Source organism: Ochotona princeps, chromosome 3 (genome assembly GCF_030435755.1).
Source record: "Ochotona princeps isolate mOchPri1 chromosome 3, mOchPri1.hap1, whole genome shotgun sequence".
Lineage (NCBI taxonomy): Eukaryota > Metazoa > Chordata > Mammalia > Lagomorpha > Ochotonidae > Ochotona > Ochotona princeps.
The window spans coordinates 98,936,653-99,006,867 of NC_080834.1; the positions used below are offsets into that span (position 1 = coordinate 98,936,653).

Sequence of the window (70,215 nt, forward strand, 5' to 3'; positions counted from 1 at the left end):
CCTCCTCCATGCAACACCCTTTTCTCTACCAATCATGTGATATGCAGGTTGCTCAAATTTTTGTTGACAAATATAATGCAAGTGTTATAAAAAGATACTTGAATTATTTCAATCAAATACCTTTTTACTTATATGTTGAATGATGTCTTGAGGATGGATTCTCAGACGTGGACTATATTTGATTCCAGTGATCAAACAGATATCTGAAAGAGTGTTTGCTAATCTGTATAGTAGGGCTCAACCTTATGGCATTTTACCAAGAGCTATTCAAATGAACATAACCATTGGTTCAAAGATCTCATAACCACTTGGCAGAGAGGCTGACAGAGGTGGAAAAAGGTCAAAGGGAAAAGGAAAGAGGCACTTAAACTCAAGTAGAATATTAGAACTAGGAGCCACTGGTAACTGACAAATGGTTAGAAATTAACATAGCACTTTTGGAAATCCCAATATATTTCACTGTAACTGCAGTCCTCAGTTTCCTAAACACAGTCCATGCAGCAAAATAAGTGATTCTGATAGAATCACTGATGGAAATCCATCCCAACATTCATAAGCTTAGGAATGTTTGCAAATCATTTCCCTCTCTGAACTTTTCTCAGCTGCAGTACTGGTAAATTGGCAGATGTGGACGCAGGATTTCAGAATTTGAAGTCTGAGGCCTAACACAGATAATAAATATAGGCTCAACTGAGTCATGAGTTCTAGTCCATGATTCTTCTCTGAACAGAGTTAGAACTCTGGTCACACCCACAGTTCTGGAATTGTGCGGTGAAATAGCAGACACTCTAGGAAGCTCTCTGGGCTCCTCCAAGCTGAATGAGGAACCTACAAATTCCATTATGTCCTGTGTGGACTGATGGCAAAATCTTAGAAGGCCCTGTCTCCATGAAGGGTTTCCACAGAGAAATGCTGAATGTGAAATGGATGAGATAGCTTGAGTCATCCACCCCATGTGGGTTTCTGCATTTGATGTATCACTACTGTCCTACTGATGATGATTATTCAGAGAGTGGCATATAAAAATTAACTAAATTGCTTTCAATTCTGTAAATCAAAAGAGTAAATGGGGTGTTGTCATTTCACTGGCTTCATTCTATGAGAATGACTGAGGGGAAGCAGGACCCTTCAGGATTCAAGAGAAACCTGGGTCATTTTTGTGCAGATTTCTCACATTGATTCAGGTTTGTTCCATGATCCTACTGCCCAAGAGACCATTCAAACATGTTATAAAATAAAAGTTAAAGTTTGTCTGATGTATTTCTTATACTTTAACAAAACAAAACAAAAAATAATTTAAAAAACATCATCACGTGGGAACATATTAACAGCTCATTTATCAGCGTGGCTGAGTTTCCACACTGCTTTTTGGAAGTAGTCTATGCTTGCGGAGCGGGTATTAATACTCCTGTTCCTTGAGGACAGTGCACATGTGTAATCTGCTGGCCAATCTAGTAATGTGTTCAATAACTAGTGTATACTAGCGTGGACTCATGGATATTTATTTTGTTCTTTTGCTAATAATGTAAAATATTTTGCTGCTAAATTCTACCAGCTTTGGACACTGGGAGCTCTCCAGGTAGCTCCTGTGTCTCTTTGAAATGCCTTTTATCAATATAGCTAGCTGTTTATTTTCTGCAAGTTGTTTTTTTCGGATGCTGCCAGATGATCCATTCACCATTTTGTGTGTTCCTACCCCTGGTATAATCTCCGTCATTTCTCAGGTTGCCTTGATTACTATTTCTTGGAAATGGTACTAGAAACCAAGATCTGGGCACAAGGCATGCTCATCGCTCATTACTGCTTCTAGGCCAGTATGTCTTACTTAATATAAAATAATTATTTGACATGCAGAGAGATGGAGAGAGAAAACCAACAGCTGATTCATTTTCCAGTGGTCTTCAGATGGGCAAGGGGACTGAAGCTGGGAACCAAAATCTCAATCCAGGTCTTCCATGTAGGTAGCAGGAATCCAACTACTTGAGTCATTGCTGCTGCCTTCTAAGGTCTGCATTAGCAGGAAGCAAAGATTAGAAACCACCAGTTATTAAACCAGGTACTTCAATATGGGACACAGGCCACATGTCCGTCCCCATATACAGCTTAAATCTGACATGTTTAACACCACCATACACACAATTACATTGACATAGACAATTACGGCTTAGCAATATCTAATCATAGTTCCATCCCAAGCCATAGTCCTACACAGGGACCCACATGCAAAACTTGTGTATGATAAGCTTTTTCTTCCTTCAATCTTGTCACTTTACTACTATGAAGTAAAGCCTCACTGAAGATACCAATTCTAAATGTGAGGCTTTCTCTGCATACGAATTCACACCAAATGCATCTTCTGCGGGGTTAACCACCTCAACACAATTTCCACAATAAATCATGGAGAAGGCATCGTGGATTTAAAAGTAGGCCGGCAAAGTCTTGAGTATAAGTCTGTTTTAGTGAGTCAATGTCTGCTGCAAATGTATTGTCTGGGCTCCAATGTTACACAATCAAGAGCATTGGGTTGGATAATGACTAAGGAACCTCCTAGTTATAACACTCAACGAGTTTACGCTGAACTAATTTCATTGGCTGCAACCTGACTTGTGCTTGGGTTCAATGTTCCTGAGATTCTAAGCCAATCGACAGGTGGGAGAGCCACCAAGACCCATTTCATTATTTTCTGAGAAGGCCAAGGTCAGGTACAGGCCTTACACTGTAGACAATCAGGCCTCCTCAAGTGTAGGAAGTACTGGAAGACAGTGTCTCTTTCATGGGTGTCATGGGTGTCCTGATAGGCCCAGGTGGCAGCAACAGCAGCTTCCTATGCTTCCGGGCAAGCAAAGTCCTGGTGCAGTGCAGTTGATCCCTCTCTCTTTCTCACTGGGAACCTCTTGCTCTAGCTCCCTCCCTTCCTTCTCTGTGAAAGTTATGACAGAGTTGATCCACATGGAGCCCAGCGACTTAAGGACTACCTAGTTTACTAGTGTCATATCCCATCTGTCATTCACTGGGACAGTCTTAAAAAAAAATAAACAGAAGAAAAAAAGAGCAAAGGGCATTTAAAAAAACACTTGGGAACTGTCAGATCTGATTATGAATGTCAGGGATCAAAGGTACAAGGTTTTAGAATCTACCTCCTTTAACTCACAGTGTCTGAAATCTTCAGTTGGCTTTTGGACCCACTTAGGGTAGCCATAGACTTTGGTCTACAATTGGTTAAAAATTGATAGAGGTGAGGATTTTAAGACTGTCTTCTTTACTTAGAAGTTTACAGTTTAACCCCTTACCACACCCCAGGTACACACAGACCCATTGCTCCTTCCACTCTGGCTCACCCCCACCCTACAGTTACGTAAGTATATATGTAAACACAAAGATACAGAATTTACAGAAGATTGGCACCTTGTAGAGTCCCCTGGGTTATTCCTTTCACACAGGAGGAAACTGAGTCCTCACTGGGGCCCTTGCTCAGTGTCCCACAGTGTGTTCCAGGGGGAGCTGTAATGAGAAATCAAGGCTTCTTGGAAACAAATCCAGTGTTTTCTTCTCCCTCCCTCAGTGCGCTGTGGAGTTCTGTCTGTGTTTCTCTGTATGTACACAGGTTACACAGACACAGACATGTAGGAAACATGCACCAGGCAACTGTAGTCTGACCTCAGGGAACAGTTTAATGACTCGGATTTCAGGCAGCTGAAAGGTTTCTGAGGGTGGAGGTTGAAATAAACAAGAAAAGCCACTGTGGAGTTGTGAATGGAAAAGTACCGAGCCCTCCCTCCCTTGGACATTCTTCCGTTCTTCCTGCCTCCCTGCCACCCGGTCGGCTTCAGATAGGCTTCTACCGGGTCAGGTGTACAGAGGGCGGTGTGGGCAAGGAAAGAGAGGGAGAAAAAAAAAAAACACACACAACAAAACGCAGGCACAACACGCAAATCAAGTTTTTCCACTTCTAGCCCTAGGTAGCAGAGCCGACTCAGAACGGCAGCTTGGGCAGGCAGGCGGGTGAGCCAGCCACCCTGAGTTTACAAACACTCGGGTCCTCCTCTCGGAGTCCAGCTGCTCCCTTCCCTCCTGCTAGGTTTCATACGAAGTGAAAACCCCGGAGAGTCACAACTCCCCCATTTCTCTCTTTAAGCTCCTTAGATTTGTTTCCATTCTAAATAGGTGAGAACAGTAGGGAAAACCGGTATTTAGAGGAAAATTAACCCAGGCTGAAAAGATTTCCAAGGAGGGGTGGAGGGACCACCTCAGTAACAAAAGCTAGAAGTACGTAGCCTATGGATCAAAATTAAATGTTGACACTTTCCAGAAGGCTGGACAGCGTCGACCTATTTTTTAATATCTCACAACTTTCTGCTCAGTTTAAAACGTACCGAGAAACTAGTTCCTCTCTTCGAGAGCTTGTTTACAATCAGCTGAAAATGCAGGCTTTGAAATATACCAGAGGGAGTATGTAACACCTCAGAGAGTGGTGGCTAAGCACGCAGTATGAGTGGCAGGCAGGACCAAACCTGAGTGACCATCAGAACTCTGATACTTCCCTCAACTTGGAGTTGGCTCTGAGAACCAGTTTCCGCTTTACATGGAACCCAGAACAGCCTCACGTTCCCCAGTTCTGCAAAAACAAACAAAAACAAGCCAAACAAAACGAGATACTGTCCTCCAAAACCGGGTTGTTGGGTCACCCGGATCCTTTAAGATGGCACAGGACCATCCAAACAGCAGACCCATTTTTCAGTGGTGTTCACAGGGTCTCCCACACCTCTGCTGAGGGGCCAGCCCCTTCCCTGAGAAGGAGCACACTGAGAGGAATTGAGCGATTGATCTGCAGGATTGCTTCCCGTTCTAAAATCTAGAACCGTGTGACAGGAGAGCTGAACCACCCACCCAGGGTCAGGGGCTGGGGACAGGTAACAAGCAGCTTCTCCTGTGAGCCCCTTAGCAGGTAACTAGGACAGATTTCAGCTGTAAGTAAATCCTGGGGAAGGTTTAGGGAGGGGAACTGGACGTGAAATTTGCTCCCTTCCTGAAATAGATGTCATGTCAGTTCCAAGCGATTTCATTTTATCACAACGCTTCTATTTCTCTGGCAGTTGTGATGGGGGACCTCTCCCTAAGCCCAGCTCATGCGATGAAAGCCCCTGACCCGAATCTCTATTCTGAACATTCAGAGCCAATCACCATTACATCACGAGACTCATGGACACACAGTACCCCAAAGACAGTAAGAGGTGCAGCAGGCTGCAGAGTTTTGCTTTGTAAGGATGATTTAAAAAGAATCTGAGCATATTCAAGGCAGGCCTGTCTTTAATCCCATTAAACAGCTCTGCTGGAGTCAGGGAGATGTCCACTGTCTGCCTTGGGGAGAAGTCACGGAGATGAGGAAGGACATTCTGGAAGAAATGCAATTCGTATAAAATGTGAAAAAGTTACTTTCCTAGGAAGTGAAAAAGTGAGTGAGAGGTGAGTACCCAATTTTCTCACCATTCATTCAGCTGGAGGAAAAAAAAAAAAGACTCACCTAAAAATGTCTTATCTTTACAATATTTTCAATATCTTTCTCTATGCCTCCTGTTCTGGTCCTTTTCTTTCCATGTAAACACATCTATTTTGGAGGGTGGGGGAACAATTGTAGAAATGTGGGGAGACTGGTACTTGGTCACACAAATAAGGCATCAAGCCTGCGGATGAGGTTAATTATCCACAAACCAGCCCTGGTGGGTTTTCTTTGCAGGGGCTCCCTGCACAAAACTGAAGAGGGCTGAGACGTGGAAAGGGTGAATTCCTTCCCAGCCCCCACTCTAGCTGGTTCTACTGCCTGAGGGAGCAGATTTCCCTTTGCTCTGCAGCGCCCCCATGGGGCTAACCGTGGAGTGGCAAAGGGAACAAGAGGGGCAGGCAGCGTGTGTTTAAGGTTGGGGGTGGGGGTCGGGGTATGAGGCACACGGCAGCTTTGACACGAAAATGACCCCCCAAAATCATAAAAGCAAGCCTATCATGGGACCAACAACAGGGTAGAGTTATCCAGTTCACACTGTAAACCTTATAACTACATCTGAGAAATCCTAAAAGCCTTACAGCTCCTAAAAGATAGAAAAACAGAATCACAAAAAGTAAAAACACATAAAGAAAATCACTTCAGCGAAACTGGGGTGTTAGTTTGAATCCAGTGGGATGAGGGGAAAGGGGTCTCAATAATAATAATAACAATAATAATAATAAAGTAGATTGTCTGCCTTCAGGCAGAATGAACCTATCATATTTTGGGGGAGGGGGGCAAGGGGTATCAAGCATTCATTTCAACAATGGTGACAGGATTAGGCCAACTTATCTTTTTCAAAATCCCTTTTACAAGAAGCCCTTTCTGCAGAGGCGGCAGACATGCATCTGCCAATCAGTGAAAATATTCCGATTTCACAGGGACGGACACTGAGGCTGACAGCCTGAGCCCCAACCCTTGGGGAGCACCCCCAACTCCTTGGAACTTCCGTGGAGCCCAGTCTTTTCACCCCGCAGGACGCAGAGACCACAGCACCCTCAGCGACAGATGAAACTTCTTATGGGACTGTCAGTGGCAGGGATCTGAACTAAACCCACGGTGCCAGCTCACCTTTCTCTCAGAAACCGCGATGTGGGAAGTGCAGATAGCTACATGATCTGAGGGAAGCACCTTTAGGATCCAAAGAAGGCATCAAGAAACCTGGTGGGACCTTTAAGAGCTCTGGGAGCACACTGCTGCCCAAAGCTCAGAGTGGCTGGGTTGGCCTGGGGAAGCTGCTTCTGGTCCAAACATATTGGGTTAATTCTTGAGGAATCTGAAATATTATTTTCTCCCCTCACACCCTTCTTTTTAAGAGAGAGACATAAAAGAATAAGAGTCTCTCTCATTCAGGGATGAGTAGGAGGGGAAAAAAACCCCAACCCACATTTAAATAGGGAAACTGGCTGCTGTGAACAAACAAACCCAGGCTTACAGTGAAGTGATTCTGCACACTGCATTTTGCCTTGAAAAAGAAAGGAAGAAAGAAAAAGAGAAAGGAAGGTATCCCCCGTCCTCCCTCCCCTTGCCTGAGTTCGCAAGCTAAGAGGACCTTGCCGGGTGCAGCGCCCCAGACTTGCGGTACAGCCTGTTCCCACATTCACAGTATCTCCACCACTGGCCCGGCAGGCCTGCACAGTTCCCTCCGGCTGATCTCTTAAACACAGACTCCAGAGGTTTTGTTTTCCTTTTTTTTTTTTTTCTTACAACGACCTTGAAACTAGCCTGGAAAAAAAAAATCAGAACTTGAAGCAACAGCAAAGCACACGCACATCTTTGGCTCCCAGAATTTTGTAGAACATGCAGGCACACAAACCCATAGGCACAGGTTTCTGGTGACAAGAAATTTCCTAAGAGTCGACCATAACAGAGATGGTAAACCCACCACTCGCAGTCCAGGAAAGACACACCAAAACAAATCCTTTGACCATTCCTCCCAAGAGCAGAGACCCACTTCAGCAAAAGTCCATGGGCAGGGTGGGGGAAGGGGGGAAGTAAATTGTAACCGCAGGAAAAAGAAAAAGTGGGGGTTGGGATTGTCACACATGAGCAAAAATGTAAGGTTCTTTCAACAGTGTAAAGTACTAAAAGAATACATCTTCTTTAAAAACGCTTAAGAGATTAGATAGGGAAAGAAAAAACACACAAACAAAATGCAACCGCTGACAGATCCCAAGATTTACGTAACAGCACAAACTTGCAAAAGGCAAAAAATCAAAAGCAACACTCGGAAACCATCAAAATGCAACAAGCAAAAAAAATCCCAAGCCACCACACACACACACACACACACACACACACACAGAGGAAAAAATAAATAAACAAAAAGAGCCCAGAAGAACCTGTCCCAAATAAAAACAAAGCAAATGAACCCACCGAAAATTGCTGGGTAAATATTTTTCTCGTGGTGCTTAATATTCTAGCTGGGAAGAGCTGCTGTGGTGTTTATTTTTCCCCCCTTTTACTCGCTCCTCTAAACCTACAACATATCTCTGTATTTTCCAGTGGTTCAAAATCTGTCGCTCCCTTTTGTGTGTGGAGCTGGAGGAGCTGAGTTTATGGGTAGGAGAACAGGAATCTACCTCAGACCCCGAGGAAGCAAAGCGCACTCCCTCTCTTATGTCACCGAATAGCAAATTAGTTCTCAGAATTCCAGAGGCCCAGCTTTGCTACAGCGAAGACGCCGACGTCACACAAGAGGCGCCCACGTGACGGTGGCGGAGCAGGCCGTACCATCGTCACCGGCCCCGAGAGGGAGGGCCGCTTTCTGGCCCCTCGGACCTCGAGCTCGAACCCCCGAAGCGAGGACGCCGGCCTCGTGAGGACTTTGCACCAGACCGGACGGTGGAAGAAAATCGCGGCTTGGAGGATGTTTTGTGCGGCGGAGCTGGCCGAAATGGCGGCGAGCTGACATCGAGTCCTCCCCTGCCGCGGAGCAGTGGTAGAGTCCGCAGCTCAAATTCCGAGAATTGAGCTCTGTTGATTCTTAGAACTGGGGTTCTTAGAAGTGGTGATGCAAGAAGTTTCTAGGAAAGGCCGGACACCAGGTGATTATTGCTGTTGCTGCCGCCGCTGCTGCTGCTGCCGCCGCCGCCGCTGTTGCTGCTGGTGCCGCTGCCGCCGCCGCTGCTCATGATCATGATTTTACCTTTTAATTCTTTTTTTTCCGCTCTTGCCAAATGCTTTGGCTCCAAGTTTCCTATGTGTATCTATTGATATAAATGTATCTATTTATTTATTCTAGCTGTCAGATGTTAAAATAAATGCCGAAGATTAGTCCCACGTCTCTCCCACGCTAGGATATAGATTTTTTTTTCTAAATGCATTTATTATTATTGTTGTTGTTGTCTTGGAGGGAACCGGCTGGCCACCCTCCCTGGTGTTGGTTTTTTTTTTTTTTTTTTTTTTTGGAGGAGGAGAGGCTGGAGGGCAGTTAGGGGGCGCCGGTGTTGGGGGGTGCTTGGGGCCGGCCCGGGGCTGCTGGCCCCGGTCGGGGCAGGGGACGCGCGCTCGCGCCCTCTCTTCGGCTGCTGCTTGCGTACGGCTTGTGTTGGCGCTGGATTCGTGCGGCTGCGGCTCTCCGCGCTCTCTCGCTTGCAAACTGCCTGCCGGGCTCCCCGCTCCAGCCTCGCCTTCCCTCCCGCCCTCCCCCGGCCTCTGCTTCCTGCCCCTCTCCGCGTCCTCCCGGCTAACTCCGGGAGGCTGCCCCGGCTCGCTCTCCCCGCTGGCTGCCTTCCACCGGCCTCGGATCCCTTAGCTTCTCTGTCTGCGAGCCGAGCCGAGCCGAGATTTGGGAGGAAAAGAAAAAATGCGAGCGAACTCCGCGGGTGTTTTTGTGTGTCTTTTTTTTCCTCCTCTCTCTTGGTCATAAACCCAGATGAAGTATCTTCGTGCCTGCTATTTCCTTTCGGAGCCTGGATCTTCCTAGCGAAGGACGAGTGTTTTGGTGTTCCCCGTCCTCTGTGTTTTGGGGAGGTTGAGCTCGCTTGGGGGGCGGGGGTGTTGAAGACTTTGGAAATTATTCTTTCTTGGTCGTAGTCGAGAGAGGGCCGGGCACCCCCGCGCGTTCCCTTTGGCCCATCCTGAGGAGACTGGCTGATGGTGGGACAGGGATTTGGGGGTGGAAGAGTGAGCAAAGGGTGTGCGTTTGCACCTGCGGGGTGCCTCTCCGCGTTGCGGGGACTAGGGGGACCTTGGCAGGCCGAGCGCGGAGAGGTGGTGGCGGGATTTCTCTCGGCCACGCGTTTGTATTTGGGGCGCTGCGTGACTCTGTGTTGGCTCCCAATGGCTGTTCCCTCCTTTCCTAAAATTTATTATTATTATTATTATTATTATTATTATTATTATTATTATTATTTTGTAAAAAGAAGAAGAAAAAGGCCACTGCGGGTCTGAGCGTGGCGCACTGGGCAGGCTTCCGAGAGCCGGAGGTCCTGACAGCGCGCGAGGGGAGACACAGAGCCCGAGCCCGCGTTCCTGACCAGCGGGAGCCGCGAGGGGAGTAGGGCGCTTCGGAGCTCTGACCGGGGAAGCTGGAGACGCGGGCGCCAAGGGGAGAGCCTTGTGATGGCGCAAACAAACCCAAAACCCAAAAACAAACAAACAAATCAGACGGCGAGGTTGGTTGGATTTGCAACCTGTGGCTCTCCTTGAAGGAGTAGGGAGAAGGAAAGGCGGCGGCGGCGGCGGCCCGGGGCGGGAGTGGGTCGGGAGTTGGAGCTTTGGGGCTGGGGCTGCGCTCGGGGGTCAGTCGTAGCGAGGGGCCACCGCGCTGCCGGAGGTAGTGACCGTGGTAACTGTCTCGAGAACTGTGGGTCGCGTTGCCTTTCTGTTGCCTTGTGATTGGAACCTTGGCGAAAAATGGAACTAATGTTGCCATGAGTTTTAAACCTGCCCCGTCCTCCTGGAAAACAACACAGCCCCACGGATATTTGTTTTAAGGATGCGGAAGACCCCCGTGTGGTGTACCCTCCCTCCGGATGGCTAAGACTTGGCAGAGGGGGCTGTGGGGGTCCTGACAGCTGCGTGGGGGCCGTGCGGAGCTGAAGCTGTGACAGTCTTGGACCCCAGGAAAGGGATGTATTCTTGTGTGTTTCCCACCCCCCACCTCCCCAATTAGTTTGTAATTTTCAGGGAAGAAAGACTTAGAACATTTAAAACAAAAGTAAAGTGAACGTCAGTAGATGCCTTTTTTTTTTTTTTTTTTTTTTTTACTGTCCGGAAAAGTGGGGCAGGAGAGAGAGACCCAGGGAAAGAGCTGTTTAGAAATACAGTTTGTGGCTCTGCGAGGTGCCGCTGGCTTCCTCTACGGGGACTGCCAGTTTCCCCTTTTGTTTGCAAGGTGTGTGTGGCTTTAGTAAATAAATTTAGAGAGAGGGGAGAGAGCAGGGGAGACAGGAGAGAGAGATCCATCAGGAGACAGGTATCTATTTTGCTCACTATTTACTACCGAGAGCCCTTGGCACTGGAATAGATCCTCGTAAATCTGCAGCCCAAGTTGAAGTTCATCTGGCCCTAGTCCACACACTATTCCTGGAGGTAGCAAGCATGAGCTCAAAGGAGTGAGGCATGATCATATCCTCCCTTTAAAAGGTGGTATTTTTGCTATGTGTGTATGTAAGGGCATATATATACCTCCAATGGAGGAAAACGTGATGATGGTGGTGGTGGGGTACACATAGGAGGTGAACTTCCCTTTTAAAAAGATTGCAGTGGAGCCTTCAAGGCCAAAATAGAAACCTGTAGATGAGAGCTATTCCTTCGCCCCTGTTTATAAATAGAAGTTTCCAGTATATCCTATTTGGAAGACTTTCCGATGCTGCGCGGCAGCAGGAGTGGACTATAAGGGTCTGTGGATAGCAGGTATCAACCAGGCACCTGGAAGGAGGGGACAGGCAGGGAAGGCAGGGGTTCCCCAACAGCCCGCTTCTTCACATGCTCACTTTGGAAGGGTTTTACCCAGATACTTTCTTGAAAAGACTTGTCTGATTTCCTCAGGGTTTGGTGCACAGAGGTGGGACTCAATTCTCTCGTTGCTTTTAGCAAGTCCTTCAAGAGTTCCAGTTAACTGGTTGAGTAAATGGTAGCCCTGACCACATGTCAAAATCCTTCCTTCCCTCTATCCTCCGCTGGGGAGCACGTTCACAACCTACTTTGTTGTGAAAAAAAAAAAAAAAAAAAAAACAACCACCATATATACTAGTAATTTAAGATTGGGAAGAGGTGGTGCGGGAGCGCCACCCCTCGGCGGGTACAACTATTGGCAAAAGTTACAATAGCTGGAAAAAAATTGTGAAATGACCTTCTGGGGCACTGTTAAGTTTTCGGACAGATTTTCAAAAGTGTAGGGAAGCGACAACTTTTTTTTCTTTTTAAGGCACTTTGCCGTGATGGCGCAAGTGAGGTCGAAAAAAGTTGCTTTCCCAGACAGATAGGTCTGCTAGTCACTAGTTGATGGGGTGGGGGTGGGAGGAGTACATAGGCTTGGATTAGGATAGATCTTCTGGCGAGGAGGTGGTCCTTCTTCCCCTTGGACCTGACCTCTGGTCCCTTGAATGATGCGCCTAACTGACGTTCAGATGGGGAGAAATGTTTGGATTGGAAAGCCAGCCCTAGTGTTGGAAGTAGAGAATTCTGCGGGTCAGGTGGGCAGCTGGCGAGGAGGACGACCGGGCTGTTGGTGGTCCCTCGGGGAGTCAGGGCCGCGCGGTGAGTGCGGCTTTCCAGCGCTGCGCAACAAGTGGGAAGCGGCCACGCAGCCGCGGCGGCATTCTGGCCAAGCCGGCCTGTTTCTCTTCGCCCTGTGGAAGCCAGGAACGTCTTCTCCCAACCCTCCCCGCCTCCCAGGCCAAAAGACCAGCCTCGGTCCCCCCACTCAGCCTTCCTGCTCTGGCGCTCCGGCGGTCGGCCCTGGGTTCATAAGGGTCCAGGGCCCCCTTTTCTCAGTGGGGAGCTGGAGTTTATCCCCGGTTTTTTTTTTCTGGCCAGCCAGCGTTTTTGCCAAGAGTCAATGCGCAGACCTTCGAGGGCCTGTCCTGCCTTTGCCTTTTTTTTTTTTTTTTTGGAAGACAAGTGCACCCTTTCCTTGCCTACCCAGCGCATTCTGCTCTTCGGAAAGCAAGTCAACGCACAACTCGCGGAGGCAGTTCCAGATACCGCGATGTGGTGGCTAGAGGCGTAAGCATCGGGAAGAACGGAATTCCAGCCACTAAATTAAGTGTTTTCCAGTCTGGGTTTTGGAGGCAACCACACCCCCACTTTCAACAGACGAGGAGGAAAAAAAAGTGTGTGTTGGTGGCGGGGCACTGTGGCCGCTTGGTGCTTCTCCCACGGACGGCGCCCGCCACCTAGTGGCCGTCTGCCGAAGGGTCCCAGTCCAGCCCTGGGCACCGACCCTTTCACCTCTGGGATCTTTGTGGTAGCCTCGCCAAATGCTAGATCAGACCCAGGGAAGGCACCCCGTGCCCCAGAGGGGATGGCATTTGATTCCCCAAAGCTCTGCCCGGCCAGATGCAAACGACTAACCCATTGCAACGTTCTTCGGTCAGTGGCAGGCATCTGCCTCCACTGGGGAAAAAAAAGGAAACTTAAAATAACCCGCTTGGAGCGCACCGGCTGTCCGCTCTGCGGTCCCTCCCGGGGCAATGGGGAGTAGAAGGATGTACCATGGGAGAATTCAGGGCCTTTAGGACTTTAGCTACCCCTCCCCCATTTTTGTAAACTACTGCCCCCACTCCCTTCACAGTTGAACAGGCCCGACAAGGGGGCCTGTGAGTGAGTGGTAAATGAGTTCGAGGCTAGTGACTTAAAAGTCAAAGGCAAGTTTATTTCAACTCGTTTGACGTGGTCTATGAGGAAAAGAAAGAAAAAGAAAGAAAAGAGCAGTGGCCAGAGCTGTGATTTTAACCTTTTAGGTCACCGTGGTTGCCAGTGCACGTTAGAAGCGGTTGCCTAACCGTCTTGGAAGAATTTGTTTACAAAGAATGACCTAAGGTTTTTTTTTCCCCTTACGTTCTTTCGGCAATAGACGTGAGAATCCCGCTGGTACTGAGGGCTGAGATTCCGGGTGTGTCTGTGTAAAGGGGTCTGAGCCAAGACCCTGTGGGCACACCTGTTGTGCCCAAGCCCACCTTAGGAGTGCTGAAATGGTTCTCTTCACGCTCCTGTTTGCGCAGGTGCCTAGAAAAAAAAATCAAGGGGGTGTAAGAGAGAGAGAGAGGAAAGGAGGACCCTGGCAGCATTTGTGCTCCCATAGCTTCTCAGTAAACTTTCCTCTTGCGGGGCTGGGGGTCTTAAGATGGCAAACGCGCATCCGCGAGTTGGCGCCCCTGGCGGCGCTGTGCGCGCCGACCCGCCAGGGGAGGCTGAGGTCCACGTACCCGCCTCGCTCCGGCCGGGGTCCGCAGGGACCCAGTTCAGCCTCTCCCGGTCTCTCTGGGAGCTTTTGCAGGCCGCGTGGAGAAACGCGCCTCTGTTCGGGCTGGAAGCGAATCTGGGGACGTGTTTGAAGCACGGTCAAGTTTGACTCATCGCCTTCCAAGGACAGTTAGTGCCTTCCATCTTCATTAACGTGAATAAAGACCTTGGCTGACTTCTGTCCAGATCGAATTTTTAAAGGCATTGTTTGCTGGGAGAGCTCATGTCTACCCCCGCCCCGCCAGCCTTTTTGCACAGGCCGAAGCCGGAGCGCAGCCAGGACAAGCCGAGAAGAGCTCTCTGCCCCGGGAACCCTAGTTTGTTAGCGTTTCCAGCCGGCCTGCTGGAGGAAGGCTGTCCCAAGCCGGGGTGTGCGGGGGAGCGTTTCTGAAGCTCCCTCCCGCCCCAGAGCTCAGTAATAAAACACATCTCTCTATTTTATTGCATTTCCTAGAAGCTTGAGGCTTGCAAGAGTTGTGCTGGCAGGAAACGTGATAGAAATGAAAGTTGGGACAAAATGTCCCCGAATACCTCGGTTACCCAAAGCAGTTTGCCGAGGCCTGGGCGTTATCAAAATCGCTTTTTATCTACAGTCTCTTCCACCTCCTTTTCCCCTAGTCAAACAGCTCTGAGAGACCGCCCCCCGCCCGCCTACCCCGGCAGAACTAAAGCTAAATCGTGGTTTAACGCCACGCGCAGCCGCCGGAATCCAGCGGCTGGACCCAAGCTGCTCTTTCCTTAAGACGCGGCTCGCTGGGCGAGGGAGCGTCGGGGCCAGGAGCCGCGGTGCGAGTTTCACTGCGGAAGCTCCAGCCTTATTAAAATTCCTGGTTCCCGTCCCTGAACAGTGCTTTGCACTTTCAAATCCCCCTTTGCATTTTCCAGCGAGTTATTGGAGTTATTAGATTACCAATAATCCAACGGCCGGCCTGGAAAGGAAGGAGGGGTGGGGGTGACGGGGGAAGGAGACCGAGCCTCTTGCCAAACTAGGTCAACGGGAAGGAGGGGCGGGGCGCGCAGGGGGCTGTGGGTTTCAAGCCTGGACGGAGGGCTCTCTCTAGTGTCAGGCAGTGGTAAAAACACCAGCCGCTGTGCGCTGCCGGAACCACGCCATTGCCGGTTTACAATAAGGGCACTGACAATTCTAGCTTCCCAGATTCTCACCCCCCTCCTCCCGTATTAAATTCCACCTTCTTCACTTTTTGGCTACCAGGAAAAAGAGGAATGAATGAGAAAGCCAGAGGAGAGGATTATTTGAGGGACCAACTTCGACCCCGCCTCCGCGCAGAGGGGGAAGAGCGGCTCTATGTGACGCGAACCGCTTGTTTGAAGAGGAGACTGCTACCTTGGGAGGCTGTCTTAGGCGACCCCAGTCCGCCTCCGCCCCGCAGGACCCCTGAAAACGCCTCTCAGAGCCAGCTACCGGGAGCAGTTAGGAGATGGCACCCAGGGATATTTCCTGGCGCTTCCAGCAAGGGCACCGAATAGCGAGGCAATTTAGGCGCGTGCCAGTGAGCGCGCTCCGGTCGGCGCTGCAGCCTCTGGCCAGTCCTTTTCTGTGTCTCCCAGGTCTGGGGGGAAACTGGATTCCGAAATCTGGAAGTCTGGTCACAAGTTCGGCCTGGCAGTTGGTATTCTAGACTATGAGCGGAAACCGAGCGGAGTTGGATTGTCCTTCTTTGCCAACGTGGCGGAAGGGTCTTTCGGTTTAGTTTTCCTCCAAGCCTATTGGGGCGCGCTGGATGGGGACCCTCAGCTCTAAGGGATTCTAAGTCTTTAACCTCGACGTCTCGCCCTAGCATTTTAAGAAATGGGGGAGGGTAGGGCAGCGAAGACGGGAGCAAGCAAAAAAGAAAAAGATGCACTGCGCAACTGGGCAACTTGAACCTCGGATTGGCGTCTCGACCCAGGCTTTGCTACACGTCTAAATTTCCTCTTTTAGAAACTGTGAGGGAGGGGTCGGACGGAGTGAACTCGGAGACTCCTGGAAGCGACTTGGCAGAGGGATTTAGGGGAAAGTGTGCCGTGTTCCCCGGCGCCGCCCCCACCGCGGCGGGTGAATCCCCTAGCGGTCCGCGCCGAGCAGGCGGCGATCCTGGCGGCCGTCGGGGGCCTGCAGCTTCCTGGAAAGTTACTTCTGGTTGGAGCCTACGATAGGCAGAGCGTGTTCTGTGAAATCCTCAGAGTTGAGATCGACTACGTTCCGGGAATGAGAGGGCTGTGCCATTCCCTTCACTGCCCCCTGCCTTGACGGCGTAACAGGAAAAAAAAAAATCAGACACACAATGCTAGCTACAGAAGTGCACCAAAACTTTTATTTGAATATAACTAAATTAAGGGCCACTTCAGACACCACACCTCGCCTCCTCCGCGCCTGTGGGGGCTTCCAGGCGGATGGGCAGCCGCGGCCGCGGGTCTCGCGGGGGTGGGCGGTCCCTGGAAGACAGGTATGGTGTGGGGAAGTTGAGGGTTGACCTCGGCGTGCAGAGTTCAGGTGTGAATGAGAGAAGGGGCCGCCTGGTGCCATCCCCGGGAGCAGGAAGGACAGGAAGGTGTCTGTGGAAGGGTTCGCGGTGCATCTGAAGCGCCGCCCGTGGCTCTCCTTTCTCCTTTATTCTGACTTCTCTTTTTGCCGCTTGCCCCTGTGTGTGTGTGTGTGTGTGTGTGTGTGTGTGTGTGTGTTATCCAATGGAAAGCTCCTTTGGAGGATCTGCCTTCTCCAGTGCCAGATTGAATATACATTAGGGAAGTCCCAAAAGAGGCGATGGGGGTGGGGTGCAGGAGACAAAATTTTAACTCCCTCTGGGACGCTGCCACCTCACAGAGCTTGGATTAGGGACTAGGGCTTCGCCTGGAGCCTTTGTCAGTTTTTTGGCTGACAGGCTTGCCTTCCTGGCGCTGTTTTTGTGGGATGATTTTTCTTGGAGGGGTATGGAATTGGTGGTATGGCTGTGACTAATAAAATAGGATTAGTGTGGGACCTTGCTTGGAAGTTGGCTTTGGGATCTTGCTTGGAGATTGGCTTGAAGACCTTGGCTAAGGTTGATCTCTGGGAACCCCAGTTTCCTCAGCAGTAAGTAAGGGTTGTTGTAAGGAGAAGGTTACAAGGACAGGGTAGGAAAGGACTGAGCGGTCTGGGTGAAGGGAGAGGACTTGCTCACGTGCAAGAGGCACTCGCCTTAACCAGAGTTCAAGAGGGTGAATTTCATATGGACACGGGTCTCCGTGTATGCAGATTTGTTTTTGTGTGGGTGAGAGGCTGAAGGTTAAAAGCCCCGGTCCTGAGAGTGGACACAAGGGAATTGTATTTGTTTGAGTCGCATCTGGGATGAGTCATTGCCACTTGTCACGGTGAAATGGCAAATCTGGGCTTCCTGTGGTTCCAGCAGTCTGTGACTGGAAATCCACAAGTGAACTGGTGGTTGAAGCTGTTTCGGGGTGGGGGGGGGCAGGATGCTCCAGAGTGTTTACTGAGCTCTTCCGAGGGGGAAGAAGAGATTGTTTACAAATAAACCACACATGTGTCCTCAGCATTCTTTTTTCCAAAGAGGATCATCCTGGAACCTTGCTTAGGACTAAGTTAGTTTGTCTCTCTCTACCCATCTATGCAGCTGGAATGGGGAGAGGAGGATCTTGGTTCTTTCTGCCTTTTTTTTTTTTTTTAGCACTCTCTCCCCATTCTCCGTTTTCTTCATTTCCCCTCTCAATCTCCCATTACTCAAGGATACATATTAACCTTGGAGCCGAGGCAATGGGGTGACAGGCACTTGGAACCAGAGAAATGTCTGCATTTGGTTAGATTCAGGGAGACCTCACTTTTTAGTGTTTGGTAACAGGCAGCACCCTAGAAGGGAGCAAGGTGTGTATGTGGTGGGGGTGGGGTTGGGGTGGGAGTGAGGGAGAAGGAACTTAGAAATGAGATCCACCCACCTAAGGGTGCAGCCCAGCCTGTTCTACAGCACGTAGGCTGGATTTGGAAAGGGGACAGGAATTAGAGCCAGAAGACCTAGGGCCAGGCCACCAACCATCTACGTGGCCCAACATGACCTCACTGGCCTTGGGTCCCTTCATACCCGGAAAAGAACTCCACAGGGCTGTACTTCTAAAAATAGGGCCAGAGGGTTCTGATATGGCTTGGTTTGGTGGCACACATTCCGTCAATAATAACGAAAGACCTATACCTGTGCTGCTAATGATTTTTGTTTCAGAGAAACCAATGTGGGGAGGGTACATATTTCATGAAATCTCAGGTTTAGTGTTCGCTGGCCGGTTCTCAGCTCAGCTACACAGTTAATTCTTTCACCAGCAGGGAGAAGCACAAACTTGGATGCCTTAACCCTCTGGCTGGTCTTGGGCCCAGGAGGGAAGAGAGAGGAAACTTTGAAAAAATCCAGCAAAGATGCCCAAGGAATGTGCAGAGAGGCATGTCAGGTGGTCCTCCACAGATTCCATGTTCAGTACTTGGTGGTACAGTCAGGCAGCTCTACCTGGCTGCTGGTCCTTGGAAAGCCACCCAGACCGTCCCCCCAAGTCTGTTTTATCACTGGGGAACTAGGGACAAAGAATGTGACCCTTTGACGTTATGGAACCATTCTATGACGTGAAACACAATAGTCTGGCAGGTTTGGACATCCAACATGTTCTGGCCCCAAGCAATTACTATCGTTAGTGCTAATGTGGAAAGAAGTATTCTTCCTCCCCACCCTTCTTTTTTGCCATGAGTTCTAGCAGTCTTTGGGTGGTACAGATTTCAGATTTTTTACTCTGAGGGGAAAGTGTGTGTGTGTGTGTGTGTGTGTGTGAAATTACATTCTCCACACCTAAGATAAAAGCGTCGTTATCACATAGCTTTGGGTGCCTGTTGTTTTCATAAGAGCAGAAGTGGAAAAAGTTCGCTAGCTTGTGGTGAAACCACACCAACTGGCAGGCTGCAGCTATCAAAGCAAAAACTAAATACATGTGTCCTAAAATAAGACTATAGTGGACAATGTTACACTCATTAAGTCTGTTTCTGAATGCTCTCTTCTCTTCTCCGTAGGTTTTAAGCAAAATTCTGGACTGTGAAGCAAGGCAGTGGGTGAGTCAATCAAATGATATGCTTTGAAATCTTGTGGACAAACTTTGCATTTGCCAATGCGTGTGTGTTTGTCACCCTTCATTAGATGAGACAAAGGCTAACCAGTTCCTTCTGTTCCACCCCTAGCCCTCACTCTTATCCTGGCTGTGGCAGTTTCAGGTCCTTACCTATTTCTTAGTTCAAATGAAGTTAGCCTCCCGTTATGCACTGCCATGAGCTAGTGTTGGGTTCTGGGGATTCCCAGTGAAACCTTTCTGAAGCCGCATAGTGGAGAACAATGGGACAGTGAAAGGAAATGTCAGTGGGAAAAGCTGTCATTTCTGAGCCCTCACTATGGGCGAGGCATGCTTTTTTAATTTTTGTGCTCACATAGGTATTTTGGAAAACTGAAGCCCAGAACCAGTAAGCACTCTGCTCCAAATCACACAACTAGAAAAAGGGCAACAGCAGCCAGAGAGCTTCCTACGTGTGATTTCTCTCCATTGCAACACACTCACTCAGTGCTTGGCAGAGTGTTTGGTATGTGGCAAAACCACTCAGCAAGTATTCATTCCTGTCCCCTTTTCCCTAAAGAGCTTTCTAGTCCAACTTTTTGAAAATAAGAGCGTTCATCTCATCATGCAGCTATGAAGAGTAATGGCCAAAGAAAGGCTATGAGTTATTCAAGACAAAACACAGGGACCTGAATTATATTCCATACCTGAGCAGGTTAAGCCAGCTCTTTGCTCTCTCTCTCTGGTCAGCAGCAAACAGCTTGTCGAGAATTAATAGGATGTTGATTCCTGTGTTTTCAGGCGAAGACAAAATGGCCTCACCGGCTGACAGCTGTATCCAGTTCACCCGCCATGCCAGTGACGTTCTTCTCAACCTGAATCGCCTCCGGAGCCGTGACATCTTGACTGATGTCGTCATTGTGGTGAGCCGGGAGCAGTTCAGAGCTCACAAGACAGTCCTCATGGCCTGCAGGTGAGGGGTCTGGATGGAGAAGTTGGGTAAAGGGAAAAGGCAGGGCAAGAAGCCAGACAGGTGGGGCACAGGGCTCTTCCCTCCTAGCTAGGATGGTGTCTCTTTTGGTCCAGACCTTGCCTGTGGCCTTGGCATAGCAGGCTCTGTGGAAGTGAATGACTGAACACCCTTTCAGAAAAAGACGTCCCATTCTGTGGACGTAATAGAGGGAGAAATCATGTACTGCCACAAAAAGGAAATCTGGAGCAAGAGTGGAGAATAATTTCAGTTAAGCAGTAAAAATGAAAAATGAGACAGTTACAGTAGTTGGAGCAAGTTTTATATTTATTTTGTACTGTAATTGAACTTCCATGAAGGTTCAGAGTGTATTTAAGGGTTAAGATAAGCAAGTGAATTCTTTCTATTTGTCAAGCATTTGAAGTTTTTGGAATAGTTTTGCACTGCATCATCTCTCTGGAGCTTCCTAATAACCTTTGAACTACGGACAGCATGACTACCTGTATCTTAGACATGATACGAGAACAGCACTGAGAGCTGGAATGACTTGCATCCAGAGATTTCTATTGCTGTTACAGAACTTATCCAGCATCTACTACAAGCACTTCTTTTTTTTAACAGTGACAAGAACAGGCATTTATAGAAATACAAAAATAACAGATAACATGTGGTAAATGCTTACACTGTGTGGGATTGTCATTCTGTACCCTTGCCATGGCCGTTGTTGCCACACCTTATGAAGTAGACACTGCTGTTTACCTTGCTTTGCAAATAAGGAAGCCAAGGTACAGAAAAGTTAAGTATCTCACTCAAGGTCACCTGGCTGCTTATTGGTAGAAGTCTGGCTCACTTCTGGCAGTTTAGCCGGAAAGATTAGAACCAAGACGACAGTCCTGGCTTCTGGTTTTTGATTCAATTCTTATTCTTCCACCAAGCAATGTGGTACTTGAAGGCATGGCTTTAACTTGGACTCAGATATTCTAGGAATAACTGATAATATGTGGACTTTGAGAAAAGCAGTAGAGTTTAGATAGAGGCACATTTTAATTCATTTGTTAGCTACTCTCAACCTGCTCCTTAAAAAAAAAAAAAAGCTCCTTAATGACGTTTCAGTGGAGCAAGAGGGGACATGCTTATCCCAAAGAGGCAGACTAAGAATAGTTCCTGCAAATGAGTGCTAAATTTAGCTCTGGTAATCCGTGCAGTTAAGACTATCATTTAGCCTCTCTGATCTCCGTTTCCTCATTTGTGAAGGTTCAGGGCTGTGAGTGGCACAGGGTGAAGTGCACAAAGTGCTTAGTGCTTCCAGGGCATTTGGTAAGCGCTGCATCATGTCAGGTCTTAGTAATTGTCATAGAAACTCTGGGATGACCTTGGTGAAAGGGGACGAGCTTCAGTGCTGACTGCAGTCCATCACAGGCCCTCTGCATCTCCTATAATCGGAACCTCTGTGTATTTCCCAGTGGCCTGTTCTACAGCATCTTCACTGATCAGTTGAAATGTAACCTCAGTGTGATCAACTTGGATCCTGAGATCAACCCTGAGGGCTTCTGCATCCTCTTGGACTTCATGTACACATCTCGGCTCAACCTGCGGGAAGGCAACATCATGGCTGTAATGGCCACGGCTATGTATCTGCAGATGGAGCATGTTGTGGACACTTGCCGGAAATTCATCAAGGCCAGGTAAGCTGCCACCTAGATGCAAGGCATGGAGAAAGAAGGGGCACTTCTTGAGCAGAAACGCTTGGTGGTCATAGTAGTTTGGTACAATGGTTTGAGATGCTGCTATATTAGAATGGCTGGGTTCAAGTTTTAGCTCTGCCTTCCATATAGTTTTTGCTAGTGAATACCCTGTGAGGAAGTACTTGGGTCCCTGCCACTTACATGGGAGACCCAGATGGAATTACTGACTCCTCAACCCAGCTGTTGCAGCCTTTGGGGTAATGGACCAGCTGACGGAAGACCTCTGTCTGTCTTCTATCTCTGTCTTTCTGCCTTTTACACCAAAATGAAACACTTTTTTAAAAACAATAGATCCTTAATATTTCACACATTTAGACAGAAAAATACTTTTCCAAGAGTCGATGTTACTGGGCACATCTGCCGTTCCTAATGCTTGTGTTCCAAGCAGACATGACACCTTGTTGCTCTCCATGGCCTGTGCATAGCTGTCTCCCATTCACCCACCATGCCACCCATCCCGCAGGGGGGCCATGCTTCCCACCCCTTCTACACAGCTGCATGTGGCTCCTGACTTCTCCTTGGAAGCTCTTCTGGTTGGCACTATCACTCTGCCTTCCTTGTCTTTTCCTCTGTGTTTCTTTATATATATGTTTTGAAGATTTATTTTTATTGGAAAGTTAGATATACAGAGAGAAGCAGAGACAGAGACGAAGATCTTCTGTTCACTGATTCACTCCCCAAGTGGCCACAAGGGCCGGAGCTGAGATGAGTTGAAACCAGGAATCTGGAGCCTCTCCCGGGTCTCCTATATGGGTGCAGGGTCCCAAGGCTTTGGGCTGTCCTCAACTGCTTTCCTAGGCCATAAACAGGGGCTGGATGGGAAGTGGGGCTGCCGGGATTAGAACTGGCTCCCATATGGATGTGCAAGGTGAGGACTTTAGCCACTAGACCACCGAGCCAGGCTCCTCTTCTTTGTTCTGAAGGATTTTGTCTGTTCTTTAGGCCTTCCTTCTAGCATCTGTTTTTTAGTTCTTTTTTTCTCTTTTATTTTGACTAGTTGCCTACTTGCCTTGATTTCCTACCAAATCGTGGATGATTCAAGCTTTGTTGGTTCTGCCTTAGTCATCTTCTCCTCTGTTCTATCCTACAAGGAGGACACTTACTGAGTTGTTGAGTTTACTGGGTCTTAAATCCCTTACCTGAGGATTGGGAAGATGTGAGGATCACTTACTTAAAGTTCTGAAGAATTGAAAAGTTTTGCTAAATGGAACAGAGACTCCGGGCTTAACGTCTTGAGAAGCATGTGCTCCGACTGCTCTAGGACAGTTGCATGTTCTCCCCAAGAACAGGATGTTTTTTGGTCTCTGTCTAAACACTTCCATAGGCAGAAACTCCCCATCCCCAGAGCCCATGGCTAACCTTGTACTTTTGGTGTACCCATCTGTACAACGTGTTGACGTCTGGCTCCTTCAGCCTTCCTTATGGGTTCTAGCTCTGTTAACTCTGATTCTGTTGAGCTGGCCTGCTTTTCACCTACACGGTGTCCCTCCTGTCAAGAATGTGCACTAGTGCTCCTTGCCACCTGTGGATGCAAATGGTCATGAGATCATTAGTGCTGTCACTGATGAGGACTTTCTATGGATCAGACCTTAAACTTGACTGGTTCAGTAACTTGCTGCAAGTCAAGGAACCATGAGGAGGCACAATGGGGGTTACAAGCCAGGTCTGGCTGTTGCGGAACCCTGGCATTTGCTGCCTGCTCTCCATTGTATGCTTTCTCATAACTCTGGTCAGAATATGGGCAAGTCCTTTATTTTTAGTGTACTGGGTGTGTAATGTTGTGGCACCAATGCTGCATCAATTCTTCCCTCTCTGTTTCCCTGCATCATGCAGAATAAGCTACCTGCCTTCCTTGTAGGATTTTGCAGGGGTGAAATGAGATAAGGACTTTGAATGCATTATGTAAGCACTAAGCTATATCCCATTGGAGGAGTTACAGTTTCACATGTTTGCATATGTACATGCATGCTTATGCATCCAAGATCAGTCCAATCAGACACAAATTCTGTGAGTAGCTCACTTCCATTTTTTAAGCTCAGTGTTCCCTAGTAAACTAGATTACTAGACTTCTTTTTTTTAAAAGGTTTATTTATTTTTATTGGAAAGTCAGATTTACAGAGAGAAGAAGAGAGAGCAAGGGAAAGATCTTCCATCCGCTGGAGCTACAATGGCCGGAGTTGGGCCGTTCCGAAGCCAGGAACCAGGAGCTTCCTCCAGGTCTCTCAGGCAGGTGCAGGGTTCCAAGGCTCTGGGCCATAGTCTATTGCCTTCCCAGACCACAAGCAGGGAGCTGCATTGGAAGTGGAGGAGCTTAGGTACGAACTGGTGCTCATATGGGTTCCCGGTGCCTGCAAGGTGAGGACTTTAGCCACTAGGCTACTGCACTGGGTCTTTTTTTTTTTTTTTAATTAAAGATTTTACTTATATAGAAGTCAGAGTGATAGGGGTGGGAAGTTGAGGGAAACATACACATAGACATAAAGTGAGAGAAATACAGATATTTCATCTGCTGGTTCACACCCTAAGTGGCCACAATGACCAGGGCTGCACCAGGCAGAAGACAGGAGCCCAGAACCCTATCCAAGTGCCCCACATGGGTGGCAGGTGATATTTGGGCCATTTTCTGCTAATATCCCAGTTGTGTTAGCAGAAGCCAGATTGGAAATAGAGCAACTGAGATTCAGACTAGCACTCTGATATGAGAGGCCAACATCACAAGCTAAGGTTTAATCTACTGCACCACCAAATAGGACCTGCAGCTTGCACTCTTTCAATCTGGTGTTTCTGTTCTCCAGAGCCACAGTCCTTGTGCCTCTCCGCCTCAAATGCAGGTGTACCTACCTAGCAGTTTTGCTGGGAAGGTGTCTGCTTAGCAGTGCTAATATGAGATCTTTTCTCCCCCTGCTTTTTTTTTTTTTTTTTGGCTACAGTGAAGCAGAAATGGTGCCTGCCCTCAAGCCTCCTCGTGACGAGTTCCTCAACAGCCGCATGCTCATGCCACAAGACCTCATGGCCTACCGGGGCCGGGAGGTGGTGGAGAACAACCTGCCGCTGAGGAACGCCCCTGGCTGTGAGAGCCGAGGCTTTGCTCCCAGCCTTTACGGCAGCCTGTCCACACCCCCAGCCTCCTATCCCATGTACAGCCACCTGCCTGTCAGTAGCTTTCTCTTCTCTGATGAGGAGCTCCGGGATGCTCGGATGCCCATGGCCAACCCCTTTCCTAAGGAGCGGACGCTCCCCTGCGACAGTGCCAGGCCCATGCCTGCAGAGTACAGCCGGCCGGCCTTGGAGGTGTCTCCTGGCATGTGCCACAACAGCATCTATTCACCCAAGGAGGCAGTGCCAGAGGAGGCCCGGAGTGACATGCACTACAGTGTGGCTGAGGGTCCCAAGCCAGCTGCTCCCTCGGCCCGGAATGTCCCCTACTTCCCCTGTGACAAAGCTGGCAAAGAAGAAGAGAGGCCATCCTCAGAGGATGAGATTGCACTGCACTTCGAGCCCCCTAATGCACCCTTGAACCGGAAGGGACTGGTCAGTCCACAGAGCCCCCAGAAATCTGACTGCCAGCCCAACTCACCCACAGAGTCCTGCAGCAGCAAGAATGCCTGCATCCTGCAGGCCTCGGGCTCCCCTCCAGCCAAGAGCCCCACTGACCCCAAAGCCTGCAACTGGAAGAAATACAAGTTCATTGTGCTCAATAACCTCAACCAGAATGCCAAGCCGGAAGGGCCAGAGCAGGCTGAGCTGGGCCGCCTGTCTCCAAGAGCCTACGCGGCCCCAGCTGCCTGCCAGGCACCCATGGAACCTGAAAACATTGACCTTCAGTCGCCAACCAAGCTCAGTGCCGCTGGGGAGGACTCCACCATCCCACAAGCCAGCCGGCTCAACACCATCGTGAACAGGTGATTTCCGGGGCAGTCTGCATCTGTGGTTGGGAGTACCTGGGCAGGCTTTGGGGCTCATTCTTCTTTGCTCACCTGAAACACTGAGCCTCTTTGGGGTCATGGGATTGAAGAAATTGGATAAATTAGCCCAAATACGGAAGTGCATTGGGCCTTGGTATTCTTTTTCCTGGTGAGAGAGAAAGTTCCCCTTTATTGTAGAACTTTCCATTAATACCAAATATATTTCCTCTTCCTGTGGTCCTGGTACAGTAGGAGAACCCATGCTTTCCTTGGGTTTGGAAAGGCTGTGGGCTGCAAGTCCTGGGAGGTGGGGAGAGACACTTAGCTTCGGCGAGGGAGCTGGGCTTGTATGGACCCTGGTAGGTTATCCCTCTGTACATGCTGATTGGGGGTGGCATCAGTCATGACCCCACCTGGGGCTGCAGTGCCCCAGAGTGGGGATTCTAGTCCAGGCTTGTGGGCTTGAAGAGGCCCAGAGGGGGGGAGAGGGTGGTATTGGGCTGGGATGGACAGCTCTGCCCTGCCCCAGTGCTGAGCCTCTTTGTCCTCCTGTCCACAGGTCTCTGACTGGCTCACCCCGTAGCAGCAATGAGAGCCACTCGCCTCTCTACATGCACCCCCCCAAGTGCACCTCCTGTGGCTCTCAGTCTCCGCAGCACGCGGAGATGTGCCTCCATTCAGCTGGCCCCACCTTCCCTGAGGAGATGGGCGAGACCCACTCTGAGTACTCCGACTCCAGCTGTGGTGAGTCCCTATGTCAGGGAGGATGAAGACCACCTTGTGCCCCCTCCATGTGTCCCCTCAAGTGCCAGGGAAGAGGAGAACCACCCTGTGGGCCCCAAGGGTGGCTGGGATTTCCATTTGATTGACATCATCTTCTCTGATCAGGAGAAGTCATTGACTGGAAGTCCCTGGCTTGCTTGGAAGTTGTCAGCCAAACCCCTGACTCTTTACCTGTTAGGGAACTGGGCTGACCTAAGCTAGGACTGAGCTTGTAGGGTTCATCTGGGGTGATGGACACAAACCAAACAGCCTGTGGATCTTTTTTATTTTTCTACAATGGTAGCTTGTGTAGCTGGCTAGAACTCCAGAGCATCTCAATCTCTCTGTCCCCGGACTACTGCTACTGATTTGCACGTCGATTGGTTCTCCCTATTGGGACCTTATTCTTTCTGGTAAACCTCTAGTTTGCGGCAGGACTCAGTATATGTTAGCTGGGTTAAGTTATTTTGACTGAATTAGTAAATTCAAGTTTCTAGATAGCGCTTGGCCCTCTCTTGGTTTTTTGTTTGTTTGTTTGTTTGTTTGTTTCTTAAGTAGATGAAAAAGTCTGTTAATCCATCACTGGCTGTGGCCCAGAATTCCCTAATCAGGGATAAATCACCACAATATATGATTTGCCAATCCTTACAATGGAAGAAAATAATTTACTTGTCCATACTAGGACTGTTCCTCCTGTCCCCTGGCTGTTCATCGTTGCTTTGCCTAGATTGCTTTTGTCTGGGCCTCTGATCCTAATATCACCTCTGGTCTTCCAGTCATCCCAGAGTTTTGGGGAGATGGGAAGTCCAGCTAGGTGCAAAGGTAACCCTGGAGTGCTTGCTCATCTTGAGTTCCTCTTGCCATGATCACAGAGGATTGGTTGAACTACCTTGGGTCTGCCAGCCCTATGAACTTGGAACTTGTGTGTTTGGTGTTGTATGATGTTAGATGCCCCAATAAGGTAGCCAGGGCTTTGGTAACAGAGGCACAGGGAGTGATTCAGGAACCTTCTTACCATTGGAATAGAAATTAAACTAGGTGATGGTGAGGAATGTCTGTGCTCAGAGCCCTGGGTAGAGCTGCTGAACTTCCCTCAAGCTGTGCCAAGTACCAGGAGAATTTTGGGGTTGAGCCCCCCTTTTGTTCTGTGTTCTTTCCTGAGCTGCTGTGACCAGGGCTTTAAATGCTAAGAAAAAAAATCAACCCCCCTGGGTCTTTAGCTTGGGGCTCCTGGGAATGTAGGGTAGGAGGTGGTCTGGCAGCTCAGTTGGGCCCTATGGGTAGGGGATGGTGGAGTAGCTCCAGGGGAGAGAGGGACCACCAAGGCTACTCTGCCTTCTGACAATGGCATCTCCTCTTCCATCCCACAGAGAACGGGACCTTCTTCTGCAATGAGTGTGACTGTCGCTTCTCTGAGGAGGCTTCCCTCAAGCGGCACACACTGCAAACCCACAGCGACAAACCCTACAAGTGTGACCGCTGCCAGGCTTCCTTTCGTTACAAGGGCAACCTCGCCAGCCACAAGACCGTCCACACAGGTATAGCCGCAGCCCACTGCAGCATTCTTGTAGGCACAGGAGGGAGAGGACCCTGGAGAAAGACGGGAGTGGCTGTGGGAACCCTGAGTAAGGCAGGGAGCAGACCCCTTCCAGACCCGAAGGAAGACCTTTCCTCTGTCTTGTCACCTTGCTCCCTCCCTGGGTTCTTTTGCTCTTCTTTCTCAGATGCCCTGCGTTGGCTGTACGAGAGAAAAAGTGAGGCCAGTTAGAGGCGAAGTGGATTAGGTTTTGATAAAAGTAGAAAAACATCCAGGGCCTCTTGATTCTTCCAAGGACTTGTTCCTTGTCACCCATCCACTGCTTTACCAAACCATTTGCCATCCTCTTATGGCTGCCCTGGGTTTACTTTGCCTGCATGCTTTTGATAACTTCATTGTCCCAGAAACTTTCCATGGGGAAAGGCTCAGCCCAACTGTTGGCTTCTTCTGCCTGGGCCCTGCCTCGTGCCAGTGGAATCCAGTGTAATTGGCACAAGTGGAAACGGGCGTTTGTTCTGAAAGAGTGGAGCAGCTGCCTGTATCTGCAGTGAGAAAGCTGTTGATTGAATCACACTTCTGCACTGAGAACAGCTGCAAGAGCCTTCCAGGGTCATTTCATTTCATTCGGCCCCTTTGGGTCTTGAGAGAGAAACTGAGGCTCAAAGAAGGACAGAGACTTGTCCATGTGACCGACCCTCTCCTGTGCCCAACCCGGGTCTGCACCTTGCCACTGCCTGTGTCTTGGCCTTAGTTTCTTGCAGGATGTGCTGACGTGTGAGAGAGGTGTAGGAGGGGAAGAAAAGTCCGGTAGCTTTAATAAGGGACAGTTTGCTTTGAAGTGCAGGGGCGAGGGGTGGCGGAGACCTTCCCCACTGACCGTGACCTTCCTTCTGCCTCTTTCTCCTGGAAACAGGTGAGAAACCCTATCGTTGCAACATCTGCGGAGCTCAGTTCAACCGGCCGGCCAACCTGAAAACCCATACTCGAATTCACTCTGGGGAGAAGCCCTACAAATGCGAAACTTGTGGAGCCCGATTTGTGCAGGTGAGCAGGGCAGTGTGGGGAGAGGATCCCTAGGGCTCTGTAGCCTCGTGAGGGGCTGCCGGAGGTCTGCAGCCCACCTGCCACAGGCACTCATGCCTTGCCCCTCTCCTCAGGTGGCCCACCTGCGTGCCCATGTGCTTATCCACACTGGTGAGAAGCCCTACCCCTGTGAAATTTGTGGCACCCGCTTCCGGCACCTTCAGACTCTGAAGAGCCACCTGCGAATCCATACAGGAGAGAAACCCTACCATGTATGTAAACCCTCTCGTGGCAATTGGTTGGCCTGGGCAGGCAGGAGAGGCAGGCTGAAAACAGGGTAGTGAAGCTGCTTACTCCAATCTCCAGCATCTAGTCAAATGAGCCCTGAACTAATGGTCAGTAGACCCTGGATCAGAATCTGTCAAAGGCACCTTGCCTAACCTTGGCCCAGGCCCAGTGTGCTTCTCTTGAAAATGAGGGTCCTTGGGAAAGGAGTCCAGACTAGGGATTTCAGAGGCATTCGTTTATTGCACAAGTATTGCTGAGTGCCTCCAGCTACACTGAGCTGGAGGTGTCTTTGAAGATAGTTAGGGTGATTGAGAAGGAACAGTCTTAGGAGTAGGAGAAGAACCAGGGACAAAAAGGAGGGGGATGTTAAAAAGAAAAGATAAACAGAGATAAGGCTATTTCAAGGAAGAGGACGGGCTCAGCTGTGTAGCACAACTAGAATGATCATGTTCTAGAGCAGGGTCTTGGCAACTACAGCCTGTGAACCGACTTTTGACTGTTTCATAGGCAAACAGTGGTTTTTATATTGAGCACAAATGGTAGAACAATTAGTGTCCGGTGTCTGGAAGTGAAACGTTGGAACTCCATGGTATCCACGCTCACTGGTCCACATATTGCCTGGTGCTACGTCGAAGGGTTTGTGGCATCACCCTAGGTGGTGACAGCAAAAGAACTGATCAATGTGTGTCTACCTCCCATTCTGGGTGTTAGCCTAAAATGCATGGTCATTTTTGCTCACTTGTTTGTCAGGCTTTGAGTGAGTTTCATCTTCCTGGTTGCTGCTTCTTGGGAAAATCAGTGACCACCCTTGTTATTAAAACAAATCTCAGAATAGTGCCTGCCTCGTGGAAGCACAGTATTCATAAGTCATTAACATGTACTATTAGGAATGCAATGAGTATTTACATTATAAGGACTTGCTGGAATTTTGGATGCATGGAGTATCAGAGTGAAGGATGTTCCTCACTGTCTAACTGGCCCAGTCCCTTACAGAAAGAGAGTCCAGGTCCAGACAGAGGTGATGAGCACTGGGGCCAAACAGCAGCAAGTGACCTGGAAACAAGACCAGGCCTCTTTAGCTGGACTGCTGCCTGCTTCATTTATTTACTAAGTCTACTTTCATTTTAAATAATTCTCCATTTGAACATGCTTTATAATAGATGATAGATGATAGAGTTTAGTGAATGGTCAGTGACCTCCAAGTGGTGTGCACCCAGTGAGCTGTGTGGCAAGCTTAGATCTTACTGAAGTGTAGATGAAAGGAATTATTTTCACAATAGAGTGATTCAGGAACACTTGAATAAATAGGGGAACTTGCAGTCTGAATGGCATTTGGGGTCAAACCTGAGCTTGAGGCCCACGGCAGAGGAGGACCAAGGAGCAGGGGAGGACAAACGGGGTCCTGTGGAAATCAGTGAAGGGACGGGAGCAGGATGTGTCTTTGCCTCCTAGCCGAGGCAGGGACACACAGGGGCTCTTAAAGCTGACCTTTGGGAAGGGCATCTGGCGTGTAGGTCTGGGTTGACCATGGCTAACAGTTGACCTCTTGGTGTCCCCACAGTGCGAGAAGTGTAACCTGCATTTCCGTCACAAAAGCCAGCTGCGACTTCATTTGCGCCAGAAGCATGGCGCCATCACCAACACCAAGGTACAATACCGCGTGTCAGCCACCGAGCTGCCTCCGGAACTGCCCAAAGCCTGCTAAAGCATGGAGTGCCGCGCTTCCGTCTCCAGCCCCTGCGCAGAACCTGCCCAAAGGATACTGTAACACTTTCCGCGATGTCACCCCATGATGTAGTGCCTCTTTTCATCCACTAGCGCAAATCATAGCTGCGGGTGGGGGTGGGGGGCGGGGCCAGGGGCCGGGAGCCGGGCGGCTCCCCAACCCCACTGCCATACCACATTATGACAATAATATTGCTTCTGCTCCCATGTGTAAGGCAAGCCACGTCAGCACAGAGCAAACTCATTTTCTAGAGCAGAGCGGGGGAGTATGCGAAGTTCTGACTTGACTTGGTCTATAAAATGAGGAATGTGTATGTTTTGTGGGAACAGATGTTTCTTTTGTATGGAAATGTGCATTCTTTTCAAAGACAAGACTTCAGTATGTTATCAGAGAGGGCTTTAATTTTTTTAACCAAAGGTGAAGGAATATATGGCAGAGTTGTAAATATATAAATATATATATATAATAAATATATATAAACCTAAAAAAGATATATTAAAAATATAAAACTGCGTTAAAGGCTCGATTTTGTATCTGCAGGCAGACACGGATCTGAGAATCTTTATTGAGAAAGAGCACTTAAGAGAATATTTTAAGTATTGCATCTGTATAAGTAAGAAAATATTTTGTCTAAAATGCCTCAGTGTATTTGTATTTTTTTGCAAGTGAAGGTTTACAATTTACAAAGTGTGTATTAAAAAAACATAAAAAAAGCTGCAGAAGGAAAACTGTGTAATTTTGTTCTAGTTTTCAGTTTGTACATACCTGTACCACATGTCCTCCTGGTGCCTTTTTTCACAGAAGTTTTTCAGTGATGGGCGAGTGTGCACCGTCCCTTTTGGAAGTGTAGGCAGACACAGGGACTTGAAGTTGTCACTAACAAAACTCTCTTTGGGAATGTTTGTCTCATCCCATTCTGCGTCATGCTTGTGTTATAACTACTCCGGAGACAGGGTTTGGCTGTGTCTAAACTGCATTACTGCGTTGTAAAATATAGCTGTACAAATATAAGAATAAAATGCAGAAAAGTCAAGATGGCCTGCTCTGGAGGTTTTTCCTTGTGTTGCAATGGATTCTTTTTCTGAAAGATTTATTAATTCTATTTGAAAGAGTTATAGAGAGAGAGGGAGAAAACAGAGAGAGGAAGAGAGATCTTCTATGTGTTGATTCACTGTTCAAGTGGCCATAGAACTGGGTGGGGCTAGAAAGGTAGAGCCAGGAGCCAGGAGCTCCATCGGGGTGACAGAGGCCCAGGGGCTTGGGCCATCTCCCACTGCTGCCACAGATACTTAGGCAGGGAACAGCCAGGACTCAAGGCAGTTCTTCAGCATAGGATGCCAGTGTTGTGAGTAGTAGCATAGCCATCTGTGCGACCACGCTGGCCTGGAAGGGACTGTTGGCGTGGGGCCACTCTCCCCATCAAATCACATAACACACCTGAAGGGAGAGGCTGCTGCGATGAGCTCTGGGAGCCCTGCCTGCAGCTGGTCCTGGCAGCGTGGACTTGCACGGGGCTCCTGGTGTGAAAGCACACTGCGGACAGGAGACCTTGTGTCAGTTATTTAAAACATTTGAAGTTCTAGTTCTTACGATTTTCTGCGCAGCTAATTCCCGCAGCCTGGTTCTTTTACGGTGAGCTGAAAACACCAGACGCAGCGAGGTACTTTAGAAAGTTTATTCCAGCGGTGCAGGAACCGGATGGAGGTGATGGGAGATGAGAAAGGGAGAGAGAAGGGGTGGGGACGGGGAGGCCAGAGGGAGAAGAGAGAGGCAGAGCCGCATCTGGGGGCACTTTGATGCCATTCAGGTGAGCCCGCAAGGTGTGGGGGGCAGGGGTTGGGAGGGATTGAGGGCAGGCCCCAGGGGATTGGTGTCACAGTTGATATCCTAAGTGGGTAGGGTTGGGGAAGGGGCTGCGATTGGGGGGTGGGAATCTCAGGCAAAATGCCCGGTTACATCTGATTGGTGGCTGTGGTGTGAATTTCGTGAGCTGTGAGGAGGAGGAAATGGCGCCAGGTCCAGGATGGGATATTTGAATAATTCCTTACACCTTGAATATGAGGAAATCAGGTGGGGTACCCCCGGACCCTCACTCAGCTCTAGGCCGAGCTTTCAATGTGTTCAGCTGTTGCTCTCCCCGCATTCATTTTACTCAGCTCTGTTGTTCCTCTGGGCCTCAGGTGGCTTGGTCTGTGAAGGCAGAAGGCTTCTCCTGCTCTCATACACCATTTCTGTCTGGTCAGCTCCAGGGGACAGCAGGGGACAGGCCTCTGGCCTCATTCTGCGTGCCTCAGCCTCAGTGCCTTGGAGTCTTTCTGGGGTCTGCTGCGTGACTGAAAGCCCTCAGTAGCTCAGAACAGCTGGGAGATAAGCCAACCCTGTTCCCCTGCCCGCCCCCCCCACCACCCGCCGCTTAGATTTGCATTTTGTCCTAGGAACTTGGGACAGTGGAGTCCCCTCTGGCTCCCCTTTCCAAGGTGTCCCCAAGCAGCCTGGGTTCCCTAGAACCCTGATGACCTCATGATTGAGGCACATGTTCCCCTCCTCCCCCGCCCCAATTCCCTGACTTGCTTTGGCACCTGGGTTCACTTGACCTCATGAAACCCCAAGGATCCCGTTTGATTGGCAGGACATAGAACAGGGAGGACACGCAGGGCTCTGGTCGCCAGCCCCAGGGAGAGGCCAGGAGCTGCTTCCTGAGGAGTGGGCTGGTGGTGGTGGTGGGGGTGCTTGGCTGGCTCCTGGTGGCTTTGGCAGTGCCCCTGCCACAGGCTCTGAGCACGCGGCCGGAAGCTTTGGGGAGCCCAGCGCCCAAAGCCCCAGAGAGCCTCCGCGAGTCCTGCCAGCCTCTGCCAGCCGCATGGCCTTTCAGCTCAGGTTTCCTTTGAAAATGACTTTAAAGGATTTGCCAGCTCCAGGCCTCAGCTCACCCCCACGCTTTGAAAAGGGAGAAAATGATCCCTTGGCTCCCAAAGAAGCTTGGCAACAGAACTTACAGAACAGACAACTCCAGGAATGACAAGTCACAGGCCCCAGGGAGGCTGGCCCCAGGAGCCCTCAGCTCCCAGACAGTCAGTTTACATGTTGTGACACCATCACAGAGACATGGCCAGTCTGGCCAGGAAGACAGGGTGGGTGCCATTCATATCAAAGGGAGGATCAAAGAGTCACGCAGCCAATGGATAATCGATAATAAAGAAGGAAAGCGTCTCTCCACGCCGAGACCCAGGCCAAGGGAATATAGAATTTTACTACAGAACTTGATGTGAATGTCATTTTTCATCAACGCAAGGGGTCTTCAAGCAGTTCTCGGGAAAAGAGGAAATAGTTGATGGATGTGAGGATCTTTTTTGCACCCCGGCAAACTTCATGTTTAATTTCATTTCCCCAGGAACTTCCTGAGGTTCCTTCAGCCCTTCATCAGAAATGAAGGTACATAGGATGTCCTCTACACTGTGGGATTTGTTCAGAGGACTGTTTCTGAGGACCTCGTGTGTATAGGGGTTAGACTTGAAGTGTCAGGTGGGCAGGATCTAGCAATTCTGTTTTTTTTTTTTTTTTTTTTTTTTTTGCTTATAAGTAGTTTTTATATTTTAGAGGAATTCAATAGGCAAAAGGATTTTTTAGCAATTCTGTTTTGCAGCCCAGGATGGTATGGCAAGGATCACCTCGATCACATTTGAGTCTTCCCTTGAAAGCAGGCTGAGGCTCCTTGGAAGAAGAAATTTGCTCACTCCACTCTCCAGCCTTCCTCCCCAGCTCTTCTGCCTGCCTGATGCTGAGATTGGACACGTGACATGCTTGAGGTCACACTGAGAATAGCCACAAGACAGCTCATTTGCATCCCAGTCACCTCTATAACAGCGAATCAAGCCCTAAGAGTTCAAGTTGAGAAAATAAAGCCTGGGTGCCTAGCACAGGGAAACACCAACAACTGGAAGACAATGTCTGATCAGTGATATTGCCAAGAATGCAGGGACCTTGAACAGGGCTGTGCTCAGTGTAAGTGGTTCTTGAGCAGGTGGCCAGCAGGGAAGCTCCCTGAGGGCCTCAGGCACCTGGCACTTGTTCTAAAGTGAGACTGCAGTTCTTGAAACTGGACAGAGCCATTTCCAAATGATGCCCCATTCTGAGGCTCCGGGGTGGAGACTGCAATGTATGAGTTTGGAAGGGATGTAATTCAATGCATAACGGTTTGTCTATAGGAGGAAGGATGGAGAAATACCAACAGCCATCACACCACCGTCATCTGTGATCCTCACTTGCTGCCCATCCAGGGGACTGAGACATGGAGGCCTTCTTACCACCAGGCAGGTAGTGCTACACCCATGACCAAGAGGTCACCTGACAACAACTGGCAGTGCTTGGCTGGCCCTCACTTTGATAGACAAGAAGCACAAGGTATAAGGAGCCATGCGCTTGGCCACCATTGGGCAATGCGTTTCTTCCCCCTCTAGCTAGCTCTGCCTGTTACATCACCCCAAAACAGCATTTAGAGGACAAAAGAACTGTGCCCACCCAATGTCCACACTTTGGTTACACAGACAGGAGGAATCCCTAGGCCCAGTGGGTCGCTATAGAATAGCAATCACCAAGAACTTGTGTGTCAGGCCACAAACGGCTTAAGAAGGATTCCCATCTAGACTAGAGACTAAGGGTTCATTGTATTTTGGAAAACCATACAGTGATTAAGCTGACCCCATGATACTTGCATGCAATAGTTCTCTACTGTTGAACCTTTCAATTTTTAAAAATGAAAATGTGTTTGTTTATTTTGAAAGTCAGTTACAGAGAAAAAGAGAGAAATTTTCCATTTGTTGGTTCACTTCCCAGATGGCTGCAGTGGCCAGAGCTGGGCCAGATTGAAGCTAGGAACCAGGGGTTTTTCCCACATAAATTATTAGCGGTTGTTTGCATTGAGGTCTTCATTTTATACTGTCCTGATTTTTCCATTTCCAGAAGTGGTCACTTTCTTCCTATATCTTCACACACCTGGTTACTTCTTTGGTGTGGCCCTAGGGAGAAAAGTTTAGATGGATGAGGAACAAATAGGCAACTTGACAAATAGGCAACTTGACAAAGTAAAGACAGACAAAAGTGTTGAGAGCCTGAGCTCAACCCAGGTGTCCATTAGGCACAGGAAAGGTGGTGAACTGACACTGGTTTGGGGAGAGGGCTGGATGAGACGGCCCCGAGGTCTCTTCCAAGCTTGAGATTCTGTAAGATCATGTCCTATTTGAGCATGGGAAAACTCAAGGATGCAGACGGGTCCTACGAGTCTTCATACAGAAGGGCATGATAACGATGATCTGGGGACCACTTTGCTGGAAGTTAAACAATTGTCACCCCAAACTGTTACATGCCAAAAACCAGAGTATGTTCACCTTTGTCACTCCCCGTTACCGCCTCTTGGACATACCCTGGCTTGGGATTCCCTGTATTTTCTGTTGTCACAGTGGACACTATATCTAGTGTCCCATCATTACTGCACTCTACCTTGGTGTCACATGGAAAGACTCACCAAGCCTTCTGGGCTTCAGGGTCTAGCATGTTTCCACCCCTCCCCCCCCCCCGTCTAGCATATTTGTTTTTCTCTTTTTGCCTCTTTTCCATCAAGGCCATGTGTTTCTTAAGCTTGAATAGTTGTAAGTACTGTATAGCTTTGATGAGTGATGGAATGAGTGAGAAGTGTGTAGGTGGGTGATTATAACCCATTGTGCTGGCTTTTTGAGACTATACCAATAGTGCAGTTCAGCAAATAGCCACAAGGTGGCAGGACAGTCCATAAAATCTCTGCAGGTGACTCATTCCTGCTTCAGTGGTGTAGAAAAATGGAAACAGACCAAGAGCTTTTTTCCTTTTTTTTTTTTTTAAGCTGGTCTCCTGTGTATATCCACTGCTTCTTTAAGTCCTCTCCTTCACTAACATATTCAAGAGACGGAATTGGCTAGGGGCCAGTAGGATGGGATCCGAGGTCGTCAGCCTTTGGCTCCAAAATCTTTCCCTTGGAGACCTACTTGAGTGAGTAAATTTCCACTCTGAGTCATCCGTTCAGTTTCAAGTTTCCAGTTCTTCTGAGGAATGAAAAGGTCATCCCTCAACGCTCAGGCCAAAGAGGCCAGTTTCAATAGGAGCCCTTAAGCGGACAGAAGCTTGCGAGATGACACAAATATTAACAAAATTTACAGACCACAGCAAACTTTCAGGTTCAAGAATTCACTGAATTCCCACTACAGTCTTATCCACTGAAGGGACAAAAGTATCCCATTTGGCGAGTAAATAAACCGAGGTTTAGGAAGGAGATCCTTAAAGTAGTGGATGTCTAGGAGGTGACAAGGCAGGGGATTGAGCGCTTGGCTCTGACTTGCAGTCAGGAAGCCGGCTAGCAGGCAGAGGGCTGTTGTTCATCAGTAAATGAACGAAAATGTGACTCATTTATGGCTTTGCCAACTGCACATCACAGAAGAGAATTTAGGTTCTCTGCCTGCAGGTTTCTTAGGGTTGAAGTTACGGATTCTGAACATAGATCAGAGGCGAAGCTTTGAGGGCGAGTCGTGGAGCCGGATCCTTCCCCTTCACCATTGCCCGGTGTTCTGGGCAGCTGGTGTGAAAGCTGGGGGCCACAGCTGGCCCCATCTTCCTCTTCCATGCTGAGGGTGTGTTGTGGGGGATCTGCTCTAAGCAGTAATCACCCACTGGCAGTGGGTAAGGAGGAACCAGCAGTGTCTGCCGACCTGGGCCCTGATACACTGAGACCCAGGGCAAACACCCATGGCCTTGACTCAGCGCTGGGCTCTGCCACGGACTGCTGGAGCTGGAGTGGCTGGCTGCCAGCCCTTCTCGTCCGTGCTCTGCAGTGTCCCCGAATCCAGCCGATCCACATTCACAGACCCAGGATTTTTGGTGTTTCCCTATGTGTGCCTTCTGATATCCTCACAGCTCAAAGGCAACTCGCACAGCTGTACAAGGGGCTCCAAGGTCCTATATATGTAAAGTCGCTATCTTTCCTGAGATCCATCTACTTTATAAAAATAGAGCAATTTTTGCTGTCTACTTGATTCTACATTGATATATGTAGACGTGTGAAATACAGAGAAAAAGGAAAATTGGCTAGGACAAAAAGAATGCTGGCTAACAATATTTATTAAAACAATGTGCCAGGAGCACTTAACCGTTTTCACAGCACTGATTCACTGAGAGCCACAAGAATAATGTGGAGACATTCCATGTTCCCGCTTCTTAACTGTGTGATATAACCATGGCACAACACCAGAGCCAAGACGTCGGCATCACTGACGTAATCCGCAGACTGCATTTGCATGTCACCCGTCTTCGCACCTGTGTGTGTTTGTCTATGCAATGATATCTCGTATGTGGCTTCCTATAGCGGATTCCTACAGCCACCACTCCAATAATGAGACGTAACAGCTATACAGCCACCACAGTGACCCCTGCGCCCCTTCATGATCTACCTCATCACTCCTTCATCACAAAATCCTGAATCCTTCTACGCTGTTCTCCAGCTCTAATCTTGTCTTTTTTGGAATGTTCTATACATGGAATAGTAACCGATGAATACGTCTAAGTAAAGCCTCCTGAACATTCACTATGTGCCAGGCACTATTGTTTCAGCTCTGCAATTGTGAGCTCTGCAAGCATTTAGATGACAAAGATCATCATGCAATTTCAAACAGCCTGTAACTGGTACAACTGTAGTTAAAACTCAGATTTGGGACCTGGTGCAATGGCTGAGGGGCTAAATTCTTGCTAAATTCTTGCCTTGCCTATGCCAGGATCCCAAATGAGCATCTGTTTGTGTCCCGACTGCTCCACTTCCCGTTCGGCTCCCTGCTTGTGACAGAGGAAAGCAGTCGAGGATGGCCCAGAGCTTTGGGATCCTGCTTTGTGGAGAACTAGCAAATAGAAGCTCTTTCTCTCTGTCTCTCCTTCTCTTTGTAAATTGGCCTTTTTTAATAAAAATAAATAAGTCTTAAAAAACATCAGATCTGACTTGAGAGTTCAAGCATTTAGTTGTGACATTGCACTGGCTCGCTAGATAGACTCAATGCACATTTAAAAAAATTAGACACAAGGAACTGCATTGCAGTGTAGCCGGTTAAGCCACCACTTGCGATGCCGCATCCCATATTGGAGTGCCTGTTCCAGTTCCAGCAACTCCTCTTCCAGGCAGCTCCCAGCCCATGTCCCTGAGAGGCACTGGAAAACAGATGAAGTGCTGGGACCAGTGACACTCACTTGACAGACTGAGATGGAGTTTTGGGCTCTGACTTCATTCTGGCCCAGACCTGACCGGCCTTTTGGGGAGTAAACTAGCAGATGGAAGACTTTCTCTCTCTCTCTCTCTCTCTCTCTATATATATATATATATATGTATATATATACATATATATACATATATATATATATCTCCCTTTCTCTATGTTGCTCTACCTTTAAAATATATAAATCTTTAAAAATTAAAATTAAGCTCAGAACTATAAAATTTAAAAAGATCAAGGGAAACCTAAGAAATGTCAATGGATTGCTGCCAGATAGGCCATATTTCCTGGGAACAAAGCAATTATATAGAAACCAGTACTAAAAGGGGAGATGGAAACATTCCATTGTTTTCATATTAAAAAAAAGAAAAAAACTAGCTCTGGTTCAAAGACAGAGAGTGGAGAGTGCACCTCTACAGGACCACCATAGGGTCACTGATGGCTTGTGGGAGCGATCAGTTATTTCAAAGCTGAGCACAAAGATGAGACCAGGTCCACCACAGATAAAACCCGTGATGAAAGGCACTGAGTGCCAGTCATCCCTATAACAGCTTCAGCTTCACCAAACACTCAGTAGTGAAGGAAGTTGGCCAGTGCTCCCCTGATGAATTTGCAAATAGAGCCCAGTGGACACTGGCTGGAGGCCCCTGGATGCTTCACTGGGAACAAAGTGGGAAGATGCCATGGATCTCAAGAAGTCACCATATGCCCAGCCCAGAATGGAGAAAGTCAGACAGGATGAAACAGGTGCATAGCTGGTCAGGATCTGTGATAGCATCTTGCCTTCCAGCAGGTCAAGACTCAGCTGCACACGATGCCTTGGATTGTAATATTGAGGTAAGAACCAGGGTCTCGTGGCCTGACAGAGAGAGCTTGATGCCAGCAGAGCAGACCCTCGATGTGGTCTGCACATTGTCTGCTTAGCCTTCTAGGAGCCCCAGGACAAAAACACAGACACATTGAAAAAGGCTTTCTAGTTTTCCCTGGAATCACAAAAAGAATCCTGCTGGGCTAATGAGTTCCCCAGGAAAAGGAAACCAATAGAATGTGTGTGTGTGTGTGTGTGTGTGTGTGTGTGTGTGTGTGAGAGAGAGAGAGAGAGAGAGAGAGAGAAATTGTTCTTATGCATCTCTTATGCTCTATATGGAGAATCATATGGGTTTTCAGACTTTTCCCAAGAAACAATCAGTAAGACAAATGAAAGCACCTTAAAAATTATGGAAAATTTGTGTCCTTTACTCAGAACTTTTGTGAAGCTCCCTCATTTATATATGTATGTGTATGTGTGTGTATGTGTGTTTGTAGAATTTATGTATATATATATATGCTTATTGTGTGTGCATGGATATATACATGCACCCACAGATACTCACACACTTATTTGAAATTGGCTCATGGAATTATGGAGAGTGAGAAATCCAGTCTGTTGTCTGCAAGTCAGAAGTTTGGGCTGCCCATACAGTAGCTTGAAAGTCCAGGTGCTGAAGAGGCTAGTGCAGGGAAGTCTGAGAAGGGAGTTCCTTGAGTTCCCCTCCCAGCCCTGCTCCCAGCCCTGGGTCCCATGTGTGCTGGAGGGTGCTGCAGCTCTGCTTGGCATGGTTTGCCCTCAGTCCTGGCCCATGCATGCACTGGTGGGTGATGTAGCTTGGCCTCGCCTAGCTTTCTCCCAACCCCAGCTTCATTACGTTCCTGTCAGGTGAGTTTTGTTGTCCAGACCGGCTTTTCTGTCACCACCCCCAGTTCTCTGTGTAAACCAGCAATTGCTGTAGTCCTACAGAGGTGAGCCCATAAATCCACTATGAATCTGTTTCTAACTTAGTGTTCTGGTGGGTGCTACAGTCTACCCCAGACATGACCCATCCCCTGCTCCAATACTTGTGGATGGGCACTGCAGCCTAGCCCAGCTAGACTTGCTCCTCAGCCCCAGCTTTTGTGTGCACCAGCAGGAAGCAGGAAATGCTATTAGCCCAGCCCAGGTCTCCCATGTGGGTGGGCACACAAGACAACCTAGGCAGTTGTCTACAGTTATGGTGATAATCAGTTTTTAGGTGCAGAAAAATATTTCAGTTTTCAAAATTGTTGCTTACTCTATTGGAGAGGCAGAGACACCCCCCAACACACACACACACACACACACACACCCTCCCATCTGCTGATTTACTCTGCAAATATCCAGGAACTAGGAAGTCAATCCACATCTCATGTGCTGCCACCAGGGTGTGCATTCGTAGGACACTAGCATCTGAGCAGTGCAGGGATTTGAACCCTGACACTTTGACATGATGGGAGGGACATCCCAAGTGGTGGTTTAACCACTCTGCCAGCTGCTTGCCCCAGAGACAATAATAACTTCACTAGGCGCTGCCTGTAAGGTTGAAGACTTAAGATGCATTGAGATGTTGAAGTGCTGATACTGACCCTGGCTTCTGGTATAGGTGCTGTGAGCTGACACAAACTCATGAGCAAGTCTCAGATAAGTACCCCTGGCCTGGCATGATGCCTCAATTGGCTAATCTTCTCCTTCAAGTGCTGGGATCCCATATGGGCTCTGGTTCATATCCCAGCTGTTCCTTTTCCAATTCAGTTCCCTGTTTATAGTCTGGGAAAGCAGTAGAAGATGCCCCGAAGCCTTGGCACTCTGCACTTGTATGGGAGACCAGGAAGAAGCTCCAGGTTCCTGACTTCAGATTGGCTCAGCTCCAGTCATTGCAGGCAGCTGGGGATTGAACCAATGGGAGACCTTTCTCTCTGTTTCTCTTTCTCTCTGTAAATCTGCCTTTCCAATAAAGATAAAATAAAATTAAAAAAGAAACATATCTGCATCTCATAAGCCATCATGCTCTAAACTGGAAAGGTCTCATTGTTACATAATCATTTTGAACATGATAGATTAGAAAATATAACCCTATAAAAATCAAATTCATTCTGTAATCAATTTAAGTCTCAAAGTCTAGTAATCACTTGGCAGAATGTAGGGTGAAGAGAGTATGATATTTTCACTTCATAATTAATATATTTTTGTGTTGTTTGCAGTTTAATAATAACTTTATTGCTTTTAAACTGGGCCTGGAAAAGAACTCAATAGGTATACCTAGCCAGTAAGGCCAGATTACATGGTCTCAAATTCTATTACTGGTTAACCATATGGCTTCCTGAAAATTGCTTAAACTTTCAGAGCCTTGGCTTCCTCATAGGTGAAGTAGGGATAATAAAGATTACATCTACTTACAGGCTTCACTGGATAGGTGCAAACTACTTAGAAAAACTTGAGTGTGTGGAAAGTACACTATCAGTGCTAACTTTGCTCACAATCAAGGTGCAGTCCTACAGCCAGCATTAAGGTGCGGGAAGACTCAGGTACGTGCTTCCTGCCCCAGCTCCTGAGGCCTGAGCTCCAGCTTACAGCTTCTGCTGTTTGTTGCATCATGCAAAGTCTCTTGGAAGAATGGTCTGGACTCCCATGTGGAAACTGTAGCTACCCTTGAGTTTGGTGCTGTACCCTGACCAATTTCTGTCAATAGGTCGCCTTGGGAATGGAAACCGTTCTGGACTGAATCGTAGTGTTTCTTGCTCACTGGTCCTTTTTTTTGTCTTCAGGCCTGACACAGACTAAGTAACTGCTATGGCTCTTACGCATACATGGTTTCTACTTTATCACCACAGGCTTCATTCTCCACTGTGAGGTGGTTTCACACTACATCTTTTTCTCCACTACCAGAAGAAATCCACATTATGTCTCTCCCATCTTCCTTTAACACTTTGTAAAAATTGAACAGGAGATTTAAGGCCATTTGGTGGATATAGCCTGTCTGTGTTTTCTGTTACTGTAAGTCAGAGAATATATGAGACTTGATAATTTATAAATAATAGTTTATTTGACTCACAGTTCTTTAAAAAAAGCTTATTTATTTACTTTATTTAAAAGATGCAAAAAGAGAAAATTCTTCTGTGCTCAGATTCACTCCTGAAATGGCTATTGCACTCAGGACTGGGACAGGTTGAAGCCAAGAGCCAGGAACTGCCTCCTGGTCTCCCACTTGGTGGTAAGTTTCCAAGCACCTGGGTCATCCTCAGCTGACTGGAAGCAGAGCAGCCAGGACTTGAGGTAGCACTCCATCATGGGATGCTGGCATTCCAAGTAGCGGCTTAACGCACTGTGCCACCACGCAGGCTCCATGGCTCTCGGTTTCTGAGGCTTGGAGGTTCACAAGGATGGTATCAGCTGTGTTACACCATCCTGTGGTGGAATTGGAAGGGCAAAGAACAAGAAGGGGCTGCCATTGTGACAATGAACTAACTCCCATGCCAGTGAAGTTAGTCCATCCAGGAAGTCAGGATTCTCATGATCTATTCACATCTTGAAATCCTACCTCTCAATACGGCTGTACTGAGAGTCAAGTTTCTGATATAATCTGGGGTGGGGAACACATTTAAACCCTATTTCTGCCACCTGCATACTTGAAATTCACGAAAAAAAATGCTTAAACTTGACCTAATTGAAGCTTCAGAAGAATTCTGCAAAATAAGTAAATAAGTATAAAAATTAAAAAAATAAAAAAACAGACATAAGACTAAAAAGAAAGTTTAAATAGTAGGAAGCATCCATTGTAGGGAAGCAAGGGACTGGCCACAACTTCAAGCCAGAGCATTTGACAACTATCATTAAATGGGAAGGGAGAGACCGCGTGCATGCCTCACTTTATTTCAGGCAGAATAACTATTTCTTTAAGCATGACATGCTCCAGAAGTGGTGAGCATGCCTGCCTACCACAGTCATCTGGTTTATAAGCCCATTGTTCAGGAAATGAAACTAGGTCAGCTTGGAAAAATTATCTGAAGGCTCCTTTGTCCACATGTCTAGGCACTGGTGCTACTGGATGACTGAATGTGAGCAAGGACTGTGGGCCCAAATACCTACATGTGGGTCACTGTGTGATCAGCTTCCCACTTTTTTTAAAGCTGTTTAGTTACGGAATGCAGAGTGAGAGAGGGAGAGTGGGAGAGACACAGAGATCAGAGATCTCTTATTCACTGCTTCACTCTGAAATGGTTTCAACAGCCCATGCTATGCCAGGCTGAAAACCAGGAACCTAGAACTCCACCTGGGTCTCTTGTGCAGACATGAGGGACCCAAGCTCTTGGGCCATCTTCTGCTGCCTTTGCAGGAGCATCAGCAGGGAGCTGCATCAGAAGCGGAGCAGCTCCCTCTGCCAGAATCCCAGCCTCAGTGGTTGGATTCTAACTGATGGTCTCCCATGAGGATCACATAGAAGAGTGTTTTCTTTATGACTTAGCCTTGAAAGGAATAAAACAACACATCTACTGGTGTCCAGGTTCAAGGTAAAGAAATATAGATCTCACATTTGGGTAACAGGAAAGCCAGGTTTATGTTGTATATTGAGATCATTTGAAAAAAAAAAATACATTGTCACAGCAGGTAGGGAAAGTAAAGTGTCTTTCCCAAGAGATGATACACAGGTAAACCCTTAAACGATTAGCAACTGAGAGCTCAGTGAAGTGCAGGTAAAAGCATTCTAAACAGGGGGAACCATAGACAAGGACTTTTGAAAGGAAGTAGAGTCATTCTTGAAACTTTGTATCATTCACTGTGTGTGGGTTACACAGAAGAGTGACAAAAACTGAGGCCTAAGAAACATTGAAGGATCATTTTAATGTCATGCAAAGAGAGAAGTCTTAGAGGAACTATGGAATCCCTGAATTGCTGTAAGCTTGAACTTACAATAAAGAGGTTCGCATCAATAAAGTGTCACTTAAGTACTTAGTTCTCTCTCTTCTCCCATCTCTCCCCATCCCCTCCTGAATTGACTGGTGCCTAACAGTGCTATTTCCATGCTACTCTGGTCCTGCGGCCTGATTCTGTCCAGTTCCCTGAAAATCAGACTTCTCTGTGGGAGGAATGAGTGGAATATTCCTTTCACAGCCACAACTCCACAGAGTGTGTCCTGCTGTGCACTCCCCATGGAGGCTTGTGGAGCAATACATTTACATAGTGCATATTAAAAGGGAATTAATACTCAAAGCTGCGGTATTGAATTTTTAAGTGAGTTTCTGTTGTCGTAAAGGCTCCTTGGGCTATTTTCCCTGGTGATGGTTTCTAAGAGTAAGAAATGAATTCTTTGATGCTTATAAGTCTACCTCAGGTCATCAGCCTCTGTCAGAGAACACAGACGTTGCTGTGGTTTAAATGCCTTCCCTCAATTCCTATGTTAGGAATTCATTTCCTAGTGCAAGAGTGTTGGGGGCTGAGCCTTTTAGAAGGTAATTGCACCACTGCTGAAATGGATCAATGTTCCTATCAAAGGAATAGAATTTTAAAATTTATTTATTTTTGAATTTTCTTGAAAGGCAGAAAGATACACCCACACATAGACACACAGAGGAGAAAGATATATTCGGTGATAACATGCTCCAGCTCACACCCACCAATCCACACTAGCTAAGGACTGGCTAGGTTAAACCCAGGAATCTGAAACTCAGTCTGAGTTGCTCACGTGGGTGGTAGGGATTCCAACACCTACTGCCTGCCGTGGTGTGCATTAGCAGGACGCTGGAAATGGGAGTGGAACCAGAACTGTGTGCATTGCCACACAGGATACGGGCATCCCACGTGGGACCTTCTCTGCTACTCCAATTGCCTGTCCCAGAAGCAGGATTGTTATGGTGGTGACAATGGGTTTCTTATGTAAGCAAATGCAGCCCTCTCTCTTCTGGTGTCATGTCTGTTCTTCTGTTTTTCACCCATCCTCCAGGGGGTGAAGCAGCAAGAAGATACCCATCAGATGCCGTCACCTTAACCTTGGGCTTCCGAGTTTCCAGAGCTATGAGAGAGGTAACATTTCTTTTCATGATCAATTACCCACCTGTAATATTTTGCTACACAACCGCAAAACAAACCAACACAATAGCTTTCCAGCTACAACTGATGCCGACATCAGGAAAGTTCCAAATCATTGAGAAATTAAACGGGGTATGTTGTTCAGTCTGCATCTTGTCTCCTTTCCGTAAAGCCTGCCTGCCTTATCTGCAGTGTGAGGAGGCATTTTTGCAGCACGTAGATCTGTAGGAAGGAGTCTAGCCCATCTGACCCCAACCCTCCATGGCACCTGCCAGCCTTGGGGGCCCTGACTGCTGTTGACTGTGCATTTGCTGACTGTGTTTCAAAGTCGGTCCCCTGGGTGATACGTAACAATCTATCCCAGTGCTTTCCAATTATCTATGGAATGCTCCTTCAGTGTTATCCCACATGAACATTTCCTTATCAGCTTTTGGATAAGGAAAAGAAACAAATACTGTGTACTGCTTTGAGGGTAAATTCAGTATCAAAGAGTGTGTTCATCCTCTTTTCTACATCCTGTGTAACTTGAGCCCTTTGGTCAGTTCTGGCTATGTAGTCTCCAAGGGAAAAAACTGACTCCTAATAAAAGCAGGATCTTTGGGAGAGACTCAAGGGTTGTTCTAGTCACAGTGAGGGGCTTGTCTCACGTTGAACTTTGCAGGCATGAGCCCTTCCCTTGTGTGAGTCAGTGTCTCTGGACAGACCCTGGAGCTAGAAAAGTGTCACTGGGCGGGTGACGCATGCTGAACAGTCTGTCAGAGTACTGACCCTAGGTAGCCAATGCACACTTGCCACCATTCTACATTAAATTGTCGCTTCAAGAACTTAATGAAATCACACACGATGCACTCTGTCACCTCTGAACTTTTTCACTCAGCATGTTTTGAAATTTATCCATGACATGCCTTTCTTTTGTTCCTAAAAAGGCGTTGAATGAATTCAACATCATTTGCTTATCTGCATTTGGTTTGTGTCCAGTTTGGGACTATTATGAGTAAGGCTGTTATAGAAATATGTATGGGTGTTTGCGTAAACATAGATTTTTGCTTCTCTTCTTCTCTTCTGTTAATATCCAGGGATAGAATTGTTGGGTCATGTGCTAAGTGTATATTAACTCTATAAGAAATTTGCCAAGTTGATTTCCAAAGTGGATGGACCATTTGAAATCCCCATAGTAATGTATAAGGATTCTAGTTGTTCTACATCTTTGTCAATGCTTGGTATTACCAGTCTTTAATTGTACTCATTCTACTGACACATAATTGTGGTTTCAATTTTAGTCTCTTATGACTAATAATATGTAGGATTTTTGTGCATATATTCCATTTGTAGATATACTCCTGTTTTAATTTAAAAATTTTAATGTTAAGAAAATATTTAATAATTTACTTACAAAAGTTACAGGAGGGCAAAAAGAGAGAGAGAGAGAGAGAGAGAGAGAGAGAGAGAGAGAGAGAGATTAGAGACCCTCTATGCACTGGTTCATTCTCCAAATGGCTGCACTGATTAGGGCTGGGACAGTGGAAGTCAGGAACCAAGAGCATCTTCTGGGTCTCTTACGTGGGTGGCAAGAGTTCAAGCAGTTAGGCCATCTTCCACTGCTTTTCCAAGGCTACTAATAGGGAGCTGAATCGGAAGTAGATCAGCTGTGACATGAACTGGTGTCCTTTCGGAATACAGGGTTATAGCCAGCAACTTCACTTGCTATGGCACAACATCAGCTCCTGTACATTGTATACTTTAAATATGGATTTGTTTTAAGTATTTATTTTATTTATTTGAAAAGGAGAGTTATATATAGAGAGAAAGAGATAAAAATGTCTTCCATCCACTTGTTCACTTCCCAAATGGCTACAACAGCCTGGGCTGAGCCAAGCTAAAACTAGGAGCCACCAAATTCTTGTGGGTCTCTCAAATGGGTTCAGGGGAAGGCTTGAGCATTTGGGGCACTTTCTGTAACTTTGCTAGGCAAATTATCAGGACTTGAACCCATGCCTATATGGGATGCTGATGCTGCAGGCAACAGCTTAACTACACATGCCACATTGCTAGTGTCTTAAATCCGAATCTTTCACTAAACTGGTATGAATTAGCATGGATTTCATTTTGCTCAACATTGTGAGATTCTGTCATGTTGATGTGGGTAAAACTAATTTTTATTGCTTTGTGGAACTCAAGTGTGTGGGTATCCATTCTGTTGTCGTTCTTTCGTGGAAAGGAATAGTAGATAATGAAACAGAATAAGAAGGAAGAGAATTGAATAAAAAATGAATAAAATCAAGCAGAGAAAAGTGGGATGAAACATGTGAGACTGTAATTTGGGTCATTTTAAGCAATGATGAATGAACATTATCGTACATGCAATCTGGCAAATCTGATTTTTTCTAGGAGAACTGTGGTCAGATCATGGAGTTCTTGAATGCTCTGCCTTGCAAGACAATGATAAACGGTTCCCCAAATAGTTACATTAATCTCTGCCTCCTGTGTGCGATAGTTTACTGGCTTGCCTTTCTCGTTGGCCATTGCATTTTCACCCATTTTTGTTTTCGCCAACCTGACAAGTGTCTAACAGTGTCTTAATGAGATTGCAATTTCAGTTTCCAAAATTCAGTTATACACCTGTGCTTTTTAGCTACATGTCACACTCCTGCTAATGTATTTGAATTTATAGCCAATACTTCTTATTTTTTGCTTTTTCCTAATCTCCCTTTATTTTGATTGTATTTCTTCTTGCTTTCTTTATGTTATATTTTTCCTAATTATTGTGCTATTTTCCCCTCTTAGTCTGGAAATTACAAGTATTCTGTTCCTATTCATTCAGTAGTTATCTGCACATTGTTACCAGGTATTTATTTTTAATCAAAGTATATTGATTTATTTGAGATGGAGAGAGATACAAAGATATACAGGGAAAGATAGAGCAAGTTTTCATCCTCTGAGTCACTTCTCAAATTCCTGTAACAGCTCTGGGCTAGGCCAAGGACAGAAGCTGAGAGCCAGGATATCAATGCAGGTCTCTTATGTGCCAAATACTTAGTCCATTACTGCTGTCTCCTAGAATTTGCGTTAGTCAGAAACTGGAATTGAAAGCTAGAGATCTGACAGGGGCCTGGACACTTTTAACCAGCATCTAAACCAAACATCTGCCCTGGTACCCAATTTCTGCTTGTGGACCCTGGGTCTTGCTGTCTGCTGCTCTGTGCCCTCTGAATGTATCCATAGCTCAGTTCTGTTTCACAGCTGGAATCACAGCTGTTTGGGGGGAGAAGCAGCTGTAACTGCTCACTCAGGGCCTTAGGTTCCTGCTTGAAAATAGGTTTTGGCCTAAGGGTGCTTCATCATTTTGTCACATCACTTATGCTTTTACTAACAATATTTCATGAAGCCTTTTAAAACTTACAACTAGCAGCTGACAATGAAACCCTCTAACGAAGCGGTCAAGTATTGCCCTTCCCGCCAGCCAGGAATCTGGGACTATTACAGCGGTGCTTAGGGGCTGTGGTGTTCAAGTCCATACTTTATTGTTTTGATTACTCTCTCTTACACCTTTCTGCTTAACTGTGTATGCGAATTTTGCCACAATTTCTGGAATGGATCCCTAAGGGTCTAGATTGAGGGCCAGCAATATCTATTTGCTAGCCATAGCTTCCAAAAGGCTGCTAAGCACGTGTTACCTGCCCACCCCCATCTTTCCCCTCCACACCCAAGGAAATAGGGCCATAACCTTAACATGCAGATCCTTTTGGACAAGGCGGCACATGTGGGTTCCATCCTCTGTGGGTCTCCCACTAAAGTCACAAAGCAGCCAAAGAGTTGGCACAAGAATTGGCTTTCTTATCATGCTGTGCCACACAACCTGCCTAGTTCTATTGTTCCAGGAGGTTATATGTTAGCCATGTGGGTACTAAGGTGGGTTGTTTTCCTTTTCAAAATATTGGGAAGTCTTCCTGAAGGTTCCACTTCTTTCACAAGATTATATCTCCCTACCCCACTATCTCTTGCGATTATTGGTCATGTGCCTTGCTTTCACCAAACCATGAAGGGAAGTGGTGTGTGGTTTCAAAAGAGAAGCTCCAAGGCCACCATGAGCTTCCACCTGCTTTCTTTTCTCTCTTCTAGAATTGTTCTAGGGAGGAATCCTTGTTAACTTGTGCACCTGTTTTGAGCCCCAGCTCATCAGTAGACAGATTCTCTGAGGATAGCTAAGAACTCTACTCGAGGTTCTTCTTGGCCAGAAGTCATTTCTGCTGTACATGCTGAAAGCGTCCCAAGATGTTCCTTGTTAACAGAGAAGTCCATATTTTCCTCCCAGAATCATGAAGTCCCTTAATTAGCTCTTGTTTTATAAAATTTGTCCTTGCTTGGGATGATCTCGACTCCGATCATAATCTTTTAAACACTCTATCTCTTTTGAGCATCCCAGATATCTTCCTGTGATCACAAGCCCTGAAAAAGCAATGATAGGTTGGTGCACTCTCAGTCAGATGTCACAGTCTATGGAGTGCTGGGAAACGTGGTGTATAAAACATGGATGCTTGAACCCCTGCCAAGGCCCAGGCTGGATTGGGTGCGAGTGCTGCTACTGGAAAGCAAAGCAGCATGGAATCTGCCCTGGGAGTTGTCTCTGTACTGTGTGTCACTGTTTAAAGCCACAGGCTGTCGTGACTGATGCTGTGGACTCCTCTGGGACTTATGGATCACCCTCCCCACACCACATGGTGTGAGGACCCTGTTCCTCCAAGGGCTGCTTGTTGTACATGATGGAGCTTCCCTAACATCTGCTGAAAAAGATTCCCCTGGTGACCTTAGATTCACCCTGGAGCATTTTCTGTGTTTCTTCAGATTGTGGAGATGTGGTGGGAAACAGTTTATGGCTTATATCTCCCCTGAATTCATTTCTTAGTGAAGAAAAATCTTGAATCATTTTATTCAGTCTCCTCCTCCTTCTGGCTTCAGGTGGCCTGTGTGAAGACCTATTCCCAAAAGTAACCATGATTGGCAGCAGCAGGGGCTCATCCCAGCTCTGTGGTGGGTAAGGGATGCTCCCCGAAGAGCCCATGTTGCAACCCCTTAGGGTTAAAGGTGTATTTAATTTTCACATGACTCCAAGTGCTTCAGAACTCCCTCCTGATTCATCAGCACTTTGTCATTTCAGCTCTACATGGAATTTTCTGTTTAAATAAGTATTACTCTAACAAGTGAAGTTTGAATAATACATATTTTATAAAATTCACTTGTATTCCACATTGGAGTCCTCCCCCTATCGCCTTTGTAGTTTATTCACAGAGTATGGATGCACAGCATTCTGTTTTATAAGGAATGAATCTCCAATCCCTTCATTTTAAAAAGTGCTTATCTAGATTAAAAATAGGGCAACAAAACAAAACAAAACAAAGCAACAGTAGGGCAGTGGTGATGCATACTGAAACTGCCCAAGTGCGGTGAGGGCTGCGGCTGCGCTGGTGAACTCACATGACGGGTTCCGGGGTACCCTGGGTCATTTACAGCGAATTCAGGCGGTGGTTGTGCTCACTGATTGCATCACAGCAAAGTTTTTTTTTTCCTTCCTTGAGCAAAAGTAATGCAGCTGTACAGAAAAATGAATGATGTTGTTCTCTGCTTACTCTAAATTAGACCTGACTCTAGGCCTAAGGGGGATTGCATCATTCATGGTAAAAAAAAAAAAGCAAACAAACAGATAAATCAGTTCTCACCTTCTCTCCTCTCCCTTCACTACCATTTGTTCCAGGAACAATGGCACAACATTTATTAGAGGCTCTAGGTCACACTGTAAGCTCCACTAACTTTCATTTCATTTCTGGGGTCTCAGGTCCTCCCACCTTATCTAGTCTGGTAGCTGACTTTTCAGACAGCACCGAGGGAGGTGTGAACAGCCCAGTTCTGAGACCCCTGGCAAGTTAGTTCCTCTTTCTAGGCCTCAGTTGTCTTCATCCAATGTCAAGAAATTTTGTTTTAAAAGTGGCAAGTTGAGAGAACACAGTGCATTTTTACAAATAAGTGATCTCTTTGAGAGCTGCCAATCCATAATTCTAAGACCTGTGTTTTTCTTTTGATCAAAGCTGATAGAGGAACAAGAAGGTTGTCCCAGATCACACCCCATATGAGAGCCACTTGGTGGCAAGTGCCACATGGAGAACTTTACGCCAAAAATTTCAGGCTGCTAGCAACTCTTTTCAATTCTGCATAAGCTCTGCTCTGTGTGCAGGTGAATCACAAAGATGAGTGTGACGGGAAGAGAAGCAACACAGAAGTCGAGGGGCTGAACCACATCATCATCTTTTCCATGCTCAAGGCTGAGCCTCCCTCTAGGTAATTGCCTTCCTCTGCATTATGCAGACTTGGAGTAAAATTCTGTCTTGTCTCTGAAGTATTTAAATTGGGCTTCAGGGAGCTGTGAGTACCTTATTGCATGGCTCAGTAGTGAAGGCTGGAAGAGCCTGTGGCTGAAAACAAACCCCTCTTCTGGCAAAGCCTCAGCATGGCATGGGAGCAGACACTGAATCTGAACTCTAGCACTTCTATGACTACGGATCTGAAATGTTATTACTGCGCTTTTCTTGGTGCACTAAATTGTACTTTATCTAACCAAATGGCCTGTGGTCTCCCCTTGCAAAGGGACCACAGGCTACTTTTCCCTCCATCGCCCTGTGACTGAAATGTAACAATAATGCAATACATGAGCAAATGAGCTTCGTTTGGGGAGCTCTGAGTCTAAATTTTGTGTTAGCCATTCAGAGGTTGTGTGGAGCTCGGCTTTCTGGTCTGCTGTCACTGCACAGCCCTGCCTCTGAGACCTGGTTCAGAGCCCTGCACTCTCCCTTGTGGCTTCCCTGGTCTCCAGTCTTGGCTCCTTATGCCTTACCTGACTGCTATGGCAACAGGTACCAGGGTAACGAAGGAGGGATCTAGGTCTGTCCTGCCCCACCTCCCCGCCTTGCCATCGCGCAACACAGGGATGAGGTTTGCAGAACACAGAGATTGCACTGCCCTGCACTTTCCAGGCTCTTTCTGTGCCCTTGCCTGGTTACCTCCAACCCCTGCCAGCTGGACCATGTGTGCCAGCCTGACAGTTTGCGAGTGGAAGAAAGTTTTCTATGAGAAGATGGAGGTTGCAAAGCCAGCAGACAGCTGGGAGCTCATCATAGACCCCAATCTCAAGCCTGGGGAGCTGGCCCCTGGCTGGAAGCAGTATCTGGAGCAGCACGCCTCAGGCAGGTGAGAGGCCCAGTGGGGAGGGACCTCAGAGAAAGCCCCTGGGTCACTGCGCGGAGCACCTTCCAGGGAGAGTCAGTTCCCATTCTCACTCATTGTTATGCCAGCTCAGGTGAGAAAGCAGAGAAAGAGCTGCCAGGTGTGTCATAGAGGCATTGGTTCCAACCTTTTTTTTTTTTTTTTTTTAAGATTTATTTGTTTATTTATTCTTACCGGAAGGTCAGATTTACAGAGGGAAGGAGAAACAGAGAAAAGGACCTTTTGTCTGCTGGTTCACTCCTGAAGTGGCCTCAATGGCTGGAGCTGAGTCAATTCGAAGGCAGGAGCCAGGAGTTTCTTCCAAGTCTCCCCCATGGGTGTAGGGTTCCAGGGCTTTGTGCCGTCCTCTACTGCTTTCCCAGGCCACAAAAGGAAATGGAACAGCTGAGATGGGAAATGGAACAGCTGAGACACGAGCAGGTGCCCATATAGGATCCCCATGCAAGGGGAGACTTTAGTTGCTAGGCTAGCACACTGGGTTATTCATTTATTTATTTAGTAAAGATTGATTAGCTTATTTGAAGGTAAGACTTGAAAGTGAGAGAAGGAGTTTATTCCATCTGTTGGTGTACTCCCCAGATTACTGCAATGACTAGCACTGAGTCTGACTGAAGCAGGGAGCCAAGAGCTTCATCCGGATCTCCCATGTGAATGTAGGGAGCCAACTACTTGGACCATCTTCAGGTGCTTTTCCAAGGCCATTCCAAGCTTCTCTGGGAGCTGGATGGGAAGTGAAGCAGCTGGGATATGAAAAGGTACCCAAATGAGATGCTATGTCACAATGCCAGCCACACTGGTTCCAGCTTGGGATGGGGCAGCCTCCCTGGGTGGATCCAGGGGCAAGTTAATTTTCATCACTGGGCTTCAGTTTTCTACACCGAATGGAGAGTAGTACTATCCTCAGTGAGTCTGCAATCTCCAACGTTTAAGGAGGGATGAAAACTGAGGAGAGGAGGCCATGAGCTCCCCTGGAAAGAGCTTGCCAGGGTGGGGGGTGGGGCTGTGTTACCATCTAGTACTGTCCTTCTAGCCAGGCAATTAAGCCCAATTTGATGCACAGGCAAGAACATTTGTTGACACTTGCTATGTGTTAGAATGTAGCTCCACAGTTAACTGGATCCTTCTTCTTGTGTCTCTGTTTTACCATTTTTTTTCTTTCTAAGTTTATTTTAGATGATGTCTACATAGTTGATCAAGGTGGGAAGGCTCCAGGGTTAGGGAAAAGTGGCTGTGTGATCATTGTTTTAGAAATTTCTATCTCTTCTTCCTGTTTCTGGAGGGAGGGAGATAGAAGGGGAGGAGCCATACCCAGCCTTCTAACTGCCACAGTACTTGGGGATGGGGAACAGCCACCCGATATCCACCCAGGGTCCCGATGTGATACACACTCTGAGGGTCCTGCTCAGGTGATTGTGATAGTTCTGAGACGCTGTTGATCTTGCCGATCCATGGGTGAGAAAACCCTTCCAATATCAATTGGCTGCAGAGTCAACTTTTAGAGTTTCCATTCGCCCAAATATTTGTTGTCCTTGTTTGACTGGGGTAGTTGTCCAGTGTGTTCTATTCTTCTTCCTCTGGTATTGTACCAAATGCCCTCTGCAGGCCCCAATGGGCTGCTATACCTTCTATGTGCATTAAGGCCTGCTGTCCACTATTTTGTCTTTTCCGCTGAGGAGGCCCAGTTCTCACATGCAGAGCCAATGACCTGGACCAGGTGACCCAGACCCTGTGGATCCCCCACCCTCGGGACTTATTGACCTAGCACCCACAGTGTAGGTGGGCCAAAGGGCTCTGGCCAGGCAACCTGGGTCCCCCAGACTCCCCACCCCTAAGACTCAAGAACCTGGCATCCACTATACAGGTAGTCCTAAGACTGGGGCCAGGCAACCCAGACCCCACCAGATTTCCCACCCCTGGGACACATAGATCCAGCACCCACTGTACAGGTGGGCTTAAGAGCCCCGGCCAGGTGACCTTGGCCCTGCTGGACCCCTTGCACCCAAGGCCCATGTATTCGGCACCCACCACCCCCAGAGTGACGTGGCTCATCTCACCTGCATACACCTGCAACCAGAGTGGCATACACCATCTCACCTGCATGACCCAGGGTGTTTCAGCCTGGGTCATTTCAGCTTTCCCCCAGTTCTAACTCCTGCTGATGGGTGCTATAGTCTAGCCCAGCCTAGTCAGCCTCCAGTTCCAACCCCAGTGTGAACTGACAGGTGTTGTGTTCTGAACTCGCCCCTCCTGCACCCTGTCCTAGTTCTTGGGTCTGCCAGTGGATGTCATGAACTGGCCCAGCCTGGGCAGCTCCTAGACCTGAACCGCATACATGCCAGTGGGTATTGTAACCTGGCTTGGTCTGGGCTGCTCTTTGCTTGGTTCTGGCACTTACCTGCAGGGACTGTGTCCTGACAAAGGTGTTCCCCAAGCTCCTCTCTCAGGTTGCCTCCCAGTAGGAGATCTTGTGCATGCTGGTGGGTCCTTGGCCTGGGTTGCTTTGTCTATCTCTTGTTCTGACAGTGGCCTTGCCCAATTAGTTCCTACCCAATCCAGTTCTTACCGTTGGGTGTTGAAGCCTAGCCACATTTGGTCCATACCCAGACACAGCTCTCACGTGGTTCAGTGGGAACTGAGACCCAGCCTAGCCTGGTCTATATCCACTCTGGCTCTCATGAGTACCAGTAGGGTGCTAAAGTCTAGCTCAGTCTGGCACTCCCCAGACCCAGTCCACACCCATGCTTGGGGAGACTGCAGCCATATCCAATGCAGCCCATTACCCCCATTCTGGCTCCCGCGCTCACCAGTGGGAACCCCCCTAACCCAGTTGGGGCATCCCATTAGCTGTCTAACCAGGTCTGTTCCCAGCCACAGATTTTACACATGCCAATGGAGATTGTTGTTCCACAAGGGTGAGCCTACTTACTCCCCAACAGATTCTACCCTCATATCTGATTCATTCATGTGCTGGTTAGTGTCATGGCCCAGCCTCATATTAGCTACTCCCTGTTCTGACTCTCACTGGTTGGTTCCATAATCTAGCCCTGCAAGTATGGTGTCCATGGAAATCCCTCAGAAGTCATTCATTCCTCACCTGGACATGAACTGGCAGGTCCCTGCTCGCCACTACCTGTGCCATCTCCCAGACACCCTGTAATGCTATACCCACAAGTACTCACAGCACACTGCCAGGTAATCCAAGGGCTTTGTCTGGCTTTGGTACTCAGGCCACCCAACCCGAATTCTGCTGGCTGCAACCACATGGCAGGTGGAGCTAAAATTCTGAGCCTTCAGCCCAGACCAGTCCAAGTTGCACCAATCACAGCCATGCACCTGGAGGGGCTAAAGTCTGTTTTCACATTTGTAAAGCATCCATTAAATTGCTCTCAACTCATTTTTTTTTCAAATTTATTTATTTGAATGTCAGAGTTACAGAGAGAGAAAGAAAGATATTCCATCTGTTGGTTCACTCTCCCAAAGGCTTCAATGATTGCAGGTGGGCCTGTATGAAGCCTGTGCCAAGAGCTTCTTCCAAGTCTCCCACATGGTCATAGGCCCAGTGCCTGGGCCCTCTTTTGCTGATTTCCCATGTGTGTTAGCAGAAAGTTGGGTAGGAACTGGAGGAGTCTGAAGTTGAACTGGTGCCCATACTGGATGTCATCATAGCAGACATCAGTTTTACCAACCACCCCACAGTGCCAGCCCCTCGAACTCTTATCTATGACAATGTGACCAGAAGACTAAGTTTTGAGCAGAACTTCCCTTCTGTCTTTAGTGGCCAGATTTCATACTGTATGGGTACTACACAGAGTTCCCTGCCTCAAGTATACTCATAGGCCCCTTCCTTGGGCCTTTGGATTGAAGGGTGGCAGTGTTTTAGAGGTGAGGCTAGAACTCAGACAGAGTGGGCTGTTCACATGTGAATGCATGTGAAGCCCCTTGTGGTGCCAAGGATGGAGACACATGGAGGAAGGCCGTGAGTGGAATGTTTGTGTTTGTACTCTTGTTCCAAGACCTTGGCAGGGGTATGTGTCTGGGTTCTGGTTTGAGGGAGTAGCATGATTCTGGGTTGACTGATTTTAAGTATGGTGCAGGAGGACACTGGAACTAGGAAGCTCCTCAGCTGGCTGTTGGGGCAAGAATTCAGGACTCTAGAGGCTGAGCTCCCCTTGTCTCAGGAGTTGGCAGGTCCCATTCCTGGCTGGTCACTGGCAGCTCTCAGTTGACCTCAGGCAGTGCTAGAAAACAGCAGCATCTCATTGTAAGGAGGGGATCACTGCACCTGTATGCCTTTGGGTGCATTGCCTCTGGTGCCCTGCGTCTCTGGCTCAGCACAAGGGTGGCAGAACCCCTTCCTGGCTCCCTCTGCCTTACCTGCTTTTCTTTGGGCTAAGCAAGTTCTTGTTCTGTGCTCAGGATATCAATGGCCTCCAGAGGTTGGGGCTGACTTGGCTTCACCAATCCCATGGCCTAGGCTGTGTACTATTTGTAATATCACAGGTCCTGAGTGGCATCTACTTCATGGAATGGAGTTTCTTATCAGCACATCACACCCTGGGCTCAGAGAGAACCAGCAATGAGAGCAGGCTCAAGCCAGTGGACACTTCCCTGTGCCAGTGGCCCAGGAAGTATTCTCAGGTCAAATGCTCTGTCAGTGAAGGTTGTGAGGAAGGGAGTGGAGTGGGAGAGTGGGGCTTGCTTAACAAGCCCCAGCCACTTACCTTCATACCTCCTGAAGCAGGGACTGTTGGGATCCAGATTGGACAAAGCAGCTTCTGTGTGTGCGCATGTGTGTGTGAAGATGTAAAGGTCAAATCTAAGACCTGGAAGGGTAACCTAGTGGCTAAAGTCCTCCCCTTCCATGTACTAGCATCCTGTATGGGCACCGATTCGTATTCTAGCTACTCTGCTTCCCTTCCAGTTCCCTGGTTGTGACCTGGGAAAGCAGTAGAGGATGGTCCAAAGCCTTGGGATCCTGTACCCATGTGGGAGACTCAGAAGAACTCCTGGTTCCTGGCTTTGGATTGACTCAGCTCCAGCCATTGTGGCCACTTAGGGAGTGAACCAGTGGATGGAAGATCTTTTTGTCTCACCTTCTGTCTATGAATCTTATTTTCCAATAAAAAATATTTTTTTAAAAAGATCAAATCTAGCAACCACTCACAAGCCCATCTAGCTCTCTTCGCTTCACATCCTGTCATCCTTAGTGGCTTACTAAGGACATGGCTTGAGCCAGCGTCCCTGCTTGGTGCAGCTGGATGCACCCTCTCCCCAAAGCAAGCAAAGTCCACATGTCAAATGGGGCAAGGCACCTTTACTAGATTCCCAGGAGGGGCAAGCGAACACCGTCATACCACATTTTACAGGTGACAAATGAGGACCACAGTAAGGGAGTGGCCCTTTGAAGCATCCAAGTGCAGCCCTGAGTACCTTAGGCTTGTTGAGAGCTGAATCAGTAAAAGGTTGCAGGTGGCAGACCCTTAGGACACTGCTGGGTGTCATATGGTTCCATGGTCAGTCTAGTCAGGATGCTGTTGGGGACCCAGATGTGTTCGCTAGGAGGAGAGCAGAGCCTGCTGGCCTCAGAGTTAACAGACCCATAGGAGAGTAAACAGTCCACCTCTGCTTATAGGCCAGCCCTCTCCTTTCTCTTCTCCAGTGACGGGCCGTCACTGGGAGGTGGCATCTTCTCCACCTCTGTCCTCAGGTTCCACTGCTCCTGGTGCTGGCACACCTGGCAGTCGTCCCACGTGGTCATTCTCTTCCACATGCACCTGGACCGCACCAAACGGATGGGCTCAGTGCGCATGCGTGTCTTCAAGCAGCTGTGCTACGAGTGCGGCACGGCGCGGCTGGACGAGTCGAGCATGCTGGAGGAGAACATCGAGGGCCTGGTGGACAACCTCATCACCAGCCTGCGCGAGCAGTGCTACGACGAGGACGGTGGCCAGTACCGCATCCACGTGGCCAGCCGCCCACACAGTGGGTCGCACCGTGGCGAGTTCTGCGAGGCCTGTCAGGAGGGCATCTTACACTGGAAGCCCAGCGAGAAGCTGCTGGAGGAAGAGGCGGCTACCAACGCCTTCCCAGACGCCTCCAAACCAAGGGCCCTGGCGAGCTTGGGCTACAATTTCTTCTCCCTTCGTTGGTGCCTCTTCTGGGCATCCCTATGTCTGCTCGTGGTCTACCTGCAATTCTCCTTCCGCAGCTCTGCCTTCTTTTAAAGTGGGGTGTGGTCCAGGGCTCCGGGGAACCATGATCTGCTTCTGTTTCTATTGAATCTGTGTCCCCTGGGTGCTTCAGTCACCACTGTGGGCCTCAGTGGATTCCGCTGCAAAATGGGTAGTTCTTAAAGGCCCTTCCATTTAAAGAATCGGGACGGGATAGGTGGGAGAGACGATTTAGAGATGGCCAGTCTTGGAGTTAGTGCTAAGCCCCTGTGAGGAAATCTTTCTTTTCCTCTCTCACATCCTTCCTGCACCTCCTCTTTCCTCTTTCCTTCGTATTCACATCCAACACTCCATTCCTGCCTCTCTTACCCTGCCTCGTTGTCAATCTTGTCTTCATCTGCCCCTGGCCATGCTGTCATGGTTGGCCCAGGAGGGGGCAGTGGCCTCAACCAATGCATGGGGACAAAGTCTCTTGGGCCCTCTAAGAGAGGCTGCTCCTGTCCATTCAGAAACACTCTACCCTGGAGCTTGGTGTCCACTTGGCTGGAGTTGTTTCCAAAATATTAGCCATTGACTACATGTAACCATTTCCAATTAAATTGACTCAAAAGAGATTCAATTAAAAATTCAGTTTCTAGGTTGCACCCAGTTCAATCCAACCAGAACTGCATGTGTGTGTGTGTGTGGCTCAGGAGGGTCTCTGCTTTATGTAGTGGCATGATGGCTTCTGGGAAGAGGAATGCCAAGGATCCCAGGAATCAAGTGGTCCCTAGGGAACTATTTATTCTTGCCTCAGTCCAGCCTGGGAGCTTCAAAGGGACAAGCAGGGCAGGACTGGGGTGAAGTGCCGCCAGCAGCACCTCCTACTAAGTTGTGGCTTGTGGGTCAAGGAGAGGTAGCCAAAAATGGGTTGAGGGGGAAGAATCCAGTCTCAGCCAACCATCAAATCAGAGGCCTCTGAGGCCAGGGTGGACACAGGGACAGAGCAAAGGAGAGGGACTCAGAAAAAGTGAAGAAAGATGGGGTCAAGGGAACGTTCAAAAAGAGAAACATATCCTACTTCTCCACAGCTACTTTCTCTCAGTGTATAAATACACCTGTGTCTTTTTCCATCTTGAGCTAGAGTGACTCTTGTCACTCTGTGTTCCCCTCTGTCACTTTGCAAATTTTGATTCTTTCAGTATCAAACTTCCCACGGACTAGATTGCATGCATTGTCACCTCTCATTTCATTGTTAATCCATGGAGGCCTCGTTTCTGCATCCCTGACACTGCCACACAACACCGCACGGCCACCTCTGGGCTACTACCCTGCCTACTCTTTCCTTGGTGTAACCACTGCCCTTGGCCCTCCTCTCCAAGGCCACAACCACTCCTCCATCACCCAGGCCTCCTGTCCTCAGTGATTCTTTGTGGGGCTTTCCCCGCCTGTGTGCCTGCGGTCTGCAGGTTTTTCTTCTCCCTCTGCTCTCTTTCCCTCAGTGCTGCACTCATTCACAGCCTCTGCTTTCACTGCTTAGGAACTGCGGTCTGCACAGCTCTTATAAGCACTCACTAATCTGTCCACAGGAGCGTCAAAAGCAGCTTGATCAAACCTGGATTCATCATCTGGCCAAAGCAAACCCACCTCTTCTCAGTAATCTAGATGCCAGCGCTGACCCTCCTTCACTGCCCTGCCCCACTTTGTCCCAGGGATTGTGGGGTTGACCTTTCTTCTCCCCCCACTTCTTGCTGCTTCACTGCAGTCATTTGATCTACCTTGCCTTAGTAACTTCCTTTATAATCTTCACATTTGTAGCTTCTCTCTTAGAATCCACCCTCCACTCTTCCCATTGTGCTTAGGATGATTTAGTAATAATCAGATATGATGGGCATACTTCCCCGCTTACAGTCTTACAGCACTGCCTACTGCTAAGGCATGAATGTAGTCTCATTAGCCACGTAATAATAATAATACATAATGTTCATTGATAAGTAGCTCCATGTACTTGTGCTGCTATGGTGATGGACTGTGGATGAGGTGCTGTGCCAATCACTTTATGGACTTGGGCTCACTGAATCCTGAAAACAGCCCCTGGGGGCAGGTAGTGTGATTATCTCCACTTTATGTATGAGGCTTAGGGAGCTTACAAAATGCGTTCATGGTGACCCAGGTAGCTAGTCTCGGTATTGAGGTTAGTATCCATGATCTCTCTGGCTGCAGAACTTGAGCTATCAGTCCTTGGGCTGCCTTGTGGCTAGCACTAAGTCAATTGCCTTTGGATACTGCTATAGATTTTCCCCAGGATTCTGTTTCCAACTAATTTCTGTAAGAATCTTTCTTCAGTCTCAACCCCAAGAATCATCTCCCTGATGGACCTCACAGACGCCAGAGACATCAGGAGGTCACCCCTTGAGCAACCACTGCTACCTCTTCTTATGCATTCATTGTTGTGCCTTGTCATTGTCAGCTTGCACCTGAGTTTGTCCACTACCAGCAGTTATGTTCCATCTAGAAAGTTATGTTCCATGCCCCAGAACCTGGCGGATTAATCCTTTGTTGTATTGGATGCCAAATTCCTTGCTTTATCTCTCCCCTCCCTCTACTGGGTACATGAAACCTGCATGCCTGCATAGGAGCCACCCTATGCAAGTTTCATGGACTCTGATGCTGCCAAGATAGAAGGGAAACAAATACTGACTTTGTGTCCTTAATGTTGTCTGATTTCTTCATAGTAACAACCTGTGACTTTGACACTGTAATTCTTCACACTTATGGGAGCAAGCTGAGGAGCAGTGTGGTGCTGGGTTTTGTAAGGCCTCTGAACTCAGTTCATACCTGGTGCAAGAGCCCAGTAGCCTATTTAAACTCTGTGACTCATGCAGAAACTCAGTTCAGATACCTTGCAAGGACTGCAGAGGTCAAAGTCACCTGGTAACACCTGGATGACTGCTGGATATCAGGATCTGAAAACAGAATATGAAGTTAGACTTCGAGAAATCTTGAAGCAGAGTTGTCTGAGAATTGTGGACAAATTGCCCACTGGTGAATCTGACAAGGAGTTTAGGAGGAGATTCTTGCAGGTACTTGGTGTAAGAAGAAGCTATTGTTGATGTGTCTGTGCTGCTGTGAGGTAGAGTGAACCTTTGGTCTCCGCCTCAGAGACCTGTCTTGCTATTATTAGTTGCTCTGTATAAATCCTGTATTCCAAGGTGGTAGTGCTCTAGAATCTTCCCCGCCATCCAGTGCGTGTTTGTGTAGCTTTTGCACCAAGGAAACAAGTATGGCTTTCAGTGATTACAGTTTGTCAGTTGTTTACAGAGCATCTGTTGAAGAGAACAGCAAGGCATGCAAAGGAATGCTGTGCTGAGACTCGACATCACGTGCTGGGCCGACAATACAGAGAAACAAGGCAAGACAAAGTGCCGTCTCTGGAAAAACAGGGCAAGGGCTATGTTCTAAGGACTATGGCTGCATTTATGCCATATTCACATATAAACTCCCAAACACTTATTGTTTTGTTTCTGCCTTGCCCTAAGTTCCAGGATCATGAACACAGACCTAACCTTGGAACAGGAAGGATTGCAATGGGTGAGAGGGTTCATTGTGAGCTAGTCAGTGTTACATTAGGCAGGGGGAAAACTCAATCACTGCTTGCTTGTGAGCAGTTTGGAAAAGGTTCCCTGGAAGGGCAGGTGTGAGGGTGCAGGGTTTGAGAGATGTAGAAGCAGATCTGGGAGTCATTGCTGGGTGAGAGGGAGCCAAGAACATCCCCTCTGAGAGAGGAAGGACGTAGAAGCAGACCTTTTTCCTTTTCATGCACTGGGGGGGAGGGGATGTATTAGGGTGGGAAGGGATTGAGGAATCTGGGAGCCCAGATTGGGATAGGGCTGAAACTGGGTGAAGACAGTGCACCTGCAAAGTTGGATAGTCAGCTGTCTCTGGTAAGGAATAAAGTTTCTAGGGATAAACATTTTATCATCACTTTTAGAAACGTTTTTAAGAGAAAAAAAAAAGAAAAGAAAAGAAAAGCAAAGCAAAGAAAAAAGTATTGAGTGACATCTTTACCTGCGTGTCTTCTGCAAACATTTGAAAACAATTTAAATATTACACCAGGCACTGTGCATGTATTAAAGGAAGAATTTAACTCTGCTCATCTTGTGCTTTTCCACTCACCTCTAGTTTCACTCTAGCTGAGAATAGTCTCTGTTCTCATTTTTAGGTGTAGACATGAGTGATATTCGCAAATGTTTTCTGAGTAATAAAAATGTAAACTACCAATTACAAAGCTAATAACTCGGTGGAATAACAGAGGCAGTTTTATTTATTTAGTGCTGGAAAGGAAGTTAATTAACTAATCCAATAATCAGTGGAACCAGGAAGTTTGGTTCTGGTCCTCATTGCTCACACATGTTAAATCCAATTAAAAACAGTTATAGAAGATTTTCCTTTATTGTGTCTTTCTATAATACAAGCGAATTATTTCCTTAAATATTTTTACATTCATGTATCCATACCCATTATATATAGTGGATTTGCTTTGGTAATATATACTTAATTTTTATTTTAAGCCCTTATCCCCACATGTAAGAATTCATAGCAGAGGCACAAATAACCTGCAAAAATGAGAGCAGGATTTAGGTAAAGTGAGATAATAGCAATGCGTTCAAGAATGAGTTCAGGTGATACTCAGAAGAGAAAAGCTATCCATGAGCGGGCCAGAGAAGTAGCCACAAGAAGAGAGGCGGGTGAGCAGGTTAGAAAAGAGGCCAAAAAAGGCTGTTCCCACACCTAAACATCCCCTTAGGGGAAGGGGTACTTTACTTAATTGAGTAGTTAAAGGGGAATGGAGTTTGAGTAAGGTTTAGTGTTCATGAACTTTTCATGGTCTCTCCACACTGAGTTATTCCATGACATGTTCATCATAAGGTCTTACATTTTGATTGGAAATAGATACATGATGGGGGATTTAGCAGATGGATTGACATGTGTGGGGATGGAGTTGCTGCGCAGGGCCATAGACAGTGTGGGCCAAGCTCCTGGCTGATGTATTCTTAGTTAATTCCCTGCCTGCCTCCCCCATATCAGATTGATCAAGCAAGAGGAAATGGTCCTACTGAAACATATAGAACCTTGGATTGTGCATGTACTCTGTGTGTGTGTGTTGTTTTATCTCAGTGTGTTTAGGAAAGACAAGAGGAGGGTAGCCCTTGACATCTGGGAGTTGGTCTGGGCCCACAGCTGGGTTGTGTTGCTCTGAACAACTCCACAGAATGTAGTCTTATCTGAGGCCACTCCGGGGTGATAATGGATCAAATCAAACCCAGGACCATTCTATCATCACATTCAGATTTAGATGTAGACATTAGCATTGTCCAAACCAAGGAAGTGACTGCATACACCTATCCTGGCTAAGATGAGTGGTTACTACTTCTTTATCAGCAACGCTATAGCCTTATTTTCTTCTTCTCACTTTCTAGTTATGAATCATTACAATACCTAGCCAAGGGCCTGGCATGGTGGCTTAGTGGCTAAAATACTCACTTCGAATGTGCTGGAATCCCATCTGGGTGCCGGTTCTAATCCCGGCGGCCATGCTTCCCATCCAGCTTCCTGCTTGTGGCCTGGGAAAGCAGTCGAAGACATCCCAAAGTGTTGGGACCCTGCACCCACATGGGACACCCGGAAGAAGCTCCTGGCTTTGGATCAGCTCAACTCTAGTCGTTGTAGTCACAATATCCACCCATGGAAGGATCCTCACTTTCTGCCAACATTCAGTCCAGAAATTGAACCTTCCCCTGAATCCCCTGACATCTGCCCCGACGGTACATGTAGCCATTCTAGTGCCCATTACTGAAACGTTTCATGGTTCTTATATGTAACCACAAGTGGTTCCTGGTGCTCTGGCTGAGGGCATGATAAGGAAATGCTATAACTTTTCTTCCAGTGCTAGTGAGGTTCCCACATATTTTGGAAAACTGCAGTGAAATAAATTAAAAATGCACAGAAATTTTTTTTCTGTGGGGTCAGTGCAATAGTTCAACTGGTTGATCTTTTGCCTTACAGTGCTGGGATCCCATACAGGTGCTGGGTTGGGTGCTGGTTGTTCCACTTCCCACCCAGCTCCCTGATGGCAGCCTGGGAAAGCAGTAGAGGACAGCCCAAAGCCTTGGAACCTTGCAATCATGTGGGACACCTGGAGAAAGCTCCTGGCTCCTGGTATCAGATTGGCCCAGCTCCAGCAATTGTCATTTGTGGAGTGGGCTAGCGAATGTAAGGTATTTTTCTCTCTCTCCTCTCTGTAAATCTGTTTTTCCAATAAAAATGAATAAATATATTTCTCTGGTTGTAATATATTAATTAAAAAACCAAAAAATTTAGCCAAAATTAAATACAATTCAAGCATCCTAAAATTAAAAAATTAAAAATTTAAAAAACATGTAAAATCTTGGGATTGAAAAAAGAAATGAAACATATTTGTAGCTGATTTAGAAACTTGAAAGAAAAATTATGCTTTAAATCTTTAAAACTTATTCTGAGGTACTGTTGGACTCCTAACACCCCCCTCCTTTTTTTTTTTTTTAAGAATTCTTTATTTATTTTAAAGAGCTAGAGAGAGTGGGGAAGAAAGAGAGAGAGAGAGAGAGAGAGAGAGAGAGCGAGCGAGCTAGCTTCCATCCTTGGATCCTTGGATGGAATCCCCAAATGACAGTGCTGGACAAGCCAAAGTCAGGAACCAGGGACTCAAGTACTGGATTGTCTTTTCTGCTTTTCTAGACCATTGTTAGGGAGCTGGATTGGAAGTGGCACAGCTAGAACTCAAAGTGGCACCCATATGGGTTGCCTGCATGGCAGATGGCAGCTTAACTTGTTTGCCACAATACGGGCCACGTTATTTTTTTTCTTATAGGAAGCATTAAGAGTGGGTATTGAGCAAAGCAGTGAGATGTATGTGTACTATATCAGAGTACCTGGGTTATGTTAGGTTGGAGGAAATTGGGAAAGAGAAAGAGAGACAGGGGCTTTAAGTTCAGGCAAAGAGTTTTATCAATCAAGGGAGAAAGTCTTAAGACCTGCTCCCTGGAGGGAGATGGCCCAGGATCACTTCCACATGGTGCGGTGTCCATGTGAGGGAAATGGCTACCCATGGAGTGCAGCAGTGAGTCATTATATATCTTGGGTGTGGGGGATGGGAGAAAGCAGCAGCTCCTTGGTTTATACATGCGTATGACATGTAGCACAGGGTACGCATCATGATGAGTGTTGGTTTTCTGCATAGACAACGTTAGAGTGATTTGGCAAACCAAACATTCCTGGATGAGAATGCTGGCTTGACTTTGTCAAAGTAGTGGAGTCACTTCTGCTCTGCCCAACCTAACAGGTTTGACATCTGGTTCTAGCTCCTGATTTCAGTTTCCTGATGATGCAGGTCCTAGGAAGCAGCGGTAATGAAACAACCTGAAACCAAGTCTCTATGATGTAAAAGCATGGCCCAGACCCATGCCTTTCCACTAGTTCCAGGTATCCTTGTCTGTCTTACAACCAAAGGAATTCACCAAATTGAAGGAAGGGCAAATTGATCCTACAGGGCTCTAACTGAAGCATCACCTGTCCTTTGTAGATGAGAGCTGTAATGGACAGTATTATCTGGAAGGCTTCATCTGGGGGAAGTCGTGAAGAAAATGTAGCTACATTCATGTAACCCCCAGATGATCTGGAGTCCGTTTGATCATCGTGGATTCCCTAAAGAGCATGGCATCAATGATCAAAGGAAAGGACACGAGCTTCACTAAGCTTCATGCGCCTTTCAGTCCCAATTTCTGCCTGTAAGAATCTTCACCTCTGACTCCTCAGGGAGCCTGGGAATTAAGCAATAGTTGCCCAGCTCCTTGACTTGCGCTTTGCAATGAAGACCAACTTTCCCTTGTCAATGGTTGACTTTTTGCATGTTGGGTGAGTGGACCCAATTTGGGGATTCAATTTTTTGTTGCTGTTGTTTAAACATGTTTTATTTTGCTTTATGATATAGTTCCATAGGTTCTGGGGTTGCTCATGCCCTTCCCCAGGGCCCCCCCACCCCAATTGATGTCCTTCATGAACCATCACAAGTCCATCATGTTTTTGCTAAAATGTTTCCCAACGATGTAGGCATGGACATTGTCAAAGACTCCATCATCTGACTGTTAGTATAGTTTCAGTTGTTTCACTGGGAGTCCATCTCTGGTCTGGTTTGTATGCACAGAGACATACAACACTTTGTCTTCGTATTTGAACATTATATATCCCCTAACTTACAGGAGCAGTGATCACAGTACACATCAGAGTTAAAATAATAAGTTTTCATGAATGTGAAGTTTGGGATTCTGCAACAATGTCTCTGACCAGTTTCAGGGTATTCAGCAACAATGACTTAAGTGACTGAGTTTGTGCTATCTGCATGCAAGAGCTGGCTTAAGTTCCTTGGCTAGCTTCAGCTTGGGCTTGGCCTTTGTGGGCATTTGGGAAATGAACTAGCAGATGAAAGTTGTGTGTGTGTGTGTGTGTGTGTGTGTGTGTGAAACAAATAAACATTAAAAAAGAAAGCTATATAGGGATTGTATGTCCTAATAATGATTGTTTATTTTTAAAAGCTATATTTCATCTGTATTTTCATATCTATTTCATGACAATCACAGAAGCTATTAATCATTTTGGTATTGATAGATGGGAAAGAACTTAACATACCCTCTCCCTTGCCAACATGGATTTCTTACAGTGTTAGAATAATCTAGGGTTTGGCACGATAGCGTAGTGGCTAAAGTCCTAGCCTTGAATGCGCTGGGACCAATATGGGTGCCAGTTCTAATCCTGGCGGCCCCGTTTCCCACCCAGCTCCCTGCCTGTGGCCTGGGAAAGCAGTCCAGGACAGCCCAAATCCTTGGGACTCTGCACCCGCATGGAAGACCTGGAAGAATCTCCTGGCTCGTGGCTTCGGATTGGCTGAGCTCTAGCTGTTGCAACTGCTTGGGGAGTGAATCAAATGGACGGAAGATCTTCCTCTCTGTCTCTCCTCCTCTCTGTATATCTGCCTTTCCAATAAAAATAAGTAAATCTTTTTAAAAAAAGAATCATCTAGTACTTCATAATTAAATTAAAATAGTACTTCGCAGCTCCTAAGTCTCTTCCCAGTATTGCATGTCTAATGTAATTACTTATTAGTATTATGAAATATAATGCGTTAGAGAAGTGCCGATTCTCATTACACATGTGCATTGAATTTCAAAATGCTAACAAGAACTAAAGGGATCAGCTCATAAATTTCACAGATTTCTCTCTTCATTTTTTATAGTAGCTCACTCCACTTTGAGTTCTTTTTGGTGATTTATTTTCTTTCTTTGATTTGGAGTACTCTGGTGAGAAATATTTTCACGGAGGGCATGTGGGTGGTATACTTCTCTGGGAATGCTTTCTGTTCCTCTCTCCCATTTAAAAAAATTTGCTTGGCTCAGTATACCATTCTATGACGACAATGTTTAATTTTTTTTTCACCCAAACCTTGGAAACCATTACTTCAATGTTTTCTGGAGTTTATTGTGGCAGAGAAAAGTTCTGGTGTCAACCTAATGGTTTTTTTCCCTTTGACGTTGCTTAATGAAATATAAAAAAGATGGATGATTAATGCAACAGCCTTATAAATCTTGTCCTGTACACATGCTAGAGTTTCTAAGCTTCCTGCTTGTTTTCCTGTTTTCCTGTAGCAGTTTTGTCCATAGGGATGAGGATGGTGTCGACTCTCATTCTGGAGATTGTAGTGATGTGCCTGAATTAGTTTTTTGTGTATATAATGCCTTTCTTCTGCTGATTATTCACGGTCAGAGAGCAGGGGGAGAGTTCTGTTAGAGACTATGTGGTTTTCCTTCAATTTATTTGGTCCTAGAAAAAGGGAGAAGACAAATGCCTTATTTCACCCATTTTTTTTAAATAAGAAATGAGTGCCCCAGATTCAGTGCCCTTCTACAGAAGCAGGATAAACCTCGTCTTCTCTACATTTTTTGAAGCGTCATCTTGTAAAGCTACTGCTTCTCTTACTGTTCAGCATCAAGAGCCCTTCTGAGGAACTACCTTTGGAAGCAACTTCATGTTTCATGATAATTTAACCTGCCTATTAATGCAATGACCGAATGCTCCCTGCATGAAGATGGGGGGTTCCTGATACTTTTGCCATTTTAGAACCTTTGTCCGGGCATGTTCCTGTTCCCATCCACTAAGGTAAGCCACGTGTCAAGCTATTCTGCTTCATCACCTGGAGCTATTCGATAGATGACAATCTATGACTGACTAATATAGCTAGACAATTCATAATACTTCATTTGCATAAGCCAGTCATTTGAATCCTACATTTGCATAGGCAGATATGAATGAGAGCCTGTGTGGAACATTTTTTAAGACAGTCCAATCCTCTATTCTTACTGAGCATTTGTTAAAATTATATTTAACCTTAGCAATTTATAGTATTCAAGCAAGATTTTACGGAACTTCGTGTATTTTAAGATAATCAGAACAGACTTATAACTCTAACAAATCATATATTAACAACTGAAGAGTAGAACAGTCTTAGGTAGTTGAGCAGAGAAATCCCCAACAACTTAGCAAGTGAGGAATAATTGAACTCTGCATCCTACTTAGTGATGTCTAGGAAG

The 70,215-nt window shown here is 47.3% G+C and overlaps 2 protein-coding genes and 1 long non-coding RNA gene across 8 annotated transcripts; 2 read left to right on the plus strand and 1 right to left on the minus strand.

The window, feature by feature from the left end:
• Positions 1-1,878: 1,878 nt before the first annotated feature.
• LOC131479921 (uncharacterized) lies at positions 1,879-8,189 on the minus strand. 3 transcript variants are annotated; one of them, XR_009245178.1, is made up of 5 exons: positions 7,356-7,838; positions 7,092-7,264; positions 4,657-4,787; positions 3,406-3,501; positions 1,879-2,008 (listed from the first exon to the last, which is right to left on the minus strand). It is a non-coding gene; the product is annotated as an uncharacterized LOC131479921 (long non-coding RNA). The 3 variants fall into 3 exon arrangements; XR_009245179.1 differs by lacking the exons at positions 4,657-4,787; positions 7,092-7,264; positions 7,356-7,838 and adding an exon at positions 7,916-8,189; XR_009245177.1 differs by lacking the exons at positions 4,657-4,787; positions 7,092-7,264; positions 7,356-7,838 and adding an exon at positions 3,658-4,478.
• Positions 8,190-8,382: 193 nt separating this feature from the next.
• Positions 8,383-32,013, plus strand: BCL6 (BCL6 transcription repressor). Of its 4 annotated transcripts, none has more exons than XM_004577776.3 (10): positions 8,383-8,586; positions 18,993-19,031; positions 19,826-19,997; positions 21,458-21,679; positions 24,670-25,641; positions 26,204-26,388; positions 27,777-27,944; positions 28,857-28,987; positions 29,101-29,238; positions 30,816-32,013. In XM_004577776.3, the coding sequence occupies exons 3-10, from the start codon at positions 19,837-19,839 to the stop codon at positions 30,957-30,959; spliced, it is 2,121 nt and encodes a 706-aa protein (XP_004577833.1). In that variant the 5' UTR covers positions 8,383-8,586; positions 18,993-19,031; positions 19,826-19,836; the 3' UTR covers positions 30,960-32,013. The 4 variants fall into 4 exon arrangements, with proteins under 4 accessions (XP_004577833.1, XP_058518113.1, XP_058518111.1 ...); XM_058662130.1 differs by lacking the exon at positions 8,383-8,586 and adding an exon at positions 12,593-12,715; XM_058662128.1 differs by lacking the exon at positions 8,383-8,586 and adding an exon at positions 15,855-16,401.
• Positions 32,014-53,187: 21,174 nt separating this feature from the next.
• On the plus strand, positions 53,188-59,611 carry RTP2 (receptor transporter protein 2). The gene is made up of 2 exons (XM_004577775.2): positions 53,188-53,351; positions 59,095-59,611. Exons 1-2 carry the CDS (start codon positions 53,188-53,190, stop codon positions 59,609-59,611), a joined length of 681 nt encoding a protein of 226 aa, XP_004577832.1.
• Positions 59,612-70,215: the final 10,604 nt, after the last annotated feature.

Excerpts from the sequence above, each read along its gene's own strand:
- BCL6 (XM_004577776.3), top strand. The coding sequence starts at position 19,837 with ATGGCCTCACCGGCTGACAGCTGTATCCAGTTCACCCGCCATGCCAGT. Across the intron at positions 25,642-26,203 it reads CTCAACACCATCGTGAACAG|GTCTCTGACTGGCTCACCCC; the intron begins GTGATTTCCGGG and ends TCCTGTCCACAG. Across the intron at positions 26,389-27,776 it reads GTACTCCGACTCCAGCTGTG|AGAACGGGACCTTCTTCTGC; the intron begins GTGAGTCCCTAT and ends TCCATCCCACAG.
- RTP2 (XM_004577775.2), top strand. The coding sequence starts at position 53,188 with ATGTGTGCCAGCCTGACAGTTTGCGAGTGGAAGAAAGTTTTCTATGAG. Across the intron at positions 53,352-59,094 it reads GAGCAGCACGCCTCAGGCAG|GTTCCACTGCTCCTGGTGCT; the intron begins GTGAGAGGCCCA and ends CTCTGTCCTCAG.